At 49.4% G+C, this 72,089-nt stretch overlaps 1 protein-coding gene across 1 annotated transcript; it reads right to left on the reverse strand.

The window, feature by feature from the left end:
• Positions 1-30,157: 30,157 nt before the first annotated feature.
• On the reverse strand, positions 30,158-52,749 carry LOC142664612 (uncharacterized). Its single transcript, XM_075843777.1, has 9 exons — positions 52,575-52,749; positions 49,425-49,473; positions 48,513-48,659; positions 47,406-47,488; positions 46,559-46,640; positions 42,365-42,448; positions 37,177-37,266; positions 36,482-36,605; positions 30,158-33,792 (listed from the first exon to the last, which is right to left on the reverse strand). The coding sequence occupies exons 1-9, from the start codon at positions 52,667-52,669 to the stop codon at positions 32,189-32,191; spliced, it is 2,358 nt and encodes a 785-aa protein (XP_075699892.1). The 5' UTR covers positions 52,670-52,749; the 3' UTR covers positions 30,158-32,188.
• Between the last annotated feature and the right edge of the window lie 19,340 nt (positions 52,750-72,089).

The following is a 72,089-nucleotide window of genomic DNA, read 5'->3' on the forward strand; positions in this document are numbered from 1 at the left end:
GTTGGGTAAGTCTTGTCAGCAATATAGACGTCAAGAAAAACAAAGAAGATCCTTGACCAAATCTCTGAACTCTTCCAGTTGAATGAGCAGAATGGAGGTTTATGGATGGTACTATCCAGCTCATTGGAGAAGACAACTAAAATATGAAGAGATGAAGAAATGAAGAAGACCAGCCGTGAGATGGATGGAGACAATCATAGGAATTAGTAACAAGGCCAGAAGAAACCTGGAGATCCAAACACAAGACAGTGCCTCCCGGAGAAGCACCAGTCATACGATCACCAGGATCCAAATCCATCTTGACCATATCTAAAATATTAATTATACAGGTGACTGAGCTTCGGCAACTTCCTAAGGGCTCTCCTTCTCTGCTCCGGCCTTGGCGCTACACTGTGCGGCGCCAAGAGAGAGAGCCCAGAAGGCGGCTGCTGTCCACTGACCTCAGATCTAATCTTCAAAGCAGCCACTAGAGCCTGAAAAGACGCGAAACACTAGCCCTAACTTCAGGGAGTAGATCGTTTTTGGCGCCTTTACAGCTACCCAATACCACCCCGCATCTCCTACCCACCCACCCCAAACCACGCAGGGATTCATACAACAGGGTTCAGGTGTCAGCTGTTAAAAACAGCCATCTAGGTCCGTTTTTGACGGCCGTTTTGCATCCGTTCCGTGATTTCCGTTTTTGACAAATTTTTATCGCCATACAGTACCCCCTGTAGATGGCACCACACAGCGCCCCCTGTAGAGGGCACCACACAGCGCCCCATGTAGATTGTGCCACACAGCGCCCCCCTGTAGATAACACCACCCCCACTGTATAAAGGGATACCCCCTTCCCCTGTAGATAGCGCCACTGAAGCTCCCTCTAGCAGACGAATCCCCGGCCATAGCATTGCCGATGCTGTGACCGGGGATACCCTCTCGGAGGAACCCCTGAGGCCACTGCCCATATATGGACAGTAACCTCAGGGGCTTCGTCTAGGAGTGGAATCCCCGGCCAGATCATCGGCAACGGGGATTCCGCTCAATCAGTAGCCACGGACGTCACTGTCCATATATGGACAATGACGTCAAGGGCTTACCAGAGCACAGCGCTTGAAGTAGCGCTGTGCCCGGGGAATTCTCAGCTCCCTCTGTACCTCTGCTATGAACTCATTCTGCAGTAGGGACTTGATCGTTCACTGCTTCAGTATTAAAGGGATTTTCCAATCCAGTTTATTTTTATTAAAATCAATGCAACGTTCCTCTATTAATATATTAGTGTGCTCTAACTATCCTTTCCTTGATTATAAATGTTTTTAGTAACATTACTCCCTATTGTTTACCTAAGTATGTTCTTTCCTCTTCTCTTCCTGTGTTTATCCTCCCTGCATGCACTGTGTTTGCCCGAGCATGCAATGTGTCGGCAGCAGGGAACTTACTCCTCCTACTCCACCCGGCTGTACTAACTGAGCAATCTCCGTCTCCATGTTAGTGCTCTCATTCTATTACTGAGAGTGCGAGCAAAAAGTGTAGGATATTTTCATTGTGAAACAACACTCACCCTGTATGACGGAAAGGAAATATATATATATATATATATATATATATATATATATATATATATATATACATACACAGTGAAGGAAATAAGTATTTGATCCCTTGCTGATTTTGTAAGTTTGCCCACTGTCAAAGACATGAACTGTCTAGAATTTTTATGCTAGCTTAATTTTACAAGTGAGAGATAGATTATATTAAAAAAAAACCTAGTAAGTAATAAGTAATAAGTATTTGATACCTTTGGCAAACAAGACTTAATACTTGGTGGCAAAACCCTTGTTGGCAAGCACAGCAGTCAGACGTTTTTTGTAGTTGATGATGAGGTTTGCACACATGTTAGATGGAATTTTGGCCCACTCCTCTTTGCAGATCATCTGTAAATCATTAAGATTTCGAGGCTGTCGTTTGGCAACTCGGATCTTCAGCTCCCTCCATAAGTTTTCGATGGGATTAAGGTCTGGAGACTGGCTAGGCCACTCCATGACCTTAATGTGCTTCTTTTTGAGCCACTCCTTTGTTGCCTTGGCTGTATGTTTCGGGTCATTGTCGTGCTGGAAGACCCAGCCACGAGCCATTTTTAATGTCCTGGTGGAGGGAAGGAGGTTGTCACTCAGGATTTGACGGTACATGGCTCCATCCATTCTACCATTGATGCCGTGAAGTAGTCCTGTGCCCTTAGCAGAGAAACACCCCCAAAACATAATGTTTCCACCTCCATGCGTGACAGTGGGGACGGTGTTCTTTGGGTCATAGGCAGCATTTCTCTTCCTCCAAACACGGCGAGTTGAGTTAATGCCAAAGAGCTCAATTTTAGTCTCACCTGACCATAGCACCTTCTCCCAATCACTCTCAGAATCATCCAGATGTTCATTTGCAAACTTCAGACGGGCCTGTACATGTGCCTTCTTGAGCAGGGGGACCTTGCGGGCACTGCAGGATTTTAATCCATTACGGCATAATGTGTTACCAATGGTTTTCTTGGTGACTGTGGTCCCAGCTGCCTTGAGATCATTAACAAGTCCCCCCCGTGTAGTTTTCGGCTGAGCTCTCACCTTCCTCAGGATCAAGGATACCCCACGAGGTGAGATTTTGCATGGAGCCCCAGATCGATGTAGATTGACAGTCATTTTATATGTCTTCCATTTTCTTACTATTGCACCAACAGTTGTCTCCTTCTCACCCAGCGTCTTACTTATGGTTTTGTAGCCCATTCCAGCCTTGTGCAGGTCTATGATCTTGTCCCTGACATCCTTAGAAAGCTCTTTGGTCTTGCCCATGTTGTAGAGGTTAGAGTCAGACTGATCATTGAGTCTGTGGACAGGAGTCTTTTATACAGGTGACCATGTAAGAGCTGTCTATAATGCAGGCACCAAGTTGATTTGGAGCAGTAACTGGTCTGGAGGAGGCTGAACTCTTAATGGTTGGTCGGGGATCAAATACTTATTTCTCTGTGCACAATGCAAATAAATAGAGATCATTTTGACAATGTGATTTTCTTTTTTTTTTTTTTTTTTTTTATATAATCTATCTCTCACTGGTAAAATTAACCTAGCCTAAAAATTCTAGACTGTTCATGTCTTTGACAGTGGGCAAACTTACAAAATCAGCAAGGGATCAAATACTTATTTCCTTCACTGTAATATATATATATATATATATATATATATATATATATAATAGAAAAATTCAAGAATCAAATATCTCTGTATATATTACTCTTAAATATTTTTTTTTTAAAGTATATATATATACACTACCGTTCAAAAGTTTAGGGTCACTTAGAAATTTCCTTATATTTGCAAGAAAAGCAGTTTTTTTCAATGAAGATAACATTAAATCAGAAATCCACTCTATACATTGTTAATGTGGTAAATGACTATTCTAGCTGCAAACGTCTGGTTTTTAATGCAATATCTACATAGGTGTATAGAGGCCCATTTCCAGCAACCATCACTGCAGTGTTCTAATGGTACATTGTGTTTGATAACTGTGTTAGAAGGCTAATGGATGATTAGAAAATACTTGAAAACCCTTGTGCAATTATATTAGCACCGCTGTAAACAGTTTTGCTGTTTAGAGGAGCTATAAAACTGACCTTCCTTTGAGCTAGTTGAGAATCTGGAGCATTACATTTGTGGGTTCGATTAAACTCTCAAAATGGCTAGAAAAAGAGAGCTTTCATGTGAAACTCGACAGTCTATTCTCGTTCTTAGAAATTAAGGCTATTCCATGCGAGAAATTGCCAAGAAACTGAAGATTTCCTACAACGGTGTGTACTACTCCCTTCAGAGGACAGCACACACAGGCTCTAACCAGAGTAGAAAGAGAAGTGGGAGGCCCCGCTGCACAACTGAGCAACAAGACAAGTACATTAGAGTCTCTAGTTTGAGAAATAGACGCCTCACAGGTCCTCAACTGGCAGCTTCATTAAATAGTACCCACAAAACACCAGTGTCAACGTGTACAGTGAAGAGGCGACTCCGGGATGCTGGCCTTCAGGGCAGAGTGGCAAAGAAAAAGCCATATCTGAGACTGGCTAATAAAAAGGAAAAGATTAATATTGTCAAAAGCACACAGACATTGGACAGAGGAAGATTGGAAAAAAGTGTTATGGACAGACGAATGGAAGTTTGAGGTGTTTGGATCACACAGAAGAACATTTGTGAGACGCAGAACAACTGAAAAGATGCTGGAAGAGTGCCGGACGCCATCTGTCAAGCATGGTGGAGGTCATGTGATGGTCTGGGGTTGCTTTGGTGCTGGTGAAGTGGGAGATTTGTACAAGGTAAAAGGGATTTTGAATAAGGAAGGCTATCACTCCATTTTGCAACGCCATGCCATACCCTGTGGACAGCGCTTGATTGGAGCCAATTTCATCCTACAACAGGACAATGACCCAAAGCACACCTCCAAATTATGCAAGAACTATTTAGGGAAGAAGCAGGCAGCTGGTATTCTAACTGTAATGGAGTGGCAAGCGCAGTCACCAGATCTCAACCCCATAGAGCTGTTGTGGGAGCAGCTTGACCGTATGGTACGCAAGAAGTGCCCATCAAGCCAATCCAACTTGTGGGAGGGGCTTCTGGAAGCATGGGGTGAAATTTCTCCCGATTATCTCAGCAAATTAACAGCTAGAATGCCAAATGTCTGCAATGCTGGAAACTTTCGAACCGTAGTGTGTATATATATATATATATATATATATATATATATGTGTATCTCTATGTCTATAGGTAGCTGTCTCTCTCTCTATTCATATATCTATACATGCATGGCATCAGGGGCGTAGCTAAAGGCTCATGGGCCCTGGAGAAAGAATTCAGAGTTGGGAACCCCAACTCCTCAACAACACCATCAGACCCCTGTGCATGCCTATGCCCAGCCACCTTGCTCGACAGACCCCATGAATGCCCCCCATACAGTACAATGCCCCCCATACAGTTGTTCCTGTACGTTAGTTAAAGACAGATGAATTTCATTTGTAAATTTTCTGCCCCCCAGAGTAGTATTGCTTGGGGGGACACATGATGGTACACGCATATTTAAAATTATTTTGTGATATTTGGTATTGTTTTGTTAATTAAATTCAGTTTTTAGGTGTTTTGGTGTTGCCCCCCCCCCCCCCGCCTCTTTTGTTTCAGGTGGCACTTACCTGTTGGCTTCTAGAAGTTTTCGTTAATCTGCCCATCACCAGGAGTCTTCACCTGATTGGTAGCTGTGGAGAACGGCGGGAAAAATATTGAAAGTCAATATTCTGCCCGGCATCAGGAGTTGAACTTGATTGGCAGTTCAGATGTTTAGGCGGGAAGATATTCCTTTATAAAGCCAGGGTCTCGGAGGTCCGGTGCCAGTTCCTGACCGTTCCTGCGACCACCCACCCTCCCCATTTTTATTTCTCCCTAACTGTCACAATTTTTTATTAGAGGTTTTTTTGTCTCCCAGCTATTGCTGGGTGGAGTGATTTATTAAAATGATTTATTTATTATATGTGGTTTTTATGATATTAGTTTCAAGTATTTTGTTTTTTAAAGTATTTATTATTATTGATTATAATTGGTAACGCTTAATAAAAACATTGCAAACTTTTTATCCACATATCTGTTTCCTGTGTCTTATTTATTTTAAATTCAGTTTTTGAATTGGGCCTCGTACCTTCATGCCACATCCCCCTGTAGATATTACCACACACACTGCCCCCTGTAGATATTACCACACACACTGCTCCCTGTAGATATTACCACACACTGCTCCCTGTATATATTACCACACACACTGCTCCCTGTATATATTACCACACACACTGCTCCCTGTATATATTACCACACACACTGCTCCCTGTATATATTACCACACACTGCTCCCTGTATATATTACCACACACGCTGCTCCCTGTATATATCACCACACACACTGCCCCCTGTATATATTACCACACACGCTGCTCCCTGTATATATTACCACACACACTGCTCCCTGTAGATATTACCACACACACTGCTCCCTGTATATATTACCACACACACTGCTCCCTGTATATATTACCACACACACTGCTCCCTGTATATATTACCACACACACTGCTCCCTGTAGATATTACCACACACACTGCTCCCTGTAGATATTACCACACACGCTGCTCCCTGTATATATTACCACACACACTGCTCCCTGTATATATTACCACACACACTGCTCCCTGTATATATTACCACACACACTTCTCCCTGTAGATATTACCACACACACTGCTCCCTGTACATATTACCACACACGCTGCTCCCTGTATATATTACCACACACACTGCTCCCTGTAGATATTACCACACACGCTGCTCCCTGTATATATTACCACACACGCTGCTCCCTGTAGATATTACCACACACGCTGCTCCCTGTATATATTACCACACACGCTGCTCCCTGTATATATTACCACACACGCTGCTCCCTGTATATATTACCACACACACTGCTCCCTGTATATATTACCACACACGCTGCTCCCTGTAGATATTACCACACACGCTGCTCCCTGTAGATATTACCACACACACTGCTCCCTGTATATATTACCACACACGCTGCTCCCTGTAGATATTACCACACACGCTGCTCCCTGTAGATATTACCACACACACTGCTCCCTGTAGATATTACCACACACACTGCTCCCTGTAGATATTACCACACACACTGCTCCCTGTATATATTACCACACACGCTGCTCCCTGTATATATTACCACACACGCTGCTCCCTGTATATATTACCACACACGCTGCTCCCTGTAGATATTACCACACACGCTGCTCCCTGTATATATTACCACACACGCTGCTCCCTGTATATATTACCACACACACTGCTCCCTGTATATATTACCACACACGCTGCTCCCTGTAGATATTACCACACACTGCTCCCTGTATATATTACCACACACACTGCTCCCTGTAGATATTACCACACACACTGCTCCCTGTATATATTACCACACACGCTGCTCCCTGTATATATTACCACACACTGCTCCCTGTATATATTACCACACACACTGCTCCCTGTAGATATTACCACACACACTGCCCCATGTAGATATTACCACACACTGCTCCCTGTAGATATTACCACACACACTGCTCCCTGTAGATATTACCACACACGCTGCTCCCTGTAGATATTACCACACACACTGCTCCCTGTATATATTACCACACACACTGCTCCCTGTATATATTACCACACACACTGCTCCCTGTAGATATTACCACACACACTGCACCCTGTATATATTACCACACACACTGCTCCCTGTATATATTACCACACACGCTGCTCCCTGTAGATATTACCACACACACTGCTCCCTGTATATATTACCACACACACTGCTCCCTGTATATATTACCACACACGCTGCTCCCTGTAGATATTACCACACACTGCTCCCTGTATATATTACCACACACACTGCTCCCTGTATATATTACCACACACGCTGCTCCCTGTATATATTACCACACACACTGCCCCCTGTAGATATTACCACACACTGCTCCCTGTAGATATTACCACACACACTGCCCCCTGTATATATTACCACACACGCTGCTCCCTGTAGATATTACCACACACGCTGCTCCCTGTATATATTACCACACACGCTGCTCCCTGTAGATATTACCACACACACTGCTCCCTGTATATATTACCACACACACTGCTCCCTGTAGATATTACCACACACACTGCCCCCTGTAGATATTACCACACACACTGCTCCCTGTAGATATTACCACACACACTGCTCCCTGTATATATTACCACACACACTGCTCCCTGTATATATTACCACACACACTGCTCCCTGTAGATATTACCACACACACTGCCCCCTGTAGATATTACCACACACACTGCTCCCTGTAGATATTACCACACACACTGCCCCCTGTAGATATTACCACACACACTGCTCCCTGTATATATTACCACACACACTGCTCCCTGTATATATTACCACACACGCTGCTCCCTGTATATATTACCACACACGCTGCTCCCTGTATATATTACCACACACGCTGCTCCCTGTATATATTACCACACACTGCTCCCTGTATATATTACCACACACACGCTGCTCCCTGTATATATTACCACACACACTGCTCCCTGTAGATATTACCACACACGCTGCTCCCTGTATATATTACCACACACGCTGCTCCCTGTAGATATTACCACACACACTGCCCCCTGTAGATATTACCACACACACTGCTCCCTGTAGATATTACCACACACACTGCTCCCTGTAGATATTACCACACACACTGCTCCCTGTATATATTACCACACACACTGCTCCCTGTATATATTACCACACACGCTGCTCCCTGTATATATTACCACACACTGCTCCCTGTAGATATTGCCACACACGCTGCTCCCTGTAGATATTACCACACACACTGCCCCCTGTAGATATTACCACACACACTGCTCCCTGTAGATATTACCACACACACTGCTCCCTGTATATATTACCACACACACTGCTCCCTGTATATATTACCACACACGCTGCTCCCTGTATATATTACCACACACTGCTCCCTGTAGATATTGCCACACACGCTGCTCCCTGTAGATATTACCACACACACTGCCCCCTGTAGATATTACCACACACACTGCCCCCTGTATATATTACCACACACGCTGCTCCCTGTATATATTACCACACACGCTGCTCCCTGTATATATTACCACACACTGCTCCCTGTAGATATTGCCACACACGCTGCTCCCTGTAGATATTACCACACACACTGCCCCCTGTAGATATTACCACACACACTGCTCCTGTATATATTACCACACACACTGCTCCCTGTAGATATTACCACACACTGCTCCCTGTATATATCACCACACACACTGCTCCCTGTAGATATTACCACACACACTGCTCCCTGTATATATTACCACACACACTGCTCCCTGTAGATATTACCACACACTGCTCCCTGTATATATTACCACACACACTGCTCCCTGTATATATTACCACACACACTGCTCCCTGTAGATATTACCACACACACTGCTCCCTGTATATATTACCACACACACTGCTCCCTGTATATATTATCACACACACTGCTCCCTGTATATATTACCACACACACTGCCCCCTGTATATATTACCACACACGCTGCTCCCTGTAGATATTACCACACACACTGCTCCCTGTAGATATTACCACACACACTGCTCCCTGTAGATATTACCACACACACTGCCCCCTGTATATATTACCACACACACTGCTCCCTGTAGATATTACCCCACACACTGCTCCCTGTATATATTACCACACACACTGCTCCCTGTATATATTACCACACGCTGCTCCCTGTAGATATTACCACACACTCTGCTCCCTGTATATATTACCACACACACTGCTCCCTGTAGATATTACCACACACTGCTCCCTGTATATATTACCACACACGCTGCTCCCTGTATATATTACCACACACACTGCTCCCTGTAGATATTACCACACACGCTGCTCCCTGTATATATTACCACACACACTGCTCCCTGTATATATTACCACACACGCTGCTCCCTGTAGATATTACCACACACTGCTCCCTGTATATATTACCACACACTGCTCCCTGTAGATATTACCACACACACTGCTCCCTGTATATATTACCACACACACTGCCCCCTGTATATATTACCACACGCTGCTCCCTGTAGATATTACCACACACGCTGCTCCCTGTATATATTACCACACACGCTGCTCCCTGTATATATTACCACACACGCTGCTCCCTGTAGATATTACCACACACGCTGCTCCCTGTATATATTACCACACACACTGCTCCCTGTAGATATTACCACACACACTGCTCCCTGTATATATTACCACACACACTGCTCCCTGTATATATTACCACACACACTGCTCCCTGTATATATTACCACACACACTGCTCCCTGTATATATTACCACACACACTGCTCCCTGTATATATTGCCACACACTGCTCCCTGTATATATTACCACACACACTGCTCCCTGTACATATTACCACACACACTGCTCCCTGTAGATATTACCACACACACTGCTCCCTGTATATATTACCACACACACTGCTCCCTGTAGATATTACCACACACTGCTCCCTGTAGATATTACCACACACTGCTCCCTGTAGATATTACCACACACACTGCTCCCTGTATATATTACCACACACGCTGCTCCCTGTAGATATTACCACACACACTGCTCCCTGTAGATATTACCACACACACTGCTCCCTGTAGATATTACCACACACACTGCTCCCTGTATATATTACCACACACTGCTCCCTGTAGATATTACCACACACACTGCTCCCTGTAGATATTACCACACACACTGCTCCCTGTAGATATTACCACACACACTGCTCCCTGTAGATATTACCACACACGCTGCTCCCTGTAGATATTACCACACACGCTGCTCCCTGTAGATATTACCACACACGCTGCTCCCTGTAGATATTACCACACACGCTGCTCCCTGTAGATATTACCACACACGCTGCTCCCTGTAGATATTACCACACACGCTGCTCCCTGTAGATATTACCACACACGCTGCTCCCTGTAGATATTACCACACACACTGCTCCCTGTATATATTACCACACACGCTGCTCCCTGTATATATTACCACACACGCTGCCCCCTGTAGATATTACCACACACGCTGCTCCCTGTATATATTACCACACACGCTGCTCCCTGTATATATTACCACACACGCTGCTCCCTGTATATATTACCACACACACTGCCCCCTGTAGATATTACCACACACGCTGCTCCCTGTAGATATTACCACACACGCTGCTCCCTGTATATATTACCACACACACTGCTCCCTGTAGATATTACCACACACACTGCTCCCTGTAGATATTACCACACACACTGCTCCCTGTATATATTACCACACACTGCTCCCTGTAGATATTACCACACACACTGCTCCCTGTAGATATTACCACACACACTGCTCCCTGTATATATTACCACACACACTGCTCCCTGTAGATATTACCACACACGCTGCTCCCTGTATATATTACCACACACTGCCCCCTGTATATATTACCACACACACTGCTCCCTGTATATATTACCACACACACTGCTCCCTGTATATATTGCCACACACTGCTCCCTGTATATATTACCACACACACTGCTCCCTGTACATATTACCACACACACTGCTCCCTGTATATATTACCACACACACTGCTCCCTGTAGATATTACCACACACACTGCTCCCTGTATATATTACCACACACACTGCTCCCTGTAGATATTACCACACACTGCTCCCTGTATATATTACCACACACGCTGCTCCCTGTATATATTACCACACACGCTGCCCCCTGTAGATATTACCACACACGCTGCTCCCTGTAGATATTACCACACACGCTGCTCCCTGTAGATATTACCACACACACTGCTCCCTGTAGATATTACCACACACACTGCTCCCTGTAGATATTACCACACACTGCTCCCTGTAGATATTACCACACACACTGCTCCCTGTAGATATTACCACACACGCTGCTCCCTGTAGATATTACCACACACGCTGCTCCCTGTATATATTACCACACACGCTGCTCCCTGTATATATTACCACACACACTGCCCCCTGTAGATATTACCACACACATTGCTCCCTGTAGATATTACCACACACTGCTCCCTGTATATATTACCACACACACTGCCCCCTGTAGATAATACCAAACACACTACTTGTCATGTCCATGGCCACGGGCCGCCAGGCTCACTCACCTCCTGACGTCCGCAGACATGGGTCTGCGAGCGCTGGCCCACGTCACCTGCTCAAGAGAAGCTTACTTCTGCAAACCTCGGCCGGGTCCCGTAGGGTGTGCGCGTTCGCTCGTGCCCGCTCTTAAAGGGCCAGCACGCGCACCTGTAGTTATTGTTAAAATTAGCCCATGAGCACACTGGACTATAGAAGGGCTCAGCCCCTTTCCTCGCATGCCCGAGCGTTGTTGTTGTTGTACCCTAAGTTTGTGTAATCAAATGGTCTCCTAGTGTTTTTCAGTTCCCAGTGTTCCCCGTTCCTGTACCTGTATCCTGTATCCCGTGCTGCCTGGTCAAGTGCCGTGCCGAGCTGTAGTCTTGCTGTACTATATTCCACGCCTGTCCTTCTACACCACGCCTGACGTCTGCCTGACGTCTGCCTGCTGCCTTAGTCCCAGCCGAGCCTGTTATTGCTACTGTCCGAGCTGCCACAGGTACACTATACGAACTATAGACTGTGACCTGCGTCTTGTTGGCCACCCAGCTAGTCATAGTGTTCGCCCGTCTATAGAAATCCCCTGTATAACGGCCAGCCAGCCAGCCAGTCATAGTGTTGGCCCGAAAATAGAAATCCCCTGTATACTTCCAGCCAGTCATAGTGGTGGACCGTCTATAGAAATCCCCTGTATGCCGGCCACCCAGCCAGTCATAGTGGTGGCCCATCTATAGAAAACCCCTGTATACCAGACACCCAGCTAGTCATAGTGGTAGCCCGACTATAGAAATCCCCTGTATACCGGCCTCACTGCCAGTCATAGCGTTGGCCCATTTGTAGAAATCCCCTTTATACCGTTCACCCAAACAGTAAAAGTGGTTGTGGTCTATAGAAATCCCCTGTAAACCAGCGACCCAGCCAGTCATATTCGTGGCCATTCTATAGAAATCCCCTGAATACCGGACACCCAGCCAGTCATAGTATTGGCCCGTCTATAGAAATCCCCTGTATAACGGCCACCCAGCCAGTCATAGTGGTGGCTAGTCTATAGAAATCCCCTGTATACCGGCCTCACTGCCAGTCATAGTGGTGGCCCGTCTTTAGAATCCACTGTATACCGGCCTCACTGCCAGTCATAGTGTTGGCCCGTCTATAGAAATCCCCTGTATACCGGCCACCCAAACAGTCATAGTTGTGGTCGTCTATAGAAATCCCCTGTATACAAGCGACCCAGCCAGTCATAGTGGAGGGCCACCCAGCCAGTCATAGTGGAGGTCCGACTATAGAAATCCCCTGTATACCGGACACCCAGCCAGTCATAGTGGTGGCCCATCTATAGAAATCCCCTGTATACCGACCTCACTGCCACTCATAGTGGTGGCCCGTCTATAGAAAAACCCTGTATACCGGACACCCAGCCAGTTATAGTGGTGGCCCGTCTATAGAAATCGCCTGTATACCGGCCACCCATCCAGTCATAGTGTTGGCCCGTCTAAAGAAATCCCCTGTATACCGGAACCGAGTGGTCTATACAAAATCCTATGTATAACGGACACCCAGTGTAATGACGGGGTAGGGAGACAGACAGGTGAGCCCTAATCTACCCGCCACTCAGTCCCTGCCTACTTACAACGGCCCGTCCTAGGCGACGGCGTACAACTGGGCGACAGTCCCTACTTTCACTATGTGCACGACAGACAGACAAGGGTACAAAGTAGCTATGGGAAAAGGGGCAGATGCCCACGGCAACACCGTGAGCTACAAGAGTAGTGAACGAGCCGAGTCAAACCAGGAGTGTACGAGGTACCAAACGCAGAGCAAGAGAGTAGCCAGTAAAGCCAGGGTCAATATGAAGCAGAGGACAAATAGTACAAGCAGCAGCAGCAGAGCCAGGAAACAAGCAGAATCACAGGCAAAGGAGAAGCAGGAAATGAAGGTATAAATAGACAGAGGGCGGGAGCTAGCTCCGTCTGGCCAGGCTGTGATAGGCTCTCCCACTCCTCAGCCTCCCAGCCTGAGTGGTGGAAGAAGGAGTCACTCTATCAGACTTAGGAGCAGGTGCAGACTGAGTAACCACGGGCGTCGACACAGAAGCAGTGTCTGGCAGATCCTTTACAGTACCCACCATTTTATGAGGGGCCACTGGACCCTTTCTAGGTGGACCTGGCTTATTGGGGAACCGAAGATGGAACCTCCTGAGCAATACCCCAGCATGAACATCCCGGGCGGGTACCCAAGTCCTCTCCTTAGGCCCGTATCCTCTCCAATGGACCAGGTACTGGAGGTAGCCTTGGACCATCCTGCTGTCCACAATCTTGGCCACCTCGAATTCTACCCCTTCAGGGGTGAGAACAGGGACCGGAGGTTTCCTTGAGGGAGTCAAGGACGGGGAGCAGCGTTTCAGGAGGGAGTCATGAAACACGTTGTGTATTTGAAAAGACTGGGGTAACTCCGGTCGGAAGGAGACAGGGTTAAGGACTTCAATGACCTTGTATGGCCCTATATACCGTGGAACAAATTTTTTGGACGGGACTTTTAGGCGCAAATTTTTAGAAGACAGCCACACCAGATCCCCGACCACAAACAAGGGGTTAGCAGGACGTCTTTTATCTGCCTGAGTCTTTTATATGCTCTGGGACGCCTCAAGGTTCTTCTGAACCTGGGCCCAGACTGTGCACAGTTCCCGATGAACGACATCTACCTCGGGATTGTTGGAACCACCAGGTGAAACAGAAGAGAACCGTGGATTAAACCCAAAATTACATTAAAAGGGGGAGACCCCTGACGAGTTACTGACCCGGTTATTAAGGGAAAATTCAGCGAGGGAAATGAAGGAGACCCAATCATATTGACAGTCAGAGATAAAACACCTTAAATATTGTTCTAGAGACTGATTAGTCCTCTCAATCTGGCCATTAGTTTCAGGATGGAAGGCCGAGGAGAAGGACAGATCAATCTCCAACTTTTTACAGAAGGCTCTCCAAAACAAGGAAACAAATTGTACCCCTCTGTCAGAAACAATATTGACAGGAACCCCATGGAGACGCAGGATGTGTTTGACAAACAAGGTAGCTAACGTCTTAGCATTGGGTAGTTTCTTGAGGGGCACAAAGTGGCACATTTTACTGAAGCGGTCTACTACAACCCACACCACCGACTTGCCTTGAGATGGAGGCAGATCGGTGATAAAATCCATGGAGATATGGGTCCAAGGTCTCTAGGGAATGGGCAAAGAACATAGTAAGCCCGCTGGTCGGGACCTGGGAGTCTTGGACCTAGCACAAATTTCACAAGCGGCGACGTAGGCCTTAACGTCTTTAAGCAACCCAGGCCACCAATAGTTTCTGGCAATGAGGTGCTTGGTACCCAGGATTCCTGTATGGCCAGATAGTGCAGAGTCATGATTCTCCCTGTGTACCCTTAGCAGGAATTGCAGGGGAACAAACAGCTTGTTCTCAGGAAGGTTCCCGGGAGCTGAACCTTGATCAGCCGCAATTTCGGAGACTAGGTCAGAATCAACAGAGGAAATGATTATACCTGGGGGCAAAACACAAGCAGGATCTTCCTCCGAAGGAGGGCTGGCCATGAAGCTACGCGACAGTGCATCAGCTTTAATATTTTTAGACCCAGCCCTATAGGTGACCAAAAAGTTGTGTTCCTGAAACGCAATCACTAATAACACATGTTACTCCGGATATTTAAACACAGCACTCACAGTCAGTCAGTATATCACAAGCCATGAATAAGAACGCAGGAAGCGTTCGAAACGCGTAGGCTATCTATCTTCACTCCATTTTTTCAGCATCGCAGGACATTAACATTACCATGCTATTTATCCAATTTTTAATGAAGATAATTAAAACTTAGAAAAAGATTCTTTTTAAACAATATAGCGCTGGATCCACCTCTCTTCTCTTCTACAAATAATTGACCAAAAAGTTGAATCTAGTAAAAAATAACGCCCAGCGAGCTTGTCTCGGGTTTAGCCTCCGGGCAGATTCTAGGAAAACCAGATTCTTGTTGTCGGTAAGGACCGTTACCTGGTGCCTAGCCCCCTCCATGAAGTGGCGCCACTCTTCAAATGCCCATTTAATGGCTAAGAGTTCGCGGTTGCCAATGTCATAGTTACTCTCAGTGGGTGAGAACTTCCTGGAGAAGTAGGCACAGGGACGGAGATGGGTGAGGGACCTGGTACCCTGGGACAAGACAGCACCCACTCCCACCTCGGAGGCGTCAACCTCCACGATGAACGGCTCCATTTGGTTAGGCTGAATCAGCACTTGGGCCGAGATAAAGCACTTCTTAAGGACCTCAAAAGCCTGGACCGCCTCAGGAGGCCAGTGGAGGAGATCAGCACCTTTGCGAGTGAGATTCGTAAGAGGCTTAGCGATGATCAAGAAGTTAGCAATAAATCTCCTGTAATAATTAGCAAACCCCAGGAAGCATTGTAACGCCTTCATGGAGGCAGGTTGGACCCATTCAGCCACAGCCTGAACCTTGGCAGGGTCCATGCGGAATTCATGAGGAGTGAGGATTTGACCCAAAAATGGTATCTCTTGCACCCCAAACACACATTTTTCGGTTTTAGCAAACAGTTTGTTTTCCCGAAGGGCCTGGAGCACCTTCCGGACATGCTCAAATGCATGGAGCCAACAAGGAGTTAAAAAACAGGGGTATGCTGTGTAAAATAACCATTAGCAAGAGGAGTGGAGTCGATACCCTCTACCGGGACAGGTTTAGGCAATTCAATCAATGGCATAGCAAGAGACATGGCAAATTCCACAGACATGATATTAGTAGAGGACCCTGAATCCACGAAGGCATTGCCGGTAGCAGACCTACCACCAAAAGAGACCGGAAAGGGAAGCAAGATTTTATTAGGTTTCATGTATACGGGAAATACCTGTGCGCCCAAGCGACCTCCCCGATGGTCACTTAGGCGCAGAGTTTTCCGGCTGCTTATTCTTATGCCTAGGACAGTTGTTCACTTGATGCTTGTCATCCCCACAGTAGAAGCAGAGACCATTCTTCCTGCGGAACTCTCTATGTTGTTGGGGAGACACGGAGGCCCCGAGTTGCATAGGTTCATCCCAGTTTTCCGTGGAAGAACGAAGCAACAGCACCTCGGGAGTCATCATGGGGGAGCCAGAGGAGAAGGCACAAAAACGTTCAAGTCGTCGTTCCCTGAGACGTCGGTCAAGACGTACCGCTAAAGCCATTACCTGATCTAGAGAGTCAGAAGAGGGATAGCTAACTAACAGGTCCTTCAGGGCGTTCGACAGACCCAATCTAAACTGGCACCTCAAGGCAGGGTCATTCCACCGAGAAGCTACACACCACTTCCTAAAGTCCGAACGGGTCTCTTACCCTGACGTAAGGTCACCAGCTGACTCTCGGCAAAGGCAGTCTTGTCAGTCTCGTCATATATGAGCCCGAGAGCAGAAAAAAAAAAGGTCAACAGAGGAAAGCTCAGGGGCGTCGGGAGCCAAGGAGAAGGCCCATTCTTGGGGCCCGTCCTGGAGCCGGGACATAATTATACCCACTCGCTGGCTCTCAGAACCTGAGGAGTGGGGCTTTAGACGGAAATAGAGCCTACAACTCTCCCGAAAGGAGAAAAAAGTCTTCCGGTCCCCTGAGAACAGGTCAGGCAACTTGAGGTGGGGTTCAAGAGGTGAGGTGGGGGGCACTACCAGGGTAGCATCATGCAGGTTGCCCCTCTGAGTCAGGCCTTGGACCTGTAGGGAGAGGCCCTGCATTTGCTGAGCCAGGGTCTCAAGGGGGTCCATAGTGTGTCAGGGACCAGGGTAGAAAAGGTATATGGGCCTGTTTAATGTAATGACGGGGTAGGGAGACAGACGGGTGAGCCCTAATCTACCCGCCACTCAGTCCCTGCCTACTTGCAACGGCCTGTCCTAGGCGACGGCGTACAACTGGGCGACGGTCCCTACTCTCACTTTGTGCACGACAGACAGACAAGGGTACAAAGAAGCTAAGAGAAAAGGGGCAGATGCCCACGGCAACACCGTTAGCTACAAGAGTAGTGAACGAGCCAAGTCAAACCAGGAGTGTACGAGGTACCAAACGCAGAGCAAGAGAGTAGTCAGTAGAGCCAGGGTCAATATGAAGCAGAGGACAAATAGTACATGCAGCAGCAGCAGCAGAGCCAGGAAACAAGCAGAATCACAGGCAAAGGAGAAGCAGGAAATGAAGGTATAAATAGACAGAGGGCGGGAGCTAGCTCCGTCTGGCCAGGCTGTGATAGGCTCACCCACTCCTCAGCCTCCCAGCCTGAGTGGTGGAAGAAGGAGTCACTCTATCAGACTTAGGAGCAGGTGCAGACTGAGTAACCACGGGCGTCGACAAAAAAGCTGTGTCTGGCAGATCCTTTACACCCAGCCAGTCATAGTGGTGGCCCGTCTATAGAAATCCCCTGTATACCGGCCACACTGCCAGTCATAGTGGTGGCCCGTCTATAGAATCTACTGTATACCGACCTCACTGCCAGTCATAGTGTTGGCCCGTTTATAGAAATTCCCTGTATACCGGACACCAAAACAGTCATAGTGGTGGTGGTCTATAGAAATCCCCTGTATACCAGCGACCCAGCCAGTCATAGTGATGGCCTTCTATAGAAATCCCCTGTATACCGGACAACCAGACAGTCATAGTGGTGGCCCGTCTATAGAAATCCCCTGTATACCAGCCACCCATCCAGCCATAGTGGTAGCCCGTCTATAGAAATCCCCTGTATACCGGCCACCCAGCTAGTCATAGTGTTGGCCAGTCTATTGAAATCCCCTGTATACTGGCCACCCAGCCAGTCATAGTGGTGGCCCGTCTATAAAAATCCCCTGTATACCGGCCACCCAGCCAGCCATAGTGGTGGCCCGTCTATAGAAATCCCCTGTATACCGGCCACCCAGCCAGTCATAGTGTTAGCCCAAATATAGAAATCCCCTGTATACCGGCCACCCAGCCAGCCATAGTGGTGGCCCGTCTATAGAAATCCCCTGTATACCGGCCACCCAGCCAGTCATAGTGTTAGCCCAAATATAGAAATCCCCTGTATACCGGCCACCCAGCCAGCCATAGTGGTGGCCCGTCTATAGAAATCCCCTGTATACCGGCCACCCAGCCGGTCATAGTGGTGGTCAGTCTATAGAAATCCCCTGTATACCGGACACCCAGCCAGTCATAGTGGTGACCCGAATATAGAAATCACCTACATACCAGCCACCCAGCCAGTCATAGGGGTGGCCCATCTATAAAAATCCCCTGTCTACCGACCTCACTGCCACTCATAGTGGTGGCCCGTCTATAGAAATCAACTGTATACTGGACACCCAGCCAGTCATAGTGGTGGCCCGTCTATAGAAATTCCCTGTATGCCGGCCACCCAGCAAGTCATAGTGGTGACCCGTCTATAGAAATCCCTTGTATACCGGCCTCACTGCCAGTCATAGTCTTGGCCCGTCTATAGAAATCCCCTGTATACCGGTCACCCAAACAGTCAAATTGGTGGTGGTCTATAGAAATCCCCTGTATACCAGCGACCCATCCAGTTATAGTGGTGGCCCTTCTATAGAAATCCCCTGTATACCGGACACACAGCAGTCATAGTGGTGGCTCATCTATAGAAATCCCCTGCATACAGGCCACCCAGCCAGTCATTGTGGTGGCCCGTCTATAGAAATCCCCTGTATACCGGCCACCCAGCTAGTCATAGTGTTGACCCGTCTATTGAAAACCCCTGTATAACGGCCACCCAGCCAGTCATAGTGGTGGCTTGTCTATAGAAATCCCCTGTATACCGGACACCTAGCCATTCATAGTGGTGGCCCTTCTATATAAATCCCTCGTATACCGGACACCTAGCCAGTCATAGTGTTGGCCCATCTATAGAAATCCCCTGTATACTGGCCACCCAGCCAGTCATAGTGGTGGCCCGTCTATAGATATCCCCTGTATACCGGCCACCCAGCCGGTCATAGTGGTGGCCAGTTTATAAAAATCCCCTGTATACCGGACACCCAAACAGTCATAGTGGTGGTGGTCGATAGAAATCCCCTGTATACCAGCGACCCAGCCAGTCATATTGGTGGCCCTTCTATAGAAGTCCCCTGTATACCGGACACCCAGTGAGTCATAGTGTTGGCCCGACTATAGAATTCACCTATATACTGGCCACCCAGCCAGTCATAGTGGTGGCCCGTCTATAGAAATCCCCTGTATACCGGCAACCCAGCCAGTCATAGTGGTGGCCCATCTATAGAAATCCCCTGTATACCGACCTCACTGCCACTCATAGTGGTGGCCAGTCTATAGAAATCCCCTGTATACCGGCCACCCAGCCAGTCATAGTGGTGGCCCGTCTATGGAAATCTCTTGTACCCCGGACACCCAGCCCGTCATAGTGTTGGCCCGTTTATAGAAATCCCCTGTGTACCGGACACCCAGCCGGTCATAGTGGTGGCCCGTCTGTAGAAATCCCCTGTATTACGGCCACCCAGCCAGTCATAGTGGTGGCCCGTCTGTAGAAATCCCTTGTGTACCGGACACACAGCCAGTCATAGTGGTTGCCCTTCTATAGAAATCCCCTGTATACCGGACACCCAGCCAGTCATAGTGGTTGCCCTTCTATAGAAATCCCCTGTATACCGGCCACCCAGCCAGTCATAGTGGTGGACACTTTATAGAAATCCCCTGTATACCGGACACCAAGCGGGTCACAGTGGTTGCCCGACTATAGAAATTTCCTGTATACCAGACACCCAGCCAGTCATAGTGGTGGCCCGTCTATAGAAATACCCTGTCTACTGGACACCCAGCCAGTCATTGTGTAGGCCCGTCTTTTGAAATCCCCTGTATACCGGCCACCCAGCCAGTCATAGTGGTGGCCCGTCTATAGAAATCCCCTGTATACCGGCCACCCAGCCAGTCATAGTGTTGGCCCATATATAGAACTCCCCTGTATACCGGCCTCACTGCCAGTCATAGTGGTGGCCCGTCTATAGTACTCCCGTGTACCGGCCTTACTGCCAGTCATATTGGTGGCCCGTCTATAGAACTCCCCAGTATACTGGCCTCACTGCCAGTCATAGTGGTGACCCATCTATAGAACTCCCCTGTATACTGGCCTCACTGCCAGTCATAGTGGTGGCCCGTCTATAGAACTCCCCTGTATACTGTACTCACTGCCAGTTTTTGGAGTTTGTTTCCTAACCTGATTGCGATTTCTGATCCTGTATTTGGTTATTACTCCATTTGTGACCTGATCTGGCCTTGACTTTATTTTTGCACTTTGTACTGCATACTCGGCTCTGCTATACCATTCGAGATCTCTGGATTGCCTGACTACTCTACCGACTATTAAATCTGTAATTCTGACCCGACTCTTCTAGACTACTACTCCTGACCACTGGATTGTCCGATTACCCTCCTGTCTACTGCACCGCGTACCTGGCTCTGCTACATCTCCTCTGCCAAACTCTAGATTTCCTGACTACCCTCCTGTCTACTACCTCTGTACTGTGTACTTAATTCTGCTAAGGGAACATTGCTGGACCCTGGACTCCCTGACCCCATCCTGACTACCACAACAGTAACACGTCTCAACTCTGCTATTCCACTGCCTTATACTACTGGTATGTTTAAAGATTGTTGGTTGTTGCAAAAAAAGGAACTAAACAAATAACTTAGACCACAACAAAAATAGCACCCTGACCGAGGGGGTGGGGGGGGGGGGGAGTGCTATAGGTTTATTGCGCCGTCCATGTTCGTAGCACATACACTATTGGTTCGCTCTAATATTAGACGGCTTCCACGGCAATCGCGGATTGTCACTTGGTCAATGTGTGATACAAAAACGGGGAACAGAAAATTTTGAAGAAACCACAAAATTATAAATATTCCCAACATCCTGTTATCACAAAACATTTCACAACACGAGAGATGAAACCGCTGAAGTGTCATTTCTGTATCGACCAGCGGATGCCAGACCACAAGAGCCGACAATCTATGTTCCCTCTACTGGGCTAGTACTTCAATGAATAAATTCTATCTCTGTGCTGGAGCCGAATGAAACCCACTGCAACCAGAATGGAGAAATGGAGCCCCCCCATCTCCTCCCTGCTCCAGGTCCTCCTCCTCCTCCTCTCCATCTATGAACGGGAGGTGGGTCAGATGAGCATCCTTGCTTACTGTCTTTCTTTCTATTTCTCTGATGTTCTTAAAAAGAAGGTCCATCAGAGGTCCATGATCTGTAATATCCTTATAATCTACAGTAAGTGCCACAGGATCCGACCCATTATTAGTATTCAATGGTATCTGACGGGGGTTTCTCCAGAACTTCTTGTGTTTAGGTCTTCAGACCTCTGGCTGACTTATTTTCGTATCATGGTTTGTGTTGTTGTTTTTTTTTGCTTCTGGTCGTCTTCTTCCTCTTTCTCGACAGATGTTCAGAACTTCATTTTTTTTTTCCTTCGATACAAGTACTGGAGGACACCACAGAAAGCCTGAGCGCCATGTTCAGTCCTATCAGACGTCTTCTCACATGGAGCCCTACTCCACGCGAGAGGATTTTAGTGTTATTCACACCCATATTTCTGCAGCTTGTTCTATAATCGTCCGGGATTTCAATGGAACCTGAAAATTCTTCGGCTAGTCGGCAATCGAAGACATGATGGTGGAAAATCCACTGGCCGTAACACGGAGCATTAAAAACAATTTATGTAGACAAAGATAGAGAACGGGCCGTAAGCAGATTTTTCTCTGTATTTTAGCATCTACACTCTCTGTCCTCTCTACCACAAGGTCTCACCCCAATGATAGTGAATGAAATCACCACCGGACTGAGGTGACGAGCGCATTGACTGGAAATTTATGGGACTCACTGATACTAGCAGGTATTTGGGATAGAGACAATTGCAGGGGCTCGGAGTTGGTTTAGTGTTATTATATTAGCACTAGATTGGAAGTTCCTGAGATTCATCCCTTCAAGTCATCCACACCCAAGGGGCTAATGATGCGCATAACTGATCCTCTTCCTGGTACGTTTCCACCTCGGTCACCCGCTCATCATCTTCTTGTTGTCATCACTGACTTCTCCTACACGAATATCGTCCTACTGAATCGTACTTAAAATCCGGTATGTTTCTATGTAGGTGTAAGATTCATCCCGTAGAACCATGGGAGGTCAAGGCAGGGTGGGTGGACATACCATATACGTAATCTGTGCTGGCAATGGGGCCCGGATGCTTCCGTAAAAGAGCAACTACTGGTGGACAGATCAGTCAGGGACTTTCTGGAGCTCTATGACTAACCCCCGGCTCTGGAATAATAGGGGCCCATAAACTATTCTGCGTCCACCTCTGGGTCCGTCTAGTGTAGTCCTAAAAGAGATGCTAAAATGCTAAATCGGCACAATTCCGATCCAGACCTCCCAGGAATATTTTAGACTTAGACTGAGTATGACTCTTCATAGAGACGTCCAGTTCTGTACTTACATGTGGGAAAAATCCGGACCGGTGCCGCTAGGTCCCTCTGCTGTTAGACCTCCCCAGTGTAAGGCTAGATGGACGAGGACTAAGCAGTATAGGTAGAGCTAATGTATACGTCAAGGGAAGATCTGGATGAATAGAGATCTATGTTCTCCCAAAGAGAAGAGTACTGCAGAGCATGGAATTATGGGAAGACACGAAGAGGACTAAGAATGGGAAGATGAATCCCTAACAAAAAATACACCTGAAGATGGTTGCAGCTTTTGCAGGGAATACAGGCTCAGGTCTTCTTGGGTAGGACGTTATGCTCGGCACACCTGTATTTTCGGGATTTTCTTCAGGTTTTTCTCTGCAGATCCTCTCCGGTTGGATAAGGAGCACTGATGCTCGGCTATTCTCCGGTCTCTTAAGACACGGTCAATCAAGTTCAGGGTCGGACTCTGTCTACGCCATTCACACATATATAGACTTGTCCTGGGTCCACTCCTGCATTGTCCTGGCTGTGTGCTCCGGGTTGTCATCGGGTTGGAGGATGAATCTTCGCTTAAAGACGAAAGTCCAACTTTGGTTTCATCAGACCAGAGAATCTAGTTTCTCATGTTCTGAGAGTTCATTAAATGGTCACTTTGACATATATCTTCTTAAATAAAAATATGTCTTTCTCTAAATATACGCCCCCCCAACTGCTTACTCTCTGTGAATTTACTGCTAAATTCTCCTCAAGACAAGACAGACTCTCAGCTCACTGAAGGCATCAGGTTACAACTGCCCATAGAAGTCTATGAGGAGCAGAGGGGAAGCAGAGAGCAGGAGCAGAGTAAGAGAGAATCCCAGTGCTGAATTCTCAAGTACACTGCTCAGTACTGCAGTATAATGTCTCCTACATGCTTCTGCAGTTTCTAGCAAGTGTTATATCTCACCTCAGTATTGAATTTACAGCTACACTGCTTTATAATCTCCTTCATGCTGCTGCAGCTGCAGCTTTTAGCATGTTATATCGCACCCCAGTACTGGATTCGCAATTACACTGTTCATTACTGCTGTATAATGTCATTCATGCTGCAGCTTTTAGTGAGTTTAAAAATACGTCTCACAGGTCAAGATCACTGGTTAGGTGCAGCCAACAAATGTCCAGGCACCTCCAAGGTATATGCACAACATAGCAAAACTCCAATAAATCTTAAACAGAATTGAGAACAAGGAGTCACAACGGCATAAGTAATAGAAACAAGTACAAAATTGTATTTATTACAATATTATACAAGGAAAAAACAATTAAAAACAATAGTGAGGATCTAAAATACAGTATATGTGTGGACCACTCAAAAGATATTAATATTACCACGGGTATGATGTAGAAAACACACACTATAAACGTGTGTGTACCAGGCAGTAGCGCAAACCGTAGGTCAGTGATATGTCACCGCAGTGTCTCGCCTATGCTATAAAGATATATGATCAGCAAAAGAGAAATTCAGTAAGAAGTAAAGCCAAAATATCAAAAATTTGGGACATAAAAGACACTGGGGGGAAATATCACACCGAACATTGCTACATAGTTCACTATACATAGGACAAAAGGGAAGTATCCTGGCATGTCCTATGATGTAAATCAAAGCCTGCCTGGGATCTCAAAGAACTTTGTACAGACAGTCTTACCCATGGAAGTGAAGAGAGTAAGGTGGTCCACACAGTATAACCAAGTGCAATAACGCCCCGACGCGCGTTTCGCTGGTACAGCTTCTTCAGAGGGTATTGAATACTATATGTGAATGTCCAGTTTATATGTGTCCCCCAGTGATCAGCGGATCTGTTCCGGTTTATCCCATCGTCCGGTCTCTGGCGCATGCGCGTGATTATACCTGAGGTCGCTCCGTCACCTGTCGTCACACCCACACCCACACTGCGCCTGCGCGTCTCCGAGGACGCGTCTCTAGGGAGACGGTGCAGCGCCCGTGTATAGACGAGAGGGGAACGGAGTGGGCCCTCAGTCTCACCACAACATGCGCAACCCCAGGGAAAAGAATACTACCGTGAGTATATATGTGTCCATTTAGTCTAATAGTGTAGTGTATTATAAATTAAGTACATGCCAAAGTAAAAATCAGCAGTGAAGACCACAAGGCTTTGTACTGGGAGCGGTGAAGACCACAAGGATCTGTACTGGGAGCGGTGAAGACCACAAGGATCTGTACCGGGAGCGGTGACGACCACAAGGATCTGTACCGGGAGCGGTGACGACCACAAGGATCTACCGGGAGCGGTGAAGACCACAAGGATCTGTACCGGGAGCGGTGAAGACCACAAGGCTTTGTACTGGGAGCGGTGAAGACCAAAAGGATCTGTACACAGGTGCATCATAACACAAGGTGCGGGTGTATCACAAGATGAGTCGCGGGTGTATAATAACACGAGGCGAGGGTGTATAATAACATGAGGCGCGGGTGTATAATAAGACGAGGCGCGGGTGTATAAGACGACGAGGCCCGGGTGTATAATAAGACAAGGCGCGAGTGTATAATAAGACGAGGCGTGGGTGTATAAGACGACGAGGCGCAGGTGTATAATAAGACGAGGTGCGGGTGTATAATAAAACGAGGCGCGGGTGTACACCGTGTTCCAAATTATTATGCACATTGGATTTAAGTGTCATAAACATTTAATTATTGTGAAAAGATTTGTGTCTGATTCAGAGCACAGACGGGTTCATTCAGATAAAGGCATAATGAGGAAGGTTTCTGCCAGACAAATTAATAGGATTAGGAAAGCAGCTGCTAAAATGCCATTGCAAAGCAGCAAACAGGCATTTGAAGCCGCTGGTGCCTCTGGAGTCCCGCGAACCTCAAGGTGTAGGATCCTCCAGAGGTTTGCAAGTGTGCATAAAGCTATTATTCGGCCACCCCTAAACAATGCTCACAAGCAGAAACGGTTGCAGTGGGCCCAGAAATACATAAAGACTAATTTTCGAACCGTGTTGTTTACTGATGAGTGCCGTGCAACCCTGGATGGTCCAGATGGATGGATGGAGTAGTGGATGGTTGGTGAATGGTCACCATGTCCCAACAAGGCTGCGACGTCAGCAAGGAGGTGGCGGAGTCATGTTTTGGGCTGGAATCATGGGGAGAGAGCTGGTAAGGCCCTTTAGGGTCCCTGACGGTGTTAAAATGACCTCTGCAAAGTACGTAGAGTTTATGACTGACCACTTTCTTCCGTGGTACAAAAAGAAGAACCGTGCCTTCCGTAGCAAAATTATCTTCATGCATGACAATGCACCATCTCTTGCTGCAAAGAATACCTCTGTGTCATGCTATGGGCATAAAAAGAGAAAAACTCATGGTGTGGCCCCCATGTTCCCCTGACCTCAACCCTATTGAGAACCTTTGGAGCATCCTCAAGCAAAATCTCTATGAGGGTGGGAGGCAGTTCACATCAAAACAGAAGCTCTGGGAGGCTATTCTGACATCCTGCAAAGATATTCAAGCAGAAACTGTCCAAATACTCACAAACTCAATGGATGCAAGAATTGTGAAGGTGATATCAGAGAAGGGGTCCTATGTAACATGTAACTTGGCCTGTTACGTTTTGTTTTTTTTATTGAAAGAGCTTTTGATTTCTGTAAATATGACCTCCTGATGCTGCAAATTCAACAAATGACCATTTTACTTCTCTTTACAACCTTTACAATGTTTTGATCTCTGTTGTGCATAATTTGAAACAAAAATAATCTGTTATCATTAGGAGATTTGTTCAATAAAATTAGCATTATACACTACCGTTCAAAAGTTTGGAGTCACCCAGACAATTTTGTGTTTTCCATGAAAACTCACACTTATATTTATCAAATGAGTTGCAAAATGACTAGAAAATATAGTCAAGACATTGACAAGGTTAGAAATAATGATTTTTATTTGAAATAATAATTTTCTCCTTCAGACTTTGCTTTCGTCAAAGAATGCTCCATTTGCAGCATTGCAGACATTTGGCATTCGAGCTGTTAATTTGCTGAGGTAATCGGGAGAAATTTCACCCCATGCTTCCAGAAGCCCCTCCCACAAGTTGGATTGGCTTGATGGGCACTTCTTGCGTACCATACGGTCAAGCTGCTCCCACAACAGCTCTATGGGGTTGAGATCTGGTGACTGCGCTGGCCACTCCATTACAGATAGAATACCAGCTGCCTGCTTCTTCCCTAAATAGTTCTTGCATCATTTGGAGGTGTGCTTTGGGTCATTGTCCTGTTGTAGGATGTAATTGGCTCCAATCAAGCGCTGTCCACAGGGTATGGCATGGCGTTGCAAAATGGAGTGATAGCCTTCCTTATTCAAAATCCCTTTTACCTTGTACAAATCTCCCACTTTACCAGAACCAAAGCAACCCCAGACCATCACATGACCTCCACCATGCTTGACAGATGGCGTCAGGCACTCTTCCAGCATCTTTTCAGTTGTTCTGCGTCTCACAAATATTGTCCTGTGTGATCCAAACACATCAAACTTCCATTCGTCTGTCCATAACACTTTTTTCCAATCTTCCTCTGTCCAATGTCTGTGTGCTTTTGCCCATATTAATCTTTTCCTTTTATTAGCCAGTCTCAGATATGGCTTTTTCTTTGCCACTCTGCCCTGAAGGCCAGCATCCTGGAGTCACCTCTTCACTGTAGACGTTGACACTGGCGTTTTGCGGGTACTATTTAATGAAGCTGCCAGTTGAGGACTTGGTCTATTTCTCAAACTAGAGACTCTAATGTACTGGTCTTGTTGCTCAGTTGTGCAGCGGGGCCTCCCATTCTCTTTCTACTCTGGTTAGAGCCTGTGTGTGCTGTCCTCTGAAGGGAGTAGTACACACCGTTGTAGGAAATCCTCCGTTTCTTGGCAATTTCTCGCATGGAATAGCCTTCATTTCTAAGAACAAGGATAGACTGTCGAGTTTCACATGAAAGCTCTCTTTTTCTAGCCATTTTGAGAGTTTAATCGAACCCACAAATGTAATGCTCCAGATTCTCAACTAGCTCAAAGGAAGGTCAGTTTTATAGCTCCTCTAAACAGCAGTACTGTTTACAGCGGTGCTAACATAATTGCACAAGGGTTTTCAAGTGTTTTCTAATCATCCATTAGCCTTCTAACACAGTTATCAAACACAATGTACCATTAGAACACTGGAGTGATGGTTGCTGGAAATGGGCCTCTATACACCTATGCAGATATTGCATTAAAAACCAGACGTTTGCAGCTAGAATAGTCATTTACCACATTAACAATGTATAGAGTGGATTTCTGATTAATTTATTGTTATCTTCACTGAAAAAAACTGTGCTTTTCTTTCAAAAATAAGGAAATTTCTAAGTGACCCTAAACTTTTGAACGGTAGTGTACTCCAACAGTTGATGGCTTGAAGATTATACTGACTGTCATTTGCATCGACGATTTAGGAAAATCAGCGAAAAATAACATTTGCATAATAATTTGGAACGCGAAGTGTAGTAACACGGGGCGCGGGTGTGTAGTAACACGGGGCGCGGGCGTGTAGTAACACGGGGCGCGGGCGTGTAGTAACACGGGGCGCGGGCGTGTAGTAACACGAGGCGCGGGTGTGTAATAACACGAGGCACACTTGTCTTTGTAATATATCACTTTATTGGAACATTTTCGGGCAGCTTCCTGTATATTACTTGCATTCTTTTTTGGGTACCATTGTCATAATAATAAAAATGGAATAAAATAACATGAATCGGCAGTGCACGGTTACTGGCTCAGGGGCCACAGGGGCCTCCAGCCTTTATTTACAGGGGGGGGGGGGTCAAATCTCAAATATTAAGGAAGGAAAAAGTTACAAAAGTTTCAGATTGAAAAGCAAAAACATTGAGGATGATTGTGGAGCGAGCCCTTCATAGTGCGATGACGGGTCCGGATCTGTCCATGTGGGGACTCAGGAGAAGTACTACACATCTCATCATCCCACGTCACCGGAGGACAGCTCAGCGTCTGCAGGGGGTACACAGGAATGATTGCATAGAAGGAGGAGGGGACCGCTCTGTCCGCCATCTTCATATTGCTCGTAGACCACCCGTCATCAGTAAAAACGAACAAATAAATATCAAGTCTGGACTCTCCGCTACATGAAGCAGAGCTGACTAGTAGTTGGGGGTTTGCAGTTCTGGGCGGAGGGATCAGTGTTATACACATTGAGGTAGTGTAAAGCAACGTGAACCAGGAGGAAGAATCAGCGGGTGGCACTGGCATTCAGGGGGTGACGGTGTATGTAGGGAGGGGCACACAGGAGGGTAAGTGCTTAAGTTCATTAAAAGTGTCAGCAGCATAACCAAGACGACAGAGTGCAGATCACTGAAAAAGGACCGGATCATCACCACCCACATGATCACTACAGCCTTCATCACCTCTCATCATCACTACAGCCTTCATCACCACCGACACAACCATCATCATCATCACCACCCACATGATCACTACAGCCTTCATCCCCACCACCACCCCCATCATCAGAACCACCACCACCATCATCATCACCACCACCCCCCCCCCCCATCATTACTGCCTCATCACAACCACCCCCATCACCACCACCACAGCCTTCATCACCACCACCACCCTCATCATCATCAGCACTACAGCCTTCATCACCACAGCCATCACCACCCCCATCATTACTGCCTTCATCACCACAACCACCCCCATCATCATCATCACCACCACAGCCTTCTTCATCATCATCACCACCACCATCATCACTACTCTAATCTTAACCACCACTCTCATCATCAAAGTCTGTATCAAGGCACAGCCTATATTCAGTGGCGGGACATCAAATGCTTCACGCTGGGGATTGAGGAGACAGCAGGAAGGTGAGGGGTTCAGCGTGGGATAAAGTGCTTGCTTAGGGGGGCACACAGTGAAGAACCAAAAAAACATGGGTGATTGGATAAAAGATTGTCAGAGTGATGAGATGATCCCTGGAGCTGAATGCTCTGCAGCCGCAGGTCTAATGAAGATCCCATACTTGTCTTATACTCCAGTCACATGCAGAGCTGCATTCATAAATCTACTTCTCTCCTGTTAGCTCCCAGGCTGCAGCTCCTTACACTTCTCTGCTGCCCCATGATAGTTCAGTTTGAGTAAAGCAGATTCCCTGCTGCAGTGCATTTTGGGAGATGTGGTGATTACAACTGGCACTGTACAGTAGTCATATAGAATTTGTCAAAATCTTCCCTCTGCCGCCTGGCAGCGTGTCGTGAGCTGGGGTTAGTCTTGTATCAGTATGAACACCCCCATCATCCCACCATCGTCTGTCAAGGACGTCTGCCCTCGTTATACTATGGGACGCAGGAACTTTCTGCCCGTGGCTAGCAGCTTCTCTAGGTTCACTTGATGCCACATACCCCAGACCATCTCCCATGCAACATGGCTACCACCGAAAGGTGACGGAAACCTATAACATACTCCAAGGAGGAATAGGGTCACTTTCCCTTACATTTATATTCCACTTACGTTTACAACGTACCCGGTATTTAAATTGCCTTCCGTAACCTGTAGATTCCACTGTACAAGACGAGCTGCTGCGGCACTGCGCAAGACCAGCTGCACTGCGCAAGACGAACTGCTGCTGCACTGCGCAAGACGAACTGCTGCTGCACTGCGCAAGACGAACTGCTGCTGCACTGCGCAAGACGAACTGCTGCTGCACTGCGCAAGACCAGCTGCTGCTGCACTGCGCAAGACCAGCTGCTGCTGCACTGCGCAAGACCAGCTGCTGCTGCACTGCGCAAGACCAGCTGCTGCTGCACTGCGCAAGACCAGCTGCTGCTGCACTGCGCAAGACCAGCTGCTGCTGCACTGCGCAAGACCAGCTGCTGCTGCACTGCGCAAGACCAGCTGCTGCTGCACTGCGCAAGACCAGCTGCTGCTGCACTGCGCAAGACCAGCTGCTGCTGCACTGCGCAAGACCAGCTGCTGCTGCACTGCGCAAGACCAGCTGCTGCTGCACTGCGCAAGACCAGCTGCTGCTGCACTGCGCAAGACCAGCTGCTGCTGCACTGCGCAAGACCAGCTGCTGCTGCACTGCGCAAGACCAGCTGCTGCTGCACTGCGCAAGACCAGCTGCTGCTGCACTGCGCAAGACCAGCTGCTGCTGCACTGCGCAAGACGAGCTGCTGCACTGCGCAAGACGAGCTGCTGCTGCTGCACTGCGCAAGACGAGCTGCTGCTGCATTGCGCAAGACGAGGTGGGGTTCCTAGTACAAGAAGAGCTGCTTCAGTACTGTGCAAGACGAGCTGCTGCTATGATGTAGAAAGGCCTGTGGCATAGTATACATACTGTGTGGGGTTGCACTCGGCAAGACGGCCATACTGTTATGACAAGCACATGGGGATCCAGTATACAGTGACCTATCTCAGCAGGAGTTCTAGTCATTTCTATGCATGGGCTCCTGGTTGTGTAGACTGCAGGCTGTTCATTCCCGCTGTTACTGCACTGACATGATCACTTATAGTGCTGAGGGACGAGGGGCTGCATCTCAGAACGTGCTAGAAATAAATATACCCAGAGGACCCCTAATCGCAGCCAAGCTTGTGCATCACACGCTTATGACATTTTTAGTATTAGCTCTCCCAACACCAGTAGTCGCTAAAGCGGAGTGCAAACACGGAGTACAGACACGGACCATAAGCATAGGCTAGGGCAGATCCATGTTATGTAAACAAAGCCACAGCAGAACGGGTGGCATCAGTCCATGCCTACACCACTAAGTCTGTGCTTCCGGCAGCTTCCTGCTGGCTCCCGGTCGGGGAGCGCTGAGCCTCGGCGCTGTGTGAATGAGTCCTCGGCTCGCCTCGCAGTTCAGGTTCTGATATCGGGACGAGTCTGGGGGCGACCTCCGGCATACGGATATGAAACTAAATCCCCCCAAACAGCAGGCAGGACAGGACACAGTCTCCTCTTGGTCCAGGACAGAACTGGAGGATGCATGGAGAGGAGCCATGCTACCGCTCTCTGTACCTTCACAGCCGAGGCCGGGCAAGCTTCCTTCCCATAAATTACCCTCCAGAGAACCCAGTGGACGTGGATTGAGAAGTCCAACCCACCGGATGGGCTTGCTGCGGACTACATTATTGTTGTCCGAGAGGCTCAACCTGTTTGGGACAATTTGTGGCTCTAGCTGCCAAGTGCTGACCGGAGGGGACGGGGAACGGGAAGACGAGGGTGTGGAAGATGACGAGGAGTGAGGAGGAGAAGAAGGGGCAAGAAGCGATCCATTGGCTTGTAACTGTGGTGGTCTTCTGCTGAAAGTATTCTCTTCTGTACTGTCAGGACTGCTTGAGCAATCCATAGGTTCTCCAGTCGCAGGGTGGTCTAATGATGCCCCAGTGGCTTTCCACTTTTTGCTCCAGTCCTTGCATCTCTCTTGAGATTTCAGGCCTGCAGGAGCAGGAAGCTCCCCGGAGAAATTATCCTCTTTCCATTCATGGACATTAGTGGAAACATCTATGGGTTCCTGCCCCTGAAACGCATTATCTCCAGGACTTCTTACAGACTTGTCCCTGTTACAGTGTAGGACACCCCCTTCTGTAGGGCTCTCTTTTATGTAGTCCCTTATTGTCTCCTTGAGAACCTGAGGGTCAGAAGGTGGCATCGGTCTCCACTCTGGGCCACAGGGTTCAGTACTGGTGCTTAATGTCCACTCTTTTTGAGGACTAGGAATCCCATCGGATCGCAGATTTTTGGGAGATTTCAAACTTACTGACAGATTGTCGGGAGAGTTCTCCGGGAGCAGAGAATTTGGGAAATGATCTTGTAAGAAGCCATTGACTGTCTTGGTGTCTCCGTCGCCGCTGCGGTCAGTCTCTACACAACTAAAGTTAGGCGTGTGCCAGAGGTCGCCACTCTCTCCTTTATCTCTATGGCCCCTTTGGACAGGGGTGGTGACAGGGCATGGGCTTACTCTACGTACAATTTCAGGGGAGGACGGAAGGGATCTGCATCGTCTCGGCCTGGTCACCAAGTCGGAAAATTCACACTGGCCGTCCACCATGGGCTCAGGAGTTACGGGACTGTTCATCTGGTAGGACATTGGTGGGGGGAGGTCGAAAGTTAGGGAGATGACGGATTTGCTGGGGGTGTCGTAGAGTTTGATTCTTCCGCCCTTCAGATCTTCTCGCTGTGAAAATGGATTGAATCGAGCAGGAGTGTCAGGTAATAGGTCTATGTAGGGGCCATGAGAGCGGAGAGCCAGCGGTGTCTGAGGAGAGAACATGTCAGACTGACTCCGGGACAAGCGCTGGTCTGGTGGGGTGGGGAGATCCCAGGAATGCTCGTCATTATCCCAGTGCTCACAACTTCTTCCTCCACCTATACGAGAAAGAAGACATGGTTATAATGTTATAATAGACGGTGTGCATGGATTGGGGAAGGAGGAGAATGTGGAGGAGGAGAAGAATGAGGAGGAGGAGAATGTGGAGGAGGAGAAGAATGAGGAGGAGGAGAATGTGGAGGAGGAGAAGAATGAGGAGGAGGAGAAGAACGAGGAGGAGGAGAATGTGGAGGAGGAGAAGAACGAGGAGGAGGAGAATGTGGAGGAGGAGGAGAAGAACGAGGAGGAGGAGAATGTGGAGGAGGAGGAGAAGAACGAGGAGGAGGAGAATGTGGAGGAGGAGGAGAAGAACGAGGAGGAGGAGAATGTGGAGGAGGAGGAGAAGAACGAGGAGGAGGAGAATGTGGAGGAGGAGAAGAACGAGGAGGAGGAGAATGTGGAGGAGGAGAAGAACGAGGAGGAGAAGAACGAGGAGGAGGAGGAGCAGGGGAAGGAGAACGAGGAGGAGGAGGAGCAGGGGAAGGAGAACGAGGAGGAGGAGGAGCAGGGGAAGGAGAACGAGGAGGAGGAGGAGCAGGGGAAGGAGAACGAGGAGGAGGAGGAGCAGGGGAAGGAGAACGAGGAGGAGGAGGAGCAGGGGAAGGAGAACGAGGAGGAGGAGGAGCAGGGGAAGGAGAACGAGGAGGAGGAGGAGCAGGGGAAGGAGAACGAGGAGGAGGAGGAGCAGGGGAAGGAGAACGAGGAGGAGGAGGAGCAGGGGAAGGAGAACGAGGAGGAGGAGGAGCAGGGGAAGGAGAACGAGGAGGAGGAGGAGCAGGGGAAGGAGAACGAGGAGGAGGAGGAGCAGGGGAAGGAGAACGAGGAGGAGGAGGAGCAGGGGAAGGAGAACGAGGAGGAGGAGGAGCAGGGGAAGGAGAACGAGGAGGAGGAGGAGCAGGGGAAGGAGAACGAGGAGGAGGAGGAGCAGGGGAAGGAGAACGAGGAGGAGGAGGAGCAGGGGAAGGAGAACGAGGAGGAGGAGGAGCAGGGGAAGGAGAACGAGGAGGAGGAGGAGCAGGGGAAGGAGAACGAGGAGGAGGAGGAGCAGGGGAAGGAGAACGAGGAGGAGGAGGAGCAGGGGAAGGAGAACGAGGAGGAGGAGGAGCAGGGGAAGGAGAACGAGGAGGAGGAGGAGCAGGGGAAGGAGAACGAGGAGGAGGAGGAGCAGGGGAAGGAGAACGAGGAGGAGGAGGAGCAGGGGAAGGAGAACGAGGAGGAGGAGGAGCAGGGGAAGGAGAACGAGGAGGAGGAGGAGCAGGGGAAGGAGAACGAGGAGGAGGAGGAGCAGGGGAAGGAGAACGAGGAGGAGGAGGAGCAGGGGAAGGAGAACGAGGAGGAGGAGGAGCAGGGGAAGGAGAACGAGGAGGAGGAGGAGCAGGGGAAGGAGAACGAGGAGGAGGAGGAGCAGGGGAAGGAGAACGAGGAGGAGGAGGAGCAGGGGAAGGAGAACGAGGAGGAGGAGGAGCAGGGGAAGGAGAACGAGGAGGAGGAGGAGCAGGGGAAGGAGAACGAGGAGGAGGAGGAGCAGGGGAAGGAGAACGAGGAGGAGGAGGAGCAGGGGAAGGAGAACGAGGAGGAGGAGGAGCAGGGGAAGGAGAACGAGGAGGAGGAGGAGCAGGGGAAGGAGAACGAGGAGGAGGAGCAGGGGAAGGAGAACGAGGAGGAGGAGCAGGGGAAGGAGAACGAGGAGGAGGAGCAGGGGAAGGAGAACGAGGAGGAGGAGGAGCAGGGGAAGGAGAACGAGGAGGAGGAGGAGCAGGGGAAGGAGAACGAGGAGGAGGAGCAGGGGAAGGAGAACGAGGAGGAGGAGCAGGGGAAGGAGAACGAGGAGGAGGAGCAGGGGAAGGAGAACGAGGAGGAGGAGCAGGGGAAGGAGAACGAGGAGCAGGGGAAGGAGAACGAGGAGGAGGAGCAGGGGAAGGAGAACGAGGAGGAGGAGCAGGGGAAGGAGAACGAGGAGGAGGAGCAGGGGAAGGAGAACGAGGAGGAGGAGCAGGGGAAGGAGAACGAGGAGGAGGAGCAGGGGAAGGAGAACGAGGAGGAGGAGCAGGGGAAGGAGAACGAGGAGGAGGAGCAGGGGAAGGAGAACGAGGAGGAGGAGCAGGGGAAGGAGAACGAGGAGGAGGAGCAGGGGAAGGAGAACGAGGAGCAGGGGAAGGAGAACGAGGAGCAGGGGAAGGAGAACGAGGAGCAGGGGAAGGAGAACGAGGAGCAGGGGAAGGAGAACGAGGAGCAGGGGAAGGAGAACGAGGAGCAGGGGAAGGAGAACGAGGAGCAGGGGAAGGAGAACGAGGAGCAGGGGAAGGAGAACGAGGAGCAGGGGAAGGAGAACGAGGAGCAGGGGAAGGAGAACGAGGAGCAGGGGAAGGAGAACGAGGAGCAGGGGAAGGAGAACGAGGAGCAGCAGCAGAACGAGGAGCAGCAGCAGAACGAGGAGCAGCAGCAGAACGAGGAGCAGCAGCAGAACGAGGAGCAGCAGCAGAACGAGGAGCAGCAGCAGAACGAGGAGCAGCAGCAGAACGAGGAGGAGGAGAATGAGGCGGAGGAGCAGGGGAAGGAGAATGAGGAGGAGGAGCAGGAGAATGAGGAGGAGGAGCAGGAGAATGAGGAGGAGCAGGAGGGGGAGCAGCAGAAATAGCAGGAGGAAGAGGAGGGCTGATCCTTCATTCGGGGTCACTAATGACTCACCACTTTCTGGTGTTTTCAGCTCCATCACCTCTTTTTGGGGAGACATAGGGGCGTCCATAGTGTCCAGGATGGCCTCAAGTCGCTGACTAACCTCGCAGAAGGACGGCCTGGACTCGGGCACCATCTACGGACAGACAGACAAAAAAAAAACTTTTTATTTAAACTATTCAACTACAGTCATATTTAGAGCTGCAGTCACAATTCTACTGGTACACCCGGTCTACTCCAATCCCAACCAGTGCTGCTTTCACAATTCTACTGGTACATCCGGTCTACTCCAATCCCAACCAGTGCTGCTTTCACAATTCTACTGGTACATCCGGTCTACTCCAATCCCAACCAGTGCTGCTTTCACAATTCTACTGGTACATCCGGTCTACTCCAATCACAACCAGAGCTGCAGTCACAATACTACTGGTACATCCGGTCTACTCCAATCACAACCAGAGCTGTAGTCACAATTCTGCAGTTACATCTTGTCTTATACTCCAGTCACATTCAAAGCTGCAGTCACAATTCTGCTGTTAAATCGTGTCTTATTCTACAGTCCCGTCCAGAGTAGTAATCTAATTTCTGCTGGTGTTTTGCTAGCCCTCGTTCTCACAGTTGCCCCCTGTGGATCAGTGTCTGTACAGAACTTGCTGACCAATCACACAATAGTAAATAAGCGGCAGGCACCAGAAGGCAGCACATACCCAGCAGCAGTGGAACGCCAGCTGTAAGTAGACCGGCGGGCAGTCAGAGGGGACCATCTCCCGGAACAAATTAATATCCAAACCAAAGTCCTGCAGAAATCAAAGCAGAAAGAAAAAATAAAACACTCGAGAATACGAGACATCATACACCTCCTCCTGCATGTAGACATCATACACCTCCTCCTGCATGTAGACATCATACACCTCCTCCTGCATGTAGACACCATACACCTCCTCCTGCATGTAGACACCATACACCTCCTCCTGCATGTAGACATCATACACCTCCTCCTGCATGTAGACACCATACACCCCCTCCTGCATGTAGACATCATACACCTCCTCCTGCATGTAGACACCATACACCCCCTCCTGCATGTAGACACCATACACCTCCTCCTGCATGTAGACACCATACACCTCCTCCTGCATGTAGACATCATACACCTCCTCCTGCATGTAGACACCATACACCCCCTCCTGCATGTAGACATCATACACCTCCTCCTGCATGTAGACATCATACACCTCCTCCTGCATGTAGACATCATACACCCCCTCCTGCATGTAGACACCATACACCTCCTCCTGCATGTAGACATCATACACCTCCTCCTGCATGTAGACACCATACACCTCCTCCTGCATGTAGACATCATACACCTCCTCCTGCATGTAGACACCATACACCTCCTCCTGCATGTAGACATCATACACCTCCTCCTGCATGTAGACACCATACACCTCCTCCTGCATGTAGACATCATACACCTCCTCCTGCATGTAGACATCATACACCTCCTCCTGCATGTAGACACCATACACCTCCTCCTGCATGTAGACATCATACACCTCCTCCTGCATGTAGACATCATACACCTCCTCCTGCATGTAGACATCATACACCTCCTCCTGCATGTAGACATCATACACCTCCTCCTGCATGTAGACATCATACACCTCCTCCTGCATGTAGACATCATACACCTCCTCCTGCATGTAGACATCATACACCTCCTCCTGCATGTAGACATCATACACCCCCTCCTGCATGTAGACATCATACACCTCCTCCTGCATGTAGACACCATACACCTCCTCCTGCATGTAGACATCATACACCCCCTCCTGCATGTAGACACCATACACCTCCTCCTGCATGTAGACATCATACACCTCCCTCCTGCATGTAGACACCATACACCTCCTCCTGCATGTAGACACCATACACCTCCTCCTGCATGTAGACACCATACACCTCCTCCTGCATGTAGACATCATACACATCCTCCTGCATGTAGACACCATACACCCCCTCCTGCATGTAGACATCATACACCTCCTCCTGCATGTAGACATCATACACCTCCTCCTGCATGTAGACATCATACACCTCCTCCTGCATGTAGACATCATACACCTCCTCCTGCATGTAGACACCATACACCCCCTCCTGCATGTAGACACCATACACCTCCTCCTGCATGTAGACACCATACACCCCCTCCTGCATGTAGACACCATACACCTCCTCCTGCATGTAGACATCATACACCCCCTCCTGCATGTAGACATCATACACCTCCTCCTGCATGTAGACATCATACACCTCCTCCTGCATGTAGACATCATACACCCCCTCCTGCATGTAGACATCATACACCTCCTCCTGCATGTAGACATCATACACCTCCTCCTGCATGTAGACATCATACACCTCCTCCTGCATGTAGACATCATACACCTCCTCCTGCATGTAGACACCATACACCCCCTCCTGCATGTAGACATCATACACCTCCTCCTGCATGTAGACACCATACACCCCCTCCTGCATGTAGACACCATACACCTCCTCCTGCATGTAGACACCATACACCTCCTCCTGCATGTAGACATCATACACCTCCTCCTGCATGTAGACACCATACACCCCCTCCTGCATGTAGACATCATACACCTCCTCCTGCATGTAGACATCATACACCTCCTCCTGCATGTAGACACCATACACCCCCTCCTGCATGTAGACACCATACACCTCCTCCTGCATGTAGACACCATACACCCCCTCCTGCATGTAGACATCATACACCTCCTCCTGCATGTAGACATCATACACCTCCTCCTGCATGTAGACATCATACACCTCCTCCTGCATGTAGACATCACACACCTCCTCCTGCATGTAGACACCATACACCTCCTCCTGCATGTAGACACCATACACCTCCTCCTGCATGTAGACACCATACACCTCCTCCTGCATGTAGACACCATACACCTCCTCCTGCATGTAGACACCATACACCTCCTCCTGCATGTAGACATCATACACCTCCTCCTGCATGTAGACATCATACACCCCCTCCTGCATGTAGACATCATACACCTCCTCCTGCATGTAGACATCATACACCTCCTCCTGCATGTAGACATCATACACCTCCTCCTGCATGTAGACATCATACACCTCCTCCTGCATGTAGACATCATACACCCCCCTCCTGCATGTAGACACCATACACCTCCTCCTGCATGTAGACATCATACACCTCCTCCTGCATGTAGACATCATACACCTCCTCCTGCATGTAGACACCATACACCTCCTCCTGCATGTAGACATCATACACCTCCTCCTGCATGTAGACACCATACACCCCCTCCTGCATGTAGACATCATACACCTCCTCCTGCATGTAGACACCATACACCCCCTCCTGCATGTAGACATCATACACCTCCTCCTGCATGTAGACATCATACACCTCCTCCTGCATGTAGACATCATACACCTCCTCCTGCATGTAGACATCATACACCTCCTCCTGCATGTAGACACCATACACCCCCTCCTGCATGTAGACATCATACACCTCCTCCTGCATGTAGACACCATACACCCCCTCCTGCATGTAGACATCATACACCCCCCTCCTGCATGTAGACATCATACACCTCCTCCTGCATGTAGACATCATACACCTCCCTCCTGCATGTAGACATCATACACCTCCTCCTGCATGTAGACATCATACACCTCCTCCTGCATGTAGACATCATACACCTCCTCCTGCATGTAGACATCATACACCTCCTCCTGCATGTAGACACCATACACCTCCTCCTGCATGTAGACACCATACACCCCCTCCTGCATGTAGACACCATACACCTCCTCCTGCATGTAGACATCATACACCTCCTCCTGCATGTAGACATCATACACCTCCTCCTGCATGCAGACATCATACACCCCCTCCTGCATGTAGACATCATACACCTCCTCCTGCATGTAGACATCATACACCTCCTCCTGCATGTAGACACCATACACCCCCTCCTGCATGTAGACACCATACACCTCCTCCTGCATGTAGACATCATACACCCCCTCCTGCATGTAGACATCATACACCCCCTCCTGCATGTAGACATCATACACCTCCTCCTGCATGTAGACATCATACACCTCCTCCTGCATGTAGACATCATACACCTCCTCCTGCATGTAGACATCATACACCTCCTCCTGCATGTAGACATCATACACCTCCTCCTGCATGTAGACATCATACACCTCCTCCTGCATGTAGACATCATACACCTCCTCCTGCATGTAGACACCATACACCCCCTCCTGCATGTAGACACCATACACCTCCTCCTGCATGTAGACACCATACACCTCCTCCTGCATGTAGACATCATACACCTCCTCCTGCATGTAGACACCATACACCTCCTCCTGCATGTAGACATCATACACCCCCTCCTGCATGTAGACATCATACACCTCCTCCTGCATGTAGACACCATACACCCCCTCCTGCATGTAGACACCATACACCTCCTCCTGCATGTAGACATCATACACCTCCTCCTGCATGTAGACACCATACACCTCCTCCTGCATGTAGACACCATACACCTCCTCCTGCATGTAGACACCATACACCTCCTCCTGCATGTAGACACCATACACCTCCTCCTGCATGTAGACACCATACACCTCCTCCTGCATGTAGACATCATACACCTCCTCCTGCATGTAGACATCATACACCTCCTCCTGCATGTAGACATCATACACCTCCTCCTGCATGTAGACATCATACACCTCCTCCTGCATGTAGACACCATACACCTCCTCCTGCATGTAGACACCATACACCCCCTCCTGCATGTAGACACTATACACCTCCTCCTGCATGTAGACATCATACACCTCCTCCTGCATGTAGACATCATACACCTCCTCCTGCATGTAGACACCATACACCTCCTCCTGCATGTAGACATCATACACCTCCTCCTGCATGTAGACTTCATACACCTCCTCCTGCATGTAGACATCATACACCTCCTCCTGCATGTAGACATCATACACCTCCTCCTGCATGTAGACATCATACACCTCCTCCTGCATGTAGACACCATACGCCTCCTCCTGCATGTAGACATCATACACCTCCTCCTGCATGTAGACACCATACACCCCCTCCTGCATGTAGACATCATACACCTCCTCCTGCATGTAGACACCATACGCCTCCTCCTGCATGTAGACATCATACACCTCCTCCTGCATGTAGACACCATACACCTCCTCCTGCATGTAGACATCATACACCCCCTCCTGCATGTAGACATCATACACCTCCTCCTGCATGTAGACATCATACACCTCCTCCTGCATGTAGACATCATACACCTCCTCCTGCATGTAGACATCATACACCCCCTCCTGCATGTAGACACCATACACCTCCTCCTGCATGTAGACATCATACACCCCCTCCTGCATGTAGACATCATACACCCCCTCCTGCATGTAGACATCATACACCCCCCTCCTGCATGGTCACATGCCTGCACTGTATGGGGTCATGCAGTGGTTGGAGGTCATGTGATGAGATCTGATCATGTGACCTCCTCTAGTCAGGATCACACAGGAGTAGTCCTAGTCCTGTACATCTAGATGTGTAATATTGAGGTGTGGCCACAAGATGGGGCTATAAAACACAGCAGTGCTGCTGATCAGCTCTCACTTATAGTGTGGGGCCTCCTATGATAATATGGGGGGGGGGGCCTAACCACATCATCGGAACAGAAAAGTGGAATATATGTCCTTACTAGAGCAGAGCACCCCTGTAATAACACCCCGTGTGAAAGTCCCACTCACCTCAGTGCGGGGGAGATAGTCGGGGTCTGCAGGGATCCGTGCAATTATCTCACACAATATTATCCCAAAGGCGAAGACGTCAGCCTAGAAGAGGAGAGAAGGACGGGGTGAGGGGTACAGTGACATCATCATCATCACCAGTGTCATCATCACCAGTGTCATCATCATCACCAGTGTCATCATCACCACCACCAGTGTCGTCGTCATCATCACCACCAGTGTCATCATCATCATCACCACCAGCGTCGTCATCATCATCATCATCACCACCAGCGTCGTCATCATCATCATCATCACCACCAGCGTCGTCATCATCATCATCATCACCACCAGCGTCGTCGTCGTCATCATCATCATCATCATCGTCATCGTCGTCATCATCATCGTCATCGTCGTCATCAGTGCCATCACCGTCATCATCACCAGTGTCGTCATCATCATCACCAGTGTCGTCATCATCATCACCAGTGTCGTCATCATCATCACCAGTGTCGTCATCATCATCACCAGTGTCGTCATCATCATCACCAGTGTCGTCATCATCATCACCAGTGTCGTCATCATCATCACCAGTGTCGTCATCATCATCACCAGTGTCGTCATCATCATCACCAGTGTCGTCATCATCATCACCAGTGTCGTCATCATCATCACCAGTGTCGTCATCATCATCATCACCAGTGTCGTCATCATCATCACCAGTGTCGTCATCATCATCACCAGTGTCGTCATCATCATCACCAGTGTCGTCATCATCATCACCAGTGTCGTCATCATCATCACCAGTGTCGTCATCATCATCACCAGTGTCGTCATCATCATCACCAGTGTCGTCATCATCATCACCAGTGTCGTCATCATCATCACCAGTGTCGTCATCATCATCACCAGTGTCGTCATCATCATCACCAGTGTCGTCATCATCATCACCAGTGTCGTCATCATCACCAGTGTCGTCATCATCACCAGTGTCGTCATCATCACCAGAGTCGTCATCATCACCAGAGTCGTCATCATCACCAGTGTCGTCATCATCACCAGTGTCATCATCATCATCATCATCATCACCAGTGTCATCATCATCATCATCACCAGTGTCATCATCATCATCATCACCAGTGTCATCATCATCATCACCAGTGTCATCACCACCAGTGTCATCATCACCAGTGTCATCATCACCAGTGTCATCATCACCAGTGTCATCATCACCAGTGTCATCATCACCAGTGTCATCATCACCAGTGTCATCATCACCAGTGTCATCATCACCAGTGTCATCTTCATCATCCAGTGTCGTCATCATCATCATCATCATCATCCAGTGTCGTCATCATCACCACCAGTGTCATCATCACCAGTGTCTTCACCATCATCACCAGTGTCATCATCACCAGTGTCATCATTATCATCATCATCACCACCAGTGTCATCATCATCACAACCAGTGTCATCACCATCACCAGTGTCATCATCAGTGTCATCACCACCAGTGTCCTCATCATCATCACCAGCTTCATCATCACCTCCAGTGTCATCACCACCAGTGTCATCACCATCAGTCATCATCACCATCGTCATCATCGTCACCAGTGTCATCATCGTCATCACCAGTGTCATCATCGTCATCAGTGTCATCATCATCATCATCATCATCACCAGTGTCATCATCATCATCACCAGTGTCATCATCATCATCATCACCAGTGTCATCATCATCATTATCACCACCAGTGTCATCATCATCACCAGTGTCATCGTCATCATCATCATCATCATCATCACCAGTGTCATCATCATCCAGTGTCATCATCATCATCATCCAGTGTCTTCACCATCATCACCAGTGTCTTCACCATCATCACCACCACCAGTGTCGTCATCATCATCACCAGTGTCATCATCATCATCACCAGTCTCATCATCATCCAGTGTCATCATCATCATCATCACCAGTGTCTTCACCATCATCACCAGTGTCATCATCATCATCATCACCAGTGTCATCATCATCACCAGTGTCATCATCATCACCAGTGTCATCATCATCACCAGTGTCATCATCATCATCATCATCATCATCATCACCAGTGTCATCATCACCAGTGTCATCATCATCACCACCAGTGTCATCATCACCACCAGTGTCATCATCATCACCACCAGTGTCGTCATCATCATCTTCACCACCAGTGTCATCATCATCACCACCAGTGTCATCATCATCTTCACCAGTGTCGTCATCATCATCTTCACCACCAGTGTCGTCATCATCACCACCAGTGTCGTCGTCATCACCACCAGTGTCGTCGTCATCACCAGTCATCATCATCATCATCATCACCACCACCAGTGTCATCATCATCATCACCACCAGTGTCATCATCATCATCACCAGTGTCGTCATCATCACCACCAGTGTCGTCGTCATCATCACCAGTGTCATCATCATCATCATCACCAGTGTCATCATCATCCAGTGTCATCATCATCATCACCAGTGTCTTCACCATCATCACCAGTGTCATCATCATCACCAGTGTCATCATCACCAGTGTCATCATCATCATCATCACCAGTGTCATCATCATCACCAGTGTCATCATCATCACCAGTGTCATCATCATCACCAGTGTCATCATCATCACCAGTGTCATCATCACCAGTGTCATCATCATCATCACCACCAGTGTCATCATCATCATCACCACCAGTGTCGTCATCATCATCTTCACCACCAGTGTCATCATCATCACCACCAGTGTCATCATCATCTTCACCAGTGTCGTCATCATCATCTTCACCACCAGTGTCGTCATCATCACCACCAGTGTCGTCGTCATCACCACCAGTGTCGTCGTCATCACCAGTCGTCATCATCATCATCATCATCACCACCACCACCAGTGTCATCATCATCATCACCACCAGTGTCATCATCATCATCACCACCAGTGTCGTCGTCATCATCACCACCAGTGTCGTCATCACCACCACCAGTGTCGTCATCACCACCACCAGTGTCGTCATCACCACCACCAGTGTCGTCATCACCACCACCAGTGTCGTCATCATCACCACCAGTGTCGTCATCATCACCACCAGTGTCGTCATCATCATCATCACCACCAGTGTCGTCATCATCACCACCAGTGTCGTCATCATCACCACCAGTGTCGTCATCATCACCACCAGTGTCGTCATCATCACCACCAGTGTCGTCATCATCACCACCAGTGTCGTCATCATCACCACCAGTGTCATCATCATCATCATCATCATCACCAGTGTCATCATCATCACCAGTGTCATCATCATCACCAGTGTCATCATCATCACCAGTGTCATCATCATCACCAGTTATCACCAGTGTCATCATCATCACCAGTGTCATCATCATCACCACCACCAGTGTCGTCATCATCACCACCACCACCAGTGTCGTCATCATCATCACCAGCATCATCACCAGCGTCGTCATCATCATCACCAGTGTCATCATGCAGTAATCAATCATCATCACCAGTGTCACCATCACCAGCGTCATCATAATCATCACCAGTGTCATCATCACCAGTGTCACCATCATCACCAGTGTCGTAGTCGTCATCATCATCATCACCAGTGTCATCACCAGTGTCGTCATCATCACCAGTGTCGTAGTCATCATCATCATCACCAGTGTCATCATCATCACCAGTGTCATCATCATCACCAGTCATCATCATCATCACCAGTGTCATCATCATCATCATCACCAGTGTCATCATCATCACCAGTGTCATCATCATCACCAGTGTCATCATCATCACCAGTGTCATCATCATCACCAGTGTCATCATCATCACCACCAGTGTCATCACCAGTGTAATCATCATCATAATCACCATCACCAGTGTCGTCATCATCACCAGTGTCGTCATCATCACCACCAGTGTCATCATCATCATCACCAGTCATCATCACCGTCATCATCATCACCAGCTTCATCATCACCATCATCATCACCTCCAGTGTCATCACCATCATCACCAGTGTCATCACCATCAGTGTCATCACCATCACCACCAGTGTCATCATCATCACCACCAGTGTCGTCGTCGTCATCATCATCACCACCACCACCACCACCACCAGTGTCATCATCACCATCATCCTCCTCATGTATGAGCGGCGGCAGCAGCAGGCACGCACCTTCTCATTGTACACATCCCCCCGAAGAACTTCAGGGGCCATCCAATATGGGGAGCCCACCACCGACAGCGGCTCAGTCTGACTGCAAGACAGAGGGGGAGGAGTCACTACACTGCAGAGTATCACTCCATAACTATTACATAGCTCCTCCTGTCACTACACTGCAGAGTATCACTCTATAACTATTACATAGCTCCTCCTGTCACTACACTGCAGAGTATCACTCCATAACTATTACATAGCTCCTCCTGTCACTACACTGCAGAGTATCACTCCATAACTATTACATAGCTCCTCCTGTCACTACACTGCAGATTATCACTCCATAACTATTAATCACATAACTCCTCCTGTCACTACACTGCAGATTATCACTCCATAACTATTAATCACATAACTCCTCCTGTCACTACACTGCAGATTATCACTCCATAACTATTAATCACATAACTCCTCCTGTCACTACACTGCAGAGTATCACTCCATAACTATTAATCACATAACTCCTCCTGTCACTACAGTGCAGAGTATCACTCTATAACTATTACATAGCTCCTCCTGTCACTACACTGCAGAGTATCACTCTATAACTATTACATAGCTCCTCCTGTCACTACACTGCAGAGTATCACTCCATAACTATTACATAGCTCCTCCTGTCACTACACTGCAGAGTATCACTCTATAACTATTACATAGCTCCTCCTGTCACTACACTGCAGAGTATCACTCTATAACTATTACATAGCTCCTCCTGTCACTACACTGCAGAGTATCACTCTCTGCTCTTCTACGCTGTACTCACATTGGGCAGTCCACCTCCTAGTCACATGACCCGTGCTCTCACCTGTGATCAGGAATTTTTTCAGCCAATCCAAAATCTGCCACCACCGCCGAGTAACCAGAGTCATCATATCGTACGAGGCAGTTCTGGAAGAGAAAAGCCGGATTACTGGACGTCTCCAGTGTATAACACACGGGTGGTGCCGGATTACTGGACATCTCCAGTGTATAACACACGGGTGGTGCCGGATTACTGGACGTCTCCAGTGTATAACACACGGGTGATGCCGGATTACTGGACGTCTCCAGTGTATAACACACGGGTGGTGCCGGATTACTGGACGTCTCCAGTGTATAACACACGGGTGGTGCCGGATTACTGGACGTCTCTTGTGTATAACACACGGGTGGTGCAGGATTACTGGACGTCTCTTGTGTATAACACACGGGTGGTGCAGGATTACTGGACGTCTCTTGTGTATAACACACGGGTGGTGCCGGATTACTGGACGTCTCCAGTGTATAACACACGGGTGATGCCGGATTACTGGACGTCTCTAGTGTATAACACACGGGTGGTGCCGGATTACTGGACGTCTCCAGTGTATAACACACGGGTGGTGCTGGATTACTGGACGTCTCTAGTGTATAACACACGGGTGGTGCCGGATTACTGGACGTCTCTAGTGTATAACACACGGGTGGTGCCGGATTACTGGACGTCTCCAGTGTATAACACACGGGTGGTGCCGGATTACTGGACGTCTCTAATGTATAACACACGGGTGACGCCGGATTACTGGACGTCTCCAGTGTATAACACACGGGTGGTGCCGGATTACTGGACGTCTCCAGTGTATAACACACGGGTGGTGCCGGATTACTGGACGTCTCCAGTGTATAACACACGGGTGGTGCCGGATTACTGGACGTCTCTTGTGTATAACACACGGGTGATGCCGGATTACTGGACGTCTCTAGTGTATAACACACGGGTGATGCCGGATTACTGGACGTCTCTAGTGTATAACACACGGGTGATGCCGGATTACTGGACGTCTCTAGTGTATAACACACGGGTGGTGCCGGATTACTGGACGTCTCTAGTGTATAACACACGGGTGGTGCTGGATTACTGGACGTCTGGTGCTGGATTACCGGGGGTCAGTACCTTGGAGGTGAGGTCGCGGTGGAAGACGCCTTTGGAGTGCAGGTATCGAAGGCCTCGGGCGATATCCAGGCTCAGCTTGACGCACACGGACCAGGACAGGGGGTCTCCGCCCTGCAGCAGCTGCTCCAGATTACCACCATTAATGTACTGCAACGAGACCAGAGATTCTGCAGTCCTATGTAATATACCAGGGTGACGGCCTCCTGCAGTCCTATGTAATATACCAGGGTGACGGCCTCCTGCAGTCCTATGTAATATACCAGGGTGACGGCCTCCTGCAGTCCTATGTAATATACCAGGGTGACAGCCTCCTGCAGTCCTATGTAATATACCAGGGTGACAGCCTCCTGCAGTCCTATGTAATATACCAGGGTGACAGCCTCCTGCAGTCCTATGTAATATACCAGGGTGACGGCCTCCTGCAGTCCTATGTAATATACCAGGGTGACGGCCTCCTGCAGTCCTATGTAATATACCAGGGTGACGGCCTCCTGCAGTCCTATGTAATATACCAGGGTGACGGCCTCCTGCAGTCCTATGTAATATACCAGGGTGACGGCCTCCTGCAGTCCTATGTAATATACCAGGGTGACGGCCTCCTGCAGTCCTATGTAATATACCAGGGTGACTGCCTCCTGCAGTCCTATGTAATATACCAGGGTGACGGCCTCCTTCAGTCCTATGTAATATACAAGGGTGACGGCCTCCTGCAGTCCTATGTAATATACCAGGGTGACAGCCTCCTGCAGTCCTATGTAATATACCTATGTGTACCCCCCCCCCCCCACTTACCTCGTGTACCCCCCCCCCCCACTTACCTCGTGTGTACCCCCCCCACACTTACCGCGTGTGTACACCCCCCCACCTCGTGTGTAAACCCGCTTACCTCATGTGTACCCCCCCCCTGCTTACCTCAGTCAGGGCGTGAAGTTGTCCCTGCTGCACACACACCCCCATGAACCTGAAAAAGAGAAAGGTTATAGAATAACGAGCTCCGCCCACCACCGGGCGTACATGAAGAACATGAAGAGGGGCGACATCTGTAGTCATTTACCTCAGGATATTGGGGTGATGGGGTATAACATGGGATGAGGGTGATATTTACCTCAGGATATTGGGGTGATGGGGTATAACATGGGATGAGGGTGACATTTACCTCAGGATATTGGGGTGATTGGGTATAACATGGGATGAGGGTGACATTTACCTTAGGATATTGGGGTGATGGGTATAACATGGGAGGAGGGTGACATTTACCTCAGGATATTGGGGTGATGGGGTATAACATGGGAGGAGGGTGACATTTACCTCAGGATATTGGGGTGATGGGTATAACATGGGAGGAGGGTGACATTTACCTCAGGATATTGGGGTGATGAGGTATAACATGGGATGAGGGGGTGACATTTACCTCAGGATATTGGGGTGATGAGGTATAACATGGGATGAGGGGTCACATTTACCTCAGGATATTGGGGTGATGAGGTATAACATGGGATGAGGGGTCACATTTACCTCAGGATATTGGGGTGATGGGGTATAACATGGGATGAGGGTGACACTTCAGGATATTGGGGTGATGAGGTATAACATGGGATGAGGGGTGACATTTACCTCAGGATATTGGGGTGATGGGGTATAACATGGGATGAGGGGGTGACATTTACCTCAGGATATTGGGGTGATGGGGTATAACATGGGATGAGGGTGACATTTACCTCAGGATATTGGGGTGATGGGTATAACATGGGATGAGGGTGACATTTACCTTAGGATATTGGGGTGATGGGTATAACATGGGAGGAGGGTGACATTTACCTCAGGATATTGGGGTGATGGGGTATAACATGGGATGAGGGGGACATTTACCTGAGGATATTGGGGTGATGAGGTATAACATGGGATGAGGGGTGACATTTACCTCAGGATATTGGGGTGATGAGGTATAACATGGGATGAGGGTGACATTTACCTTAGGATATTGGGGTGATGAGGTAGAACATGGGATGAGGGTGACATTTACCTCAGGATATTGGGGTGATGGGGTATAACATGGGATGAGGGGTGACATTTACCTCAGGATATTGGGGTGATGAGGTATAACATGGGATGAGGGTGACATTTACCTCAGGATATTGGTGTGATGAGGTATAACATGGGATGAGGGTGACACTTCAGGATATTGGGGTGATGGGGTATAACATGGGATGAGGGTGACATTTACTTCAGGATATTGGGGTGATGGGGTATAACATGGGATGAGGGTGACATTTACCTCAGGATATTGGTGTGATGGGGTATAACATGGGATGAGGGGTGACATTTACCTCAGGATATTGGGGTGATGAGGTATAACATGGGATGAGGGTGACATTTACCTCAGGATATTGGGGTGATGAGGTATAACATGGGATGAGGGTGACATTTACCTCAGGATATTGGTGTGATGGGGTATAACATGGGATGAGGGGGTGACATTTACCTCAGGATATTGGGGTGATGGGGTATAACATGGGATGAGGGGGTGACATTTACCTCAGGATATTGGGGTGATGGGGTATATCATGGGATGAGGGGTGACATTTACCTCAGGATATTGGGGTGATGAGGTATAACATGGGATGAGGGTGACATTTACCTCAGGATATTGGGGTGATGAGGTATAACATGGGATGAGGGTGACATTTACCTCAGGATATTGGGGTGATGGGGTATAACATGGGATGAGGGTGACATTTACCTCAGGATATTGGGGTGATGGGGTATAACATGGGATGAGGGGTGACATTTACCTCAGGATATTGGGGTATAACATGGGATGAGGGGTGACATTTACCTCAGGATATTGGGGTGATGAGGTATAACATGGGATGAGGGTGACATTTACCTCAGGATATTGGGGTGATGAGGTATAACATGGGATGAGGGTGACATTTACCTTAGGATATTGGGGTGATGAGGTATAACATGGGATGAGGGTGACATTTACCTCAGGATATTGGGGTGATGAGGTATAACATGGGATGAGGGTGACATTTACCTCAGGATATTGGGGTGATGAGGTATAACATGGGATGAGGGGTGACATTTACCTCAGGATATTGGTGTGATGAGGTATAACATGGGATGAGGGTGACATTTACCTCAGGATATTGGGGTGATGGGGTATAACATGGGATGAGGGTGACATTTACCTCAGGATATTGGGGTGATGGGGTATAACATGGGATGAGGGTGACATTTACCTCAGGATATTGGGGTGATGGGGTATAACATGGGATGAGGGGTGACATTTACCTCAGGATATTGGGGTGATGGGGTATAACATGGGATGAGGGGTGACATTTACCTCAGGATATTGGGGTGATGAGGTATAACATGGGATGAGGGTGACATTTACCTCAGGATATTGGGGTGATGAGGTATAACATGGGATGAGGGGCGACATTTACCTCAGGATATTGGGGTGATGGGGTATAACATGGGATGAGCATTTACCTCAGGATATTGGTGTGATGGGGTATAACATGGGATGAGGGTGACATTTACCTCAGGATATTGGGGTGATGTGGTATAATATGGGATGAGGGGTGACATTTACCTCAGGATATTGGGGTGATGAGGTATAACATGGGATGAGGGTGACATTTACCTCAGGATATTGGGGTGATGGGGTATAACATGGGATGAGGGTGACATTTACCTCAGGATATTGGGGTGATGGGGTATAACATGGGATGAGGGGTGACATTTACCTCAGGATATTGGGGTGATGGGGTATAATATGGGATGAGGGGTGACATTTACCTCAGGATATTGGGGTGATGGGGTATAACATGGGATGAGGGGCGACATTTACCTCAGGATATTGGGGTGATGGGGTATAACATGGGATGAGGGTGACACTTCAGGATATTGGGGTGATGGGGTATAACATGGGATGAGGGGTGATATTTACCTCAGGATATTGGGGTGATGGGGTATAACATGGGATGATGGGTGACATTTACCTCAGGATATTGGGGTGATGGGGTATAACATGGGATGAGGGGTGACATTTACCTCAGGATATTGGGGTGACACAGCCGGTTCATCAGCTGCACCTCTCGGAGCATGTTGGCGCGGTTGCTCATCATCTTGTTCATCTTGAGGACCATGATTTGGCCGGACTGGCGATGCCGCACCTGGGGACAGAAATGAAGGAAAGATCAGTCATCAGCATCTGACCTTATCCCTCCACAGCCGGCCCTTGTCCTCTACGTGTGACTGCTCCGTCCTCACCAGTCTGACCGCTGCGCCCCATAATATACAATCACTTGTGATGCTGGGAAGACACAATCTCTGCCGCTCCTGCATTGCCTTATAAATGGTGATTTCTGATCACAGAGGCGCTTACCATTAGAAAGAGGGTAATAATAACAGATAATCTACAGACATATCATAACCCAGATAATCTACAGACATATCATAATCCCAGAGTGTAATAATCCCAGATAATCTACAGATATATCATCATAATCCCAGAGTATAATAAAAACAGATAATCTACAGACATATCATAATCCCAGATAATCTACAGACATATCATAATCCCAGATAATCTACAGACATATCATAATCCCAGAGAGTAATAATCCCAGATAATCTACAGATATATCATCATAATCCCAGAGTATAATAAAAACAGATAATCTACAGACATATCATAATCCCAGATAATCTACAGACATATCATAATCCCAGATAATCTACAGACATATCATAATCCCAGAGTGTAATAATAACAGATAATCTACAGATTTAATAGTCCAATGATCCCAGAATCATAATCTGATGTATAATTCTGCAGGGTGTGAACCAGCGCTTTAGTTCACAGCATTGGTGATGTGAGATGCGGGGATGAAGGAGGACTGGAGGGGTGAGGTGTGCGCCAGCTCTGGGGGGCAGGGAGTTACCAGGTGACATGACCCGGGTCACATTATGAACGGCATTGCCTTAATATTAAGGTGTGACACCAGGGTGATGCTACGGGGGTGGGTGGCATCAGTCTGACACTGCGGGGAAGGAGAGGGATGGGACTGTCCTCCAGCTCCGGTGGTTTGGACACAGGTACAGTGAGGACACAAAGGAAGGTCACATGGGACATAATACACTGCCGCCTCCTCATCACCGTACCTGTGTGCGCACCGCCGGGAGCAGGAGGAGGGTCACAAGGGACATAGTACACCGCCGCCTCCTCTTCACCGTACCCGTGTGCGCACCGCCGGGAGCAGGAGGAGGGTCACAAGGGACATAGTACACCGCCGCCTCCTCTTCACCGTACCGGTGTGTGCACCGCCGGGAGCAGGAGGAGGGTCACATGGGTGCACACACAGGTACGGTGAGATGGATGGAAGGTGGTGAACTGGGACCCTCTTCCTGCTCCCGGTGGTGCAAACACAGGTACGGTGATGAGTAGGCGGTCCACTATGACCCATCACCAGCTCCCGGCGGTGCACACACAGGTACGGTGAGGAGGACGGGTGTACAATGACCCATATAATCCCCCTCCAGCTCCCGGCGGTGCACACACAGGTACGGTGAGGAGGAGGCGGTGTACTATGACCCATGTGACCCTTCTCCTGCTCCCGGCGGTGCACACACAGGTACGGTGATGAGGAGGCGGTGCACTTTGCCCGGTCACAGAGGCCTTGGCTGATAATGCTGGAATGTGATAACTTCGGCCTCCTGACCCAACATCATAACGACCTGAGGAGTGAGAAATACAGAGCGCAGAACTCCCTGCACCCAGGAAATCACCTGACAGTGATAAATGCGGGTGTGATAAATGCGGGTGTGATAAATGCGGGTGTGATACTTTACACACAGTGACTGCACTTTCAGTGAACTTGTGACAGATCAGAAGTTCGGATCAGTGGGGTTGGGGTGCGGAGACCATGCACCTTCTGCCGCGATCGGCGCTCCTCCAGAGGATCAAGGCAGCTCACGTAGAACGTCTGTGTAAACAGTCTTCAGCCTGATAGGGGGCGCTGACACAAGCTGAAGATGACCACATGCTACAGTACTCTGAATGCAGCCTGCAGTGTAAAGTATAGCAGGGATAGATACAATTGTGTACACGTCAGTAGACTACTCGACCTTCGTTGATTTTTAGGTAAGAAGATCAATAAGTGAACTTCTAGCTTCGGGGGCTTCGGGATGATGGGAGTGACAAGTGTGTTAGACATGTAGGTGATATATAGGCTGATATTAGATTTTGGGGTGGGGGTGCTGTTGGAGCAGCATTCAGTGATTACATTCCAGTCTTTGCTTTCTTCGCTCCTTATTTGTTCATATCTCTGTGTTGGTGTGAGTCACTCTCGCCGGCGTGTATCCGAGCAGATGCAGATGACATCACTCTCCACTCCAGAATGCAGAACTCTTATAGATCATATCATACCAGTCACATGGCTCCATATATATCATATACCAGTCACATGACCCTATATATCATATCATTCACATGACACCATATATATCATACAATACCAGTCACATGACCCCATATATATCATATAATACCAGTCACATGACCCCATATATATCATATAATACCAGTCACATGGCTCCATATATATCATATAATACCAGTCACATGACCCCATATATATCATACAATACCAGTCACATGACCCTATATATATATATATTATATATATATATATATATATCATAAAATACCAGTCACATGACCCCATATATATATCATACAATACCAGTCACATGACCCCATATATATATCATACAATACCAGTCACATGACCCCATATATATATCATACAATACCAGTCACATGACCCCATATATATCATATAATACCAGTCACATGACCCCATATATATATCATATCATACCAGTCACATGTCCCCATATATATCATATAATACCAGTCACATGGCTCCATATATATCATATAATACCAGTCACATGACCCCATATATATCATATAATACCAGTCACATGGCTCCATATATATCATATAATACCAGTCACATGACCCCATATATATCATATAATACCAGTCACATGACCCCATATATATCATATAATACCAGTCACATGACCCCATATATATCATATAATACCAGTCACATGTCCCCATATATATCATATAATACCAGTCACATGACCCCATATATATCATATCATACCAGTCACATGTCCCCATATATATCATATACCAGTCACATGACCCCATATATATATATATGTATATCATACAATACCAGTCACATGACCCCATATGTATCATATAATACCAGTCACATGGCCCCATAGATATATATATATATATATATATATATCTATCATATACCAGTCACATGGCTCTATATATATTATATACCAGTCACATGACCCCATATATATATCATACAATACTAGTCACATGACCCCATATATATATTGTAGCGCCCATGGCCGCGGGCCGTCGGGTTTACTCACCTCCTGACGCCCGCAGCCATGGATCTGTGAGCGCTGGCCTCCGTCTCCCTCCTAGGAGATGCCAGCGCTCACTTCAGCTCCGTTCGGCTGGATCCCGTAGGGTGCGCGCGCACGCTCGCGCCCGGCCTTAAAGGGCCAGCGCACGCAATTAGGAAATAGTCATCACCATCAACTGCCACGATTTCCTGGTCTATAAGAAGGCCCCTGGCCTTCTAATCCTTGCCTGAGCGTTGTTAGTCTTTCCCAGTCTGTCTCGCAAATGGTTCCGTAGTGTCTCCCGTTCCAGCTGTTACCCGTGCCCTGTTACCGTTCCTGTATTTCGTTTTGTTCCTGTGCCTACCCGCGTTCAAGTGCCATCTGCCACGTCAAGTGCCATCTGCCACGTCAAGTGCCATCTGCCACGTCATGTGCCATCTGCCACGTCAAGCGTCATCGGATACTGCCCGCCACGTCTGGCGCCACTTGCCGCACCTGCCTCCATCCGTGCTGAAGCCACAGCCCGGACTATTTCAGGTACCCAAGCATACGGTCTGCCATTTACTTCTGCTTAGACTGTGACCTGGTCAGCTGCCTCCCCGCTACGGCGGAGCGGCCTAGTGGGTCCACATACTCTGTGCCCGCTCAGGCCATGGAACCCGCTGGCCAGTACAAGACCCCAGTACAGAAGATTCAGACAGAGATGCAGGACCTCCGCACACGTCAGGATCAACTCCTTGAGGCGGTGAATTCTATCCTGGTCCGCCTGGATCTACTCGCTGTTCCACCCCCGGTTTTTCCCCCTGAAGCTGTTGCCGTGCCACTGCCTGTTGCTCCCCCTGTTTCTTCCGGATTCTCAGTTCCTCTGCCTCTTCCTCCTCGCTACGACTGTGACCCCAGAGCATGTAGAGGATTTCTCAACCAATGCACAGTGCATTTTAGGCTACGGCCTCATCTCTTCCCCTCCGAGGAGGCCAAAGTGGCATTTATTATCTCCCTCCTCGCTGGCAAGGCCCTCGCATGGGCAAACCCAATCTTGGAGCAACAAGGACCTGTATCCGCGGACCTAGCCTTGTTCCTGCAGTCCTTTCGTGCCGTGTTAGAGGAGCCGGGTCGAACATCCTCTGCCGCAGCCACTCTGCTGACCCTCAAGCAAGAGGGCTCCACAGTAGGGGAGTATGTTATCTCCTTCCGTACCTTAGCAGCCGAGCTGGCATGGAACAATGAGGCACTGGTGGCGACCTTCTGGCAGGGACGGTCCTCTCACATCAAGGACGAACTGGCAGCCCGCGACCTTCGTTCTACCTTGGATGCCCTCATCCTGTTAGCCACCCGGGTTGACATGAGAATCCGGGAGCGCTCTCAAGAGGTTCGTCAGGAGAGCCGGGCCCACAGACCAGCACCCTCTGCCCAGAGACCACTATTGTCCACTCCTAGTGCGCTACCTGAGGAACCCATGCAGGTAGACAGAGTCCGGTTATCTGAACAGGAGAAGCAGCGCAGACGCTCCTCTGGACTTTGTATGTATTGTGGCCTCAAGGGTCATTTTTTGCGCCAATGCTCACAGAAACCGGGAAACTCCAGTACCTAGGGTTGATTGGAGAGGCAACTCTAGGTGGAACGTCTCCAAACGTTAAAACCTCTTCCAAATTGTCGATACCTGTGGCCATAGTCACCGGACAGGCATCACATCCTTCCTCCGCCTATCTTGACTCTGGAGCGGCTGCTAATTTTATCCACCAGGATCTAGTGGACCGGTTTCAACTACCCACAGTCTGTCTGGAGAGACCCCTGGCAGTTGCTTCTGTGAATGGTCTACCGCTGCCTGATCCAATCATGCTCATCACTGAGCCGTTGACATTACGGGTCGGAGCTCTTCACTCGGAACAGATCTCCTTCCTGGTACTACCCAAGGCTATCAATCCTATCCTGCTGGGTCTGCCATGGCTCCGTCTACACGCCCCGACACTCGACTGGAGTTCTGGAGAAGTTCTTCAATGGGATTCCAGATGCCATAGCCATTGCCTGTCACAAGTCCGTCCTGTTGTGCCTCCTCTGCCTCAGTCACTCTCCGATCTACCTTCTCAGTATGCCAGTTTTGCGGATGTCTTTTGCAAACGAGAGGCTGAGACGTTGCCTCCACATCGGAATTACGACTGTCCCATTGAACTGGTTCCCAATGCTTCTCTTCCCCGTGGACGAGTATATCCTCTCTCCTTGCCAGAGACTTTATCGATGTCAGCCTATATCAAGGAGAACTTGGAGAGGGGTTTTATTCGAAAATCTTCCTCCCCGGCCGGGGCAGGATTCTTCTTCGTTAGAAAGAGAGATGGATCTCTCCGACCCTGCATTGATTACCGTGGTCTCAATCAGATCACGGTCAAGAACAAGTACCCGTTGCCACTCATTTCCAAGCTGTTTGACCGCATACAAGGAGCCAAAATTTTTTCCAAGCTAGATCTGCGGGGGGCCTATAATCTAATCCGGATTCGCCGGGGTGACGAATGGAAGACTGCATTTAACACCCGCGATGGGCACTACGAATACCTAGTGATGCCCTTCGGACTGTGTAACGCTCCCGCAGTATTTCAGGAGTTCATTAATGACATCTTCTGAGATTTCCTCTATACGTGTGTTGTAGTTTATCTCGATGATATTCTAATTTTCTCCCCAGATCTGATGACCCATCGGAGGCATGTTCGTCAAGTTCTTCTGCGACTAAGAGAGAATCGCTTGTATGCCAAGTTAGAGAAATGCACCTTTGAAAAGAGGTCTTTGCCCTTCCTGGGCTATGTCATCTCGGATCAAGGCCTTAAGATGGACCCTGAAAAGCTAAAGTCTGTCCTGGAATGGCCACGTCCTCAAGGCCTAAGGGCCATACAGCGGTTCCTGGGTTTCGCCAACTTCTACCGGCAGTTTATTCCGAACTTTTCTTCTCTGACGGACCCCATCTCTACCCTTACCAAGAAGGGTGTGAACGCCAAGGTGTGGACTCCAGAGGCAGAGTCCGCATTCATTAGCCTCAAGAAAGCCTTCACCTCAGCTTCAATCCTCCATCACCCTGACGTATCTCGGCAGTTTTCACTGGAAGTAGACGCTTCCTCTGTTGGTGCAGGCGCACTTCTGTTCCAGAGGAGCTCCAAAGGAAAGGCAGTAGTATGTGGCTACTACTCAAGACTGTTTTCCTCTGCTGAGCGCAACTATTCCATTGGAGATCGGGAGCTACTGGATATCAAATTGGCCCTGTAGGAGTGGAGACACCTTCTCGAGGGCGCTGCTCACCCCATCCTGATCTTCACCGACCACAAGAATCTTACTTACCTTCAGTCTGCTCAACGACTGAATCCCCGTCAAGCCAGGTGGTCACTGTTCTTCACCCGTTTCCAATTTCTGCTCCACTACCGTCCCGCTGACAAGAATGTGAGGGCCGATGCCCTGTCCAGATCATTTGAGACGGAAGACACGGTGGAGTCACTTCAGACGATCATAGACCCATCCTGCGTGGTCACCGCCAATCCTCTGCAGCTTAGAGATATCCCTCCGGGGAGAACTTTTGTTCGGTTGGCAGACCGAAAAAGAATTCTCCGCTGGGGACACTGTTCTAAACGGGCTGGGCACGCTGGTGTCCGTAAAACCCAAGACCTGGTCGCTCGTCACTTCGGGTGGCCCACGCTACCTAAGGATGTTCTGGACTTTGTCTCTGCTTGCACGGTGTGTGCCTCCAACAAAGTGACTCACAGCAAGCCTGCCGGCCTGCTTCAACCCCTGCCTGTACCCAGTGCCCCCTGGCAGCATATTGCCATGGACTTCGTCACGGACCTTCCTCTCTCAGCAGGATGTAACACTGTCTGGGTGGTGGTGGACCGGTTCTCTAAGATGGCACATTTTATGCCGCTGACCGGCCTACCCTCTGCTCCTCGACTGGCAAGTCTCTTCATTCTGCACATCTTCCGCTTGCATGGCTTGCCTCTTCACATTGTGTCCGACCGGGGGGTTCAGTTTACCTCCAAGTTCTGGAGAGCCCTCTGTAAACTCCTGGATGTGAGTTTGGACTTTTCCTCTGCCTATCACCCCCAGTCCAATGGGCAAGTTGAGAGGATCAACCAGGTCATGGAAAATTACCTCCGCCACTTCATCTCTTCACAGCACGATAACTGGGTACAGCTGCTCCCATGGGCGGAGTTTTCATACAACAACCACACAAGTGAGTCCACCACTTCCACTCCGTTTCACATCGTGTACAGTCAACATCCCAGAGTCCCTCTTCCTGTGTCGACTTCATCTCAGGTACCCGCTGCTGACTCTGCATATGGGGACTTCCTGCAAATCTGGCAACAGACCCGGTCCTCTATTTTGCTGGCGGTCGAACGCATGAAGCGAAAGGCAGATACTAGGAGAAGAGAGCCGCCTCATTATCTTCCGGGGACTAAAGTCTGGCTGTCCTCTCGGAACATTCGCTTGAGGGTGCCCTCATACAAGTTCGCTCCCAGGTTCCTTGGTCCTTTCGAGGTCCTGCAACAAATTAACCCTGTCTCCTATAAGCTGCGGCTGCCTCCTACCCTCAGAATCCCTAACTCCTTCCATGTGTCCCTCCTGAAATCAGTGGTCCTGAACCGCTACAGCAAGACCTCTAGTTCCACAGTTGCTCCCAGCGATCCTTCTGATGTATTTGAGGTAAAGGAGATCCTGGACTGCAAGAGAGTAGGAGGAAGGACTTTCTATTTGGTGGACTGGAGAGGGTTTGGTCCTGAGGAGAGGTCCTGGGAGCCAGAAGAGAACCTCAGTGCTCCTGCTCTTATTAAAAAATTCCTCTCTCACTCTGGCCCCAAGAAGAGGGGGCGTAAGAGGGGGGATACTGTAGCGCCCATGGCCGCGGGCCGTCGGGTTTACTCACCTCCCGACGCCCGCAGCCATGGATCTGTGAGCGCTGGCCTCCATCTCCCTCCTAGGAGATGCCAGCGCTCACTTCCGCTCCGTTCGGCTGGATCCCGTAGGGTGCGCGCGCACGCTCGCGCCTGGCCTTAAAGGGCCAGCGCGCGCAACTAGGAAATAGTCATCACCATCAACTGCCACGATTTCCTGGTCTATAAGAAGGCCCCTGGCCTTCTAATCCTTGCCTGAGCGTTGTTAGTCTTTCCCAGTCTGTCTCGCAAATGGTTCCGTAGTGTCTCCCGTTCCAGCTGTTACCCGTGCCCTGTTACCGTTCCTGTATTCCGTGTTGTTCCTGTGTCTACCCGCGTTCAAGTGCCATCTGCCACGTCTAGTGCCATCTGCCACGTCAAGTGTCATCGGATACTGCCCGCCACGTCTGGCGCCACTTGCCGCACCTGCCTCCATCCGTGCTGAAGCCACAGCCCGGACTATTTCAGGTACCCAAGCATACTGTCTGCCATTTACTTCTGCTGAGACTGTGACCTGGTCAGCTGCCTCCCCGCTACGGCGGAGCGGCCTAGTGGGTCCACATACCCTGTGCCCGTGACATATCATACGATACCAGTCACATGGCCCCATATATATCATACAATACCAGTCACATGTCCCCATATATATCATATAATACTAGTCACATGACCCCATATGTATCATATAATACCAGTCACATGGCCCTATATATATCTTACAGGAAAGTAGCAGGAAAGTATTGGTGCCTCTGAGCATTGGTGCTGATGAAGACTTGAGTGGCTCATTGAGCAAATTTAACGAAACCTTGAAATTGAAAACCACATGACCGCACCGACGCTTCATCGCAATCCGGAGATTATTCAGAACATCCAAGTAATTGGAGATGACATTTATGGAAAGATGTGTGGAGCCAACCATGGAACCACAAATACGATACTCAAAAACCTCTGGAGGAACACAGGCTATATGGTCAGCAGAACATTCTCCTGGCCACGGCCTCACGCGCATCCATCCCGAGGGGCGGACGCGGCCTCGCGCGCCTCACGAGGGGCGGACGCGGCCTCACGAGGGGCGGACGCGGCCTCACGCGCCTCACGAGGGGCGGACGCGGCCTTATGCACCTTAGGGATAGCCTTAGAGCAATTTATACACAAGACACAAAATGCAGCTGCTCCTGCGTGTCATCCTCATAACCGGAGCTGGCTGTAGCTGATAAATAATTCATCATAATTAATAGGTGGAACCGAGTTATATATACAGGGTCTGAATATAGCAACACAACATCTGGGTGCCATTACTACCTGCTATAGGATCCCCAACGTCTCACATACACCCATACACCATGTCCACAATCTTTGCTCCCCAACTTCTCCCATACACCCCTACACCATGTCGACGATACTCTGCTCCACAACTTCTCCCATACACCTACACCATATCGACGATACTCTGCCCCCAACTTCTCCCATACACCCCTACACCATGTCCACAATACTCTGCTCCCCAACTTCTCCCATACACCCCTACACCATGTCCACGATACTGTCCCCCAACTTCTCCCATACACCATGTCCACAATACTCTGCTGCCCAACTTCTCCCATACACCATGTCCACAATACTCTGCTCCCCAACTTCTCCCATACACCCCTACACCATGTCCACAATACTCTGCTGCCCAACTTCTCCCATACACCATGTCCACAATACTCTGCTCCCCAACTTCTCCCATACACCCCTACACCATGTCCACAATACTCTGCTCCCCAACTTCTCCCATACACCCCTACACCATGTCCACAATACTCTGTCCCCAACTTCTCCCATACACCCCTACACCATGTCCACAATACTCTGCTCCCCAACATCTCCCCCACACCCCTACACCATGTCCACGATACTCTGCTCCCTTATCTTCCCTCTAGCTGCTCACGGTTCATGTGATTATACAGCTCGGCTACGCTGTGAATAAGCAAAGGTGCGGCGTGTATGAAGGGAGCAGACCGAGGACGATGCCAGGAATGATAAGAGTCATGTGTGGCCCCGTGTGTATAGAGGGAGTGGTGCCGGATCCTTCCTGCGATTGGAGCAGGGTGGGGTTCACTAAGGTCCCGGACGTCTGATTGGAGGGAGGGGCGGACCCGGCCTCATGAGGGGCGGACCCGGACTCACGCGCCAACCCGAGGGGCGGACCCGGACTCACGCGCCAACCCGAGGGGCGGACCCGGACTCACGCGCCAACCCGAGGGGCGGACCCGGACTCACGCGCCAACCCGAGGGGCGGACCCGGACTCACGCGCCAACCCGAGGGGCGGACCCGGACTCACGCGCCAACCCGAGGGGCGGACGCAGCCTTATGCACCTTAGGGATAGACTTTGCCATAGAGCAGTTTATACACAAGAAACAAAATGCAGCTGCTCCTGCGCGTCAACCTCATAACCGGAGCTGGCTGTAGCGGATACATAATTCATCATAATTAATAGGTGGAACCGAGTTATATATACAGGGACTGAATATAGCAACACAACATCTGGGTGCCATTACTACCTGCTATAGGATCCCCAACGTCTCCCATACACCCCTACACCATATCGACGATACTCTGCTCCCCAACTTCTCCCATACACCATGTACACGATACTCTGCTCCCCAACTTCTCCCATACACCCCTACACCATGTCCACAATACTCTGCTCCCCCAACTTCTCCCATACACCCCTACACTATGTCCACAATACTCTGCTCCCCCAACTTCTCCCATACACCCCTACACTATGTCCACAATACTCTGCTCCCCAACATCTCCCATATACTCCTACACCATGTCCACGATACTCTGCTCCCCAACTTCTCCCATACACCCCTACACCATGTCCATGATACTCTGCACCCCAACTTCTCTAATACACCCCTACACCATGTCCACAATACTCTGCTCCCCAACTTCTCCCATACACCCCTACACCATGTCCACGATACTCTGCTCCCCCAACTTCCCCAATACACACCTACACCATGTCCACAATACTCTGCTCCCCAACTTCCCCCATACACCCCTACACCATGTCCACAATACTCTGCTCCCCAACTTCTCCCATACACCATGTCCACGATACTGTCCCCCAACTTTTCCCATACACCATGTCCACAACACTCTGCTGCCCAACTCCTCCCATACACCCCTACACCATGTGCACAATACTCTGCTCCCCAACTTCTCCTACACCCCTACACCATGTCCACGATACTCTGCTCCCTAACTTCTCCCATACACCATGTGCACAATACTCTGCTGCCCAACTCCTCCCATACACCCCTACACCATGTGCACAATACTCTGCTCCCCAACTTCTCCCATACACCCCTACACCATGTCCACGATACTCTGCTCCCCAACTTCTCCCATACACCATGTGCACAATACTCTGCTCCCCAACTTCTCCCATACACCCCCTACACAATGTCCACAATACTCTGTCCCCAACTTCTCCCATACACCCCTACACCATGTCCACAATACTCTGTCCCCAACTTCTCCCATACACCCCTACACCATGTGCACGATACTCTGCTCCCCAACATCTCCCATATACTCCTACACCATGTCCACAATACTCTGCTCCCCAACTTCTCCCATACACCCCTACACCATGTCCACAATACTCTGCTCCCCCAACTTCTCCCATACACCATGTCCACAATACTCTGCTCCCCAACTTCTCCCATACACCATGTCCACAATACTCTGCTCCCCAACTTCTTCCCCACACCATGTCCACGATACTCTGCTCCCCAACTTCTCCCATACACCCCTACATTGTGTCCACGATACTCTGCTCCCCAACTTCTCCCATACACCCCTACATCGTGTCCACAATCTCTGCTCCCCAACTTCTCCCATACACCATGTCCACAATACTCTGCTCCCCAACTTCTCCCCCACACCCCTACACCACGTCCACAATACTCTGCTCCCCAACTTCTCCCATACACCCCTACACCATGTCCACGATACTCTGCTCCCCAACTTCTCCCATACACCATGTGCACAATACTCTGCTCCCCAACTTCTCCCATACACCCCCTACACAATGTCCACAATACTCTGTCCCCAACTTCTCCCATACACCCCTACACCATGTCCACAATACTCTGTCCCCAACTTCTCCCATACACCCCTACACCATGTGCACGATACTCTGCTCCCCAACATCTCCCATATACCCCTACACCATGTCCACAATACTCTGCTCCCCCAACTTCTCCCATACACCATGTCCACAATACTCTGCTCCCCAACTTCTCCCATACACCATGTCCACAATACTCTGCTCCCCAACTTCTTCCCCACACCATGTCCACGATACTCTGCTCCCCAACTTCTCCCATACACCCCTACATTGTGTCCACGATACTCTGCTCCCCAACTTCTCCCATACACCCCTACATCGTGTCCACAATCTCTGCTCCCCAACTTCTCCCATACACCATGTCCACAATACTCTGCTCCCCAACTTCTCCCCCACACCCCTACACCACGTCCACAATATTCTGCTCCCCAACTTCTCCCATACACCCCTACACCATGTCCATGATACTCTGCTCCCCAACTTCTCCCCCACACCCCTACACCGTGTCCACAATTTCTGCTCCCCAACTATTCCCATACACCCCTACACCATGTCCACAATACTCTGCTCCCCAACATCTCCCATATACTCCTACACCATGTCCACAATACTCTGCTCCCCAACTTCTCCCATACACCCCTACACCATGTCCACAATACTCTGCTCCCCCAACTTCTCCCATACACCATGTCCACAATACTCTGCTCCCCAACTTCTCCCATACACCATGTCCACAATACTCTGCTCCCCAACTTCTTCCCCACACCATGTCCACGATACTCTGCTCCCCAACTTCTCCCATACACCCCTACATTGTGTCCACGATACTCTGCTCCCCAACTTCTCCCATACACCCCTACATCGTGACCACAATCTCTGCTCCCCAACTTCTCCCATACACCATGTCCACAATACTCTGCTCCCCAACTTCTCCCCCACACCATGTCCACAATACTCTGCTCCCCAACTTCTCCCCCACACCCCTACACCACGTCCACAATACTCTGCTCCCCAACTTCTCCCATACACCCCTACACCATGTCCATGATACTCTGCTCCCCAACTTCTCCCCCACACCCCTACACCGTGTCCACAATTTCTGCTCCCCAACTATTCCCATACACCCCTACACCGTGTTCACAAAACTCTGCTCCCCAACTTCTCCCATACACCATGTCCACAATACTCTGCTCCCCAACGTCTCCCCCACACCCCTACACCATGTCCACGATACTCTGCTCCCCAACTTCTCCCATACACCCCTACACCATATCGACGATACTCTGCCCCCAACTTCTCCCATACACCCCTACACCATGTCCACAATACTCTGCTCCCCAACGTCTCCCCCACACCATGTCCACGATACTCTGCTCCCCAACTTCTCCCTCACACCCCTACACCATGTGCACGATACTCTGCTCCCCAACTTCTCCCATACACCCCTACACCGTGTCCACAATACTCTGCTCCCCAACTTCTCCCATACACCCCTACACCATGTCCACGATACTCTGCTCCCCAACTTCTCCCCCACACCCCTACACCATGGCCACGATACTCTGCCCCTCAACTTCTCCCATACATCATGTCCACAATACTCTGCTCCCCAACTTCTCCCCCACACCCCTACACCATGGCCACGATACTATGCTCCCCAACTTCTCCCATACACCATGTCCACGGATCTCTGCTTCCCAACTTCTCCCATACACCCCTACACCATGTCCACGATACTCTGCTCCCCAACTTCTCCCATACACCCCTACACCATGTCCACAATACTCTGCTCCCCAACTTCTCCCATACACCCCTACACCATGTCCACAATACTCTGTCCCCAACTTCTCCCATACACCCCTACACCATGTCCACGATACTGTCCCCCAACTTCTCCCATACACCATGTCCACAATACTCTGCTGCCCAACTTCTCCCATACACCATGTCCACAATACTCTGCTCCCCAACTTCTCCCATACACCCCTACCCTTTGTCCACGATACTCTGCTCCCTTATCTTCCCTCTAGCTGCTCACGGTTCATGTGATTATACAGCTCGGCTACGCTGTGAATAAGCAGAGGTGCGGCGTGTATGAAGGGAGCAGACCGAGGACGATGCCAGGAATGATAAGAGTCATGTGTGGCCCCGTGTGTATAGCGGGAGATGTGCCGGGCCCTTCCTGTGATTGGAGCAGGGTGGAGTTGACTAAGGTCCCAGACGTCTGGATGGAGGGAGCCTGAGGCTGGTGACGTCTTACAGGAGATGTGGTCAAAGATCTGCACGGTGACGTCAGGAGCCCAGGACACGCTGCAGCCAACCATTCGGACCCGAAGATTATCACCTGCCCAATGAGGACCACCGGGTCATCCACTTCCAAAGAAACGAGTCCAAGTGTAGGCAGGTCTGTGCTACGTGTGGTCAGTAACGGAGTCCAGCAAGGAGAGGTCCAGACGCCGCCCGTGACCGATAGTAACCGGCAGCCTGAACCACAGCCAGACCCCAGAGTATTTATATACAGCAACCAGAGACGACGACGTGCTGAAATCCTCACTTATTACACAAGATCCCCCCAACCACCTGTCCCTGAAGACAAACAGAAGCCGAATATCCAGACGTCAGCACCTCGGAGGTTAATGATCTGGACTGATGAAGAGACCGGTTATATGGGGGCTGAGGCGTGGGACGCAAGTCACCGTTCCAGGCACTAAAGGGTGCGTATTCACTGCTACAGAAAACTGCACCAGCTGGGGTGACGGGGGGTCCCTGGAGAGAGCGAACGTGGGGAGACGTCACCCAGAGCCATAAGGGTGGAGTATGGCGGGTGTGGAGAGGGGGAGACATACACCCCGGAATATAGGGACTGTACACTAGCCCCCGCCTCGTATATATATATACACACCACCAGCCCCCGCCTCGTATATATACACGCCACCGGCCCCCGCCTCGTATATATATACACACACACACCACCGGCCCCCGCCTCGTGTATATATACATACACACACACACCACCGGCCCCCGCCTCGTGTATATATACACACACCACCGGCCCCCGCCTCGTGTATATATACACACACACACCACCGGCCCCCGCCTCGTGTATATATACACACACCACCGGCCCCCGCCTCGTGTGTGTGTATATATATATACACACACACACACACACACACACACACACACACACACCACCGACCCCCTCCTCGTGTGTATATATATATATATATATACACACACACACACACACCACCGACCCCCTCCTCGTGTGTATATATACACACACACACACACACACACCACCGACCCCCTCCTCGTGTGTGTATATATACACACACCACCGACCCCCTCCTCGTGTGTGTGTGTGTGTGTGTGTATATATATACACACCACCGACCCCCTCCTCGTGTGTGTGTGTATATATACACACCACCGACCCCCTCCTCGTGTGTGTGTATATATACACACCACCGACCCCCTCCTCGTGTGTGTGTATATATACACACCACCGACCCCCTCCTCGTGTGTGTGTATATATATATATATATATATATATATATATATATATATATATATATATACACACACACACACACACACACACACACCACCGACCCCCGCCTCGTGTGTATATACACACACACACACACCACCGGCCCCCGCCTCTTATTTATACACACCACCGGCCCCCGCCTCGTATATATACACCACATAAACGAGCACCAACCGCCTGTACGAATAATAACCGCCTAACAATCGGTAACAATAACACCAAAACTACTCTACCAACTATTATATCAGTATCCACACCCAACCAGCTACTGTATACACCATTACCCCCACCCAGGTCACCCATATACCATGTACCGACCAGCTACATACCAAGTGCTCAGCTCCAGGAACCTCCACCAACCCAAACCATAGATCATCTGCTGCATGTCCACGATACTCTGCCCCCCAACTTCTCCCATACACCCCTATACCATGTCCACAACCTTCACCATCATCATCTTCATACCAAGTGCTCAGCTGAAGGAACCTCTACCAATCGAAACCATAGATCATCTGCTGCACCTTCATCATCCTCATACCAAGCACTCAGCTCCAGTAACCTCCACCAACCCAAACCATAGAGCATCTGCTGCACCTTCATCATCCTCATACCAAGTGCTCAACTTCCGGAACCTTCACCAACCCAAACCATAGATCATCTGCTGAAACTTCATCTTCATACAAAGTGCTCAGCTCCAGTAACCTTCACCAAACCAAACCATAGATCATCTGCTGCTCCATCATCCTCATACCAAGTGCTCAGATCCAGGAACCTCCACCAACCCAAACCAAACCATAGATCATCTGCTGCTCAATCATCATCTACATACCAAGTGCTCAGCTCCAGTAACCTTCACCAACCCAAACCATAGATCATCTGCTGCACCTTCATCATCTTCATACCAAGTGCTCAGCTCCAGTAACCTTCACCAACCCAAACCATAGATCATTTGCTGCACCTTCATCATCCTCATACTAAGTACTCAGCTCCAGTAACCTCCACCAACCCAAACCATAGATCTGCTGCACCTTCATCATCCTCATACCAAGTGCTCTGCTCCAGTAACCTTCACCAAACCAAACCATAGCTCATCTGCTGCACCTTCATCATCTTCATACCAAGTGCTCAGCGCCAGTAAACTCCACCAACCCAAACCATAGCTCATCTGCTGCACCTTCATCATCCTCATACCAAGTGCTCAGCTCCTGGAACCTCCACCAACCCAAATCATACATCATCTGCTGCATCTTCTTCATCTTCATACCAAGTGCTCAGCTCCAGTAACCTTCACCAACCCAAACCATAGATCATTTGCTGCACCTTCATCATCCTCATACTAAGTACTCAGCTCCAGTAACCTCCACCAACCCAAACCATAGATCTGCTGCACCTTCATCATCCTCATACCAAGTGCTCTGCTCCAGTAACTTTCACCAACCCAAACCATAGCTCATCTGCTGCACCTTCATACCAAGTACTCAGCTCCAGTAACCTTCAGCATCCCAAACCATAGATCATCTGCTGCACCTTCATCATCTTCATACCAAGTGCTCAGCTCCTGGAACCTCCACCAACCCAAACCATACATCATCTGCTGCATCTTCTTCATTTTCATACCAATTACTCAGCTCCAGTAACCTTCACCAACCCAAACCATAGATCATCTGCTGCACCCTCATCATCCTCATACCAAGTACTCAGCTCCAGTAACCTTCACCAACCCAAACCATAGATCATCTGATGCACCATCACCCCCCCCTTGATATCACGTCTGTCTAACACCCCCATTGTCCTCACAGTAGTTATGGCCAATCCCTCATCGTCCCCTGAGCCCCCGGCAGAACATGTTCCTCCCGTATCAGTGTAATATGTGATAACACTCAGTTATGGGCGGAAAACAGTGAAAGACTTTAGACCTAAATCCTCCGAGGCCGACATAAGCCACTTATTACAGCATTAAGACGCCCTGGTAAACGCTCAGCCTGGATTAACCCAGTCATAGCCAGAACAGGGCAGTACCACACACTCCACCTGCGGGCTTTAGTCACATAACCAGCAATATAACGCGGGTCACTAACTGCAGAGGGTCAAGAATACAGACATTAAAACACCGCTGAAATATACCCGTCTGCATGAGATCTGATAGTCAGAGCTGCATTCACAATTCTGCAGTTCTACAAGTCGAACTCTCTGTATACAGTTGCAAGAAAAAGTAGGTGAACCCATGAATTTAACAACCTCTAAATTAAATTCAGACCATTCCTCTCTGCAAATGTGTGTCAGTTGATGAATATTTCGGGGTGTCTCGCGTGCTCAGCTCTTCAGGTCACGTCACTGCATCTCGATAGGATTAAGGTCAGGACTCGGCCATTCTAAAAACAAGTCGTCGTCTTCAGCCTTTCTTGAGTGGATTTACTTATGTGCTTTGGGTCATTGTCTTGTTCCATCACCCAACGTCTCTTCAGCTTGAGGTCATGGACTGCGGTCCTTTCATTCTCCTGTAAAACGTTTTCATACATCTCTGAATTAATTGTCACCTCAACGACCACAAGGCGCCCAGGCCAAGAAAAATGCAGCCCCAAACCACGACGTTCCCTCCACCGTGACCCCTCCTCCACCATGACATTCCCCCCACCGTGACCCCTCCTCCACCACGACGCTCCCTCCACGACACTCCCTCCTCCACCATGACGCACCCTCCACCTTGACCCCTCCTCCACCAAGACGCACCCTCCACCTTGACCCCTCCTCCACCAAGACGCACCCTCCACCTTGACCCCTCCTCCACCAAGACGCACCCTCCACCTTGACCCCTCCTCCACCAAGACGCACCCTCCACCTTGACCCCTCCTCCACCAAGACGTTCCCTCCACCGTGACCCCTCCTCCACCGTGACCCCTCCTCCACCATGACATTCCCCCCACCGTGACCCCTCCTCCACCACGACGCTCCCTCCACCACGACCCCCTCCTCCACCATGACGTTCCCTCCACCGTGACCCCCTCCTCCACCATGACCCCCTCCTCGACCATGACGTTCCCTCCACCGTGACCCCTCCTCCACCATGACCCCCTCCTCCACCATGACCCCCCTCCTCCACCATGACGTTCCCTCCACCGTGACCCCTCCTCCACATGACGTTCCCTCCACCGTGACCCCTCCTCCACCATGACGTTCCCTCCAACGTGACCCCTCCTCCACATGACGTTCCCTCCACCGTGACCCTCTCCTCCACCATGACGTTCCCTCCAGTGACCCCCTCCTCCCCCGTGACACCTCCTACACCACGACGTTACCTCCACCGTGACCCCTCCTCCACCATGACATTCCCCCCCACCGTGACCCCTCCTCCACCACGACGCTCCCTCCACCACGACCCCCTCCTCCACCATGACGTTCCCTCCACCGTGACCCCCTCCTCCACCATGACGTTCCCTCCACCGTGACCGACTCCTCGACCATGACGTTCCCTCCACCGTGACCCCTCCTCCACATGACGTTCCCTCCACCGTGACCCTCTCCTCCACGTGACGT

This window comes from Rhinoderma darwinii, chromosome 1 (genome assembly GCF_050947455.1).
Source record: "Rhinoderma darwinii isolate aRhiDar2 chromosome 1, aRhiDar2.hap1, whole genome shotgun sequence".
Lineage (NCBI taxonomy): Eukaryota > Metazoa > Chordata > Amphibia > Anura > Rhinodermatidae > Rhinoderma > Rhinoderma darwinii.

Excerpts from the sequence above, each read along its gene's own strand:
- LOC142664612 (XM_075843777.1), bottom strand. The coding sequence starts at position 52,669 with ATGGTCCTCAAGATGAACAAGATGATGAGCAACCGCGCCAACATGCTC. Across the intron at positions 47,489-48,512 it reads ACCGCGACCTCACCTCCAAG|AACTGCCTCGTACGATATGA; the intron begins GTACTGACCCCC and ends TTTCTCTTCCAG. Across the intron at positions 42,449-46,558 it reads GGGATGTGTACAATGAGAAG|GCTGACGTCTTCGCCTTTGG; the intron begins GTGCGTGCCTGC and ends CTCCTCTTCTAG.